Genomic DNA, 60,948 nt, shown 5'->3' with positions numbered 1-60,948 from the left:
GCAAATATAAGGAGAGCATGGCTAGCCCCAATCGTAATATCAGGCTCGTCTTGGTTCATCCCTCTCCCTTCTCCGTTTGCTTGGTTTTTATTTTGTTTCAATAAAAATCATATATTTCCTCATACATCTGCATCACTCAATCTGCACACTCATCCCTTATGATTTCTTTTCTCTTATTCAAGACCTTTCTACCAAAAGCTTTTATTCAAGCCATATGATTCTACTTTATATGCTCTTGGAAGAGATAATTGTTGGTTTATGCCCTACTTGAGTTTTTTGGGTGTATCTTGTAGCCAGGGAGGTGGGGACCATAGGCCCCTACACAAGGGTTCGGGGGCGTAATTAGAAAATGCTTGTTTTGCCCTAGGATGCCATAAATATTTCAACTTCAAAAACCTTAAAATGTAATGTATTTTTGTAGTTTTCATCAATAAAGAATTATAGTTGCCACTTGTGGACGTAGAAAATTTTGTCAAATCACATAAGTCTCTTGTGTTCTTATTTTCGTTGTTTTAATCTTTGTAATTTATCAATCTTGATCGGTGGAAAGGAGTTTTTCCGTAACAATAATGACATTGCCTGATTAAATGGACCATCAACTGAAACAAACCCAAAAATGAGGGAGATACAATAATGGACTCCACATACATGTGATGAGAATCAACAAGCATGATTAGATGATCTTGACCATGTATGCATAACAATTCAATAAATGAGATTGATGAATGATATTAAGGGGAGCATTGACAAATCTAAATAATTTCTTTTATATTGGCCACATATCTATGTACCTAGTTTTATAACCATCCTTTGTGTACATGCAACTCACTTTGTTAAACATTCTCCTTTGTGAAAATCTAGAGGGCGTAGCACTGCAATAATAGATCATCAAGAGTTCGGTCCCCACAACACTCTCAACATGATGACCCTTTGGACTTAATTCATTTTATTATTGAGGTGCAATTAACATTACTTGGTGATTACTCATTTGGGCTCTTGGAAATCTAAAAAACCCTCTCTGAGAAAGTACAAAAGAATTTTATTAATGTCACAACTGAGATCCACAGATACACTGTCCATGTTCAACAACTGGTTAAGGGGATCTCTACTCGAAAAAGTGAGAGCTCTGCTTCCATCCCCCATAGTCATCTTGGTCTGTTTCCACTTCCATCTATAAAATTACATTATCGAACAATTCAAAATCAAATAAAAATGCAAAACCTTCAAAGACCTATCACATGACAAAGGGTGGTGTTTACATACCTTAGGAGTGAAAGCCATGCCGACTTGAATCTCGCCAGAGTATGTCTGGTCAGCGAGCACGACACTATACTTGCGAGGAGGTAGTTTGGCTATTCCCTTCTCCACTCCCAACTCTATCAAATCCTTCAAATATATCCTGCGTACCAACAATATCCTATCACATTAAGACAGCACACATTTCATATTCTCTACGTGATCAACGAAGTTGTAATAATTTGGCTTACGAGGCTTCTCCAACAATGTCGTCAACTGAGAAGGTGTCCTTGTCCATGATTCTTAGGATGAGCTTGTGTTGGTCATCTGCTCCTCCTTGATACTCAACTCGGAAACTGAATTTTTCGTTCCATTTGGGGTTTTTACCTTTTTTGCATCAAAATTTCTTTGAAATTAATAATAAATTGTTCTCTCAATATTATATACTATAGAAGCAAAAAATTCACCATCTACCAATCGACCTCGAGATACCAGAGATTCACCGGTAATCCTCAAGATTTAATAAAAAAAAATACTACAAACAATCAAAGAAAATGAAAAAATGAAAAAGAAAAAAAGAAAGAGAGAATGCTGATTTTCACGTGGTTAGGCAAAGGTGCTTATATTCATGGGCTTGAGGAGTCATTCCAATATAAAATCTCCCCGTTATATGATTTTCTCATTTTTTTCACCATTTACAATGGTCTTTAGCCCTTTAAATAGAAAAATCTTAAACCTAGAAAAAGAAACCTGATCCTACTTATATTATAATTTTCACATTCACCCCTATCCAAATAAAGTAATTATCTAAAAGGTAAAAATCCCATCAAATTGAGATTCTTCACTAATTAGATAGAGTTCCACCTAAATAATACGACGTGCTTGCCTCAAGATTCTCACTGATTAGTACAAAATGAACAGTCTAGATGGGAGAGGGTTTTTAATCCCTCTACATATGCTACATAACATATAGCAAGCCATTTGAATTGATTGTTGCCACATATAATTTAATTAGGATAAATTAGTAAATTTCAAATATTGAAGCAACCAACTTTTTTTAAAAGAATAATTTTTTTTTTGTAAGAAAGTGAGTAAGCGTCAATAAATAATTAGTCAACGAAGATGGTTTCGAACCTAGGTAGTGGCATCAACATTCACAGACTTCAACCAAATTAGCAAGTTGAAACCTTAAATTTTTTTAAACATCGACCTTCTTTAAGTGTATTGCAGGGAAATTGCAAAGAAAATTTTGATCGGCAAAATCACAAAAATACAAGAATGTCCTTCCCATGACCTGTTCCAATGAATTCCTTTGGAAACCTGGATTAAAGTTTTATCAGGATTGGGATCTTTTAGTGAGCAAGTTAAACTCTGTTACCGAATTTTGTTGAATCTAGAGTTTATTATACTATGTGAGCAGTAGTATTATGGCATCAACAAGCTATTTTGGAGAATTAGTAGCCTCCAAAACCTTCAATTTTCCATAATACACCAGAAAATCATTTCTTATTTTGATATTTAATTAAGAAAGTGAAGGTGTCTTGATCATTGTGCAATGATGATGTAAATAAATTTTTTGAAGTTCTTTTTTGGTATTTACAAAAATATCATTCCACAATTACTAACAAACAATCACTACTAGTAAGAATCAACAAAAGCTATATGAAAAATAATTCATTATAAAGCAATTGGCCATGGACCTCTTCACATAAATTTCACGTAAAATGTTAAATAAACTTTGTTCTATATCATTTAATAAATTTTGCTACTCCAACCGTCCCTTCCTTCTTTAAGTGTTTTAACCAATAATTTTTATTATTTTTTATTTTTTGGGGTATCGGAAGGTTTCCCACACCCTTTGGGGTTGGTTTAATTCATACAGTCGCACGCCCCACCCCACCCCACCCCACAAAAGTTACCCAATGTGCAACAAAGTAAGTTAGGAGGCTATCAAGTTTCGAATACCTGATCAGAGAGAACAAAAGGAAATTTCCTAACTAAAAACGGACTTGACTAATTTAATTAACAACTTAGAAAACAGCCCCTGCTTTTTTTTTTTTTTCTTCTAATTGTGGGCATCCCTACCCTTCGGGTGAGACTAATCCCACGGTTACACACACCACTCCCTTGAAAAGTCCTATGTGCAATTGGTTGAGTCTCGAGGAATTCATTGCTTTATGGTGTTTCAAACACTTGAGCTACCCTTCCCGAGGAGCTTATCAAGGCTCGGCTTGCCATTTGGCCAATCCCATGGTGTTAAACCACCCCCACCCTTATATTGACCGCAACCTTTCAAAGTTGGAATGCTCCGAACTTGTTCCAAAACCAAACATAGACTCTACAGTGGTGGGCCAATTGCCACATATTTCATGGACCAAACCTAGCTGGACTTGATCCACATAATGTGTGGGGCTCTTCCTCAAGGCCTATATTGTTGGGCTTTTTGCATTGCATCATGCTTAAATGCTATATGTTGCCAGCGGAGACAGCCCAATGCCTTCCTTAAGAGCTGCTTAATTTCTTATGGTTCCTTACCACTCTCTATGTACATCAAACCCGATTTTGCTTGAACTTTTTCTCTCAAACCTAGACCAGCAACTTTTAATCGATTCGATGTTAAATCGATTTGTAGACATGAAAATTTTAAGAAAGGCCCTTATAAATTTTATAAATCAAAATAAAATCCAAAAATCATAAATGGACCCATACATTTTGGGCCTACTGATTGGGATAAGTCTTTTAAATATTGGGTTTTCACAAAGAAAGCTCATTATCCAATATATTCAAGTGATCTACATATTAAGTATTAGGCCCTACACTCAAATAAATGAGTATAACCCACCAACAATCCATAGAATCCTTAAAATTGGATTTGGATGAGTTTAGCCTTTAAACAAATCAATCAAAGCTCTTTAAGTTGTGGCATAATGGAAAACTAAATTATCTTTAAATCGGGATCAGTTTATCTTAGAAGACAAAAGCTCTCTCTCTAGAGAAAAAAAACTCTCAAGTCCTCATCGAGAGATGAAGTAAAGTTCTTCAAGAGAGATTTGAATTTGATTCAAGAGAAGATCAAGTTCAAAAGCCCTTCTTCAAAAGCTAATAAATCTTTCTCAATTGATAAAACACAAAGCCTAGAGATAAGAAAATCTACATAAAGCTTTATAGAAGATCAAGCTCAAAAACCATTCTTTAGAAGTCAAGCAATTCTTCTCAGCGGATAAAACGCGAAGTCCGCAGAGAAGAAAATCTACATAAACCTCTATAGAAAATCAAGTTCAAAAGCCCTTTCTTCAGAAGCTAAGAAATCATTTTCAACAAAGAAAGCACAAAGTCTGGAGAGAAGAAAAATCTACAAAAACTTCTACAGAAGATCAAACACGAAGTCCGGAGAGAAAAAAATCTACAAAAACTTCTACAGAAGATTAAACACCAACAAAGTCACCGTCAAAGCTACCTTCTTAATTGATCACGTGCAAAGCTCGGAGAGAATAAAGCTACACATGTGTCACCACTTTTTTGTATTTGACTGTTATGCAGAGGAAAACATTGAGATTTGTATCTCCATTTCATCAAAATTAATAAAATCATTTGCAATCTTGTTTCACGAATCTCGAAGTAGATATGTGAAATTTGTTGTTGACATGATCTGATTAGGATCTAGAAAGTAGTTTTTTGAATCATAAATACATAGACTTTACGGGTAATTATATACTATATTCTCTAATTAGATATAATTTATCGTTAGTCCATATTTTATTATTGATTTCCATTAAAATATTTATTTCGGACTTAATTGCGATTATTTATATGTAACAGGAGAAATTCGTAAAGTTTAAAGGTGAATCAGAAAAATTTGAAGATACCACTATGATTCAGGATTCGAAAGAAGACCCAAGACCAAAATCCAGGCCCATTGGGTCCAAATGGACTGCGGTGCCTTGGTCAACTTGAGTGGTGCAGTGATGTCGGAGAATCAAACCTTGAGATTTGTGTAGTAGCTTGGTGGCTAAAAATACTTCGTATTGAAATAAGGTTTTGAAGTTGTTTTGTTTACGAAAGATTTTTGAACCCTAAGAACCCTAGAAACCCTAATCTAGTTTTTATAAGTAGGAGACCAGCCCAGAGCTTAAAGGATATCTGTAAAATAGGGAGATTTGTAAATGTAGATCTAGAATTTTTAATAGCTTTATTTTAGTGTTTTTCTTTTAATATTTATTTAGAAGAAGAAGTTGTAATCGAGGAGACTTTGTTGGTTCTAGAGTCAAGAAGCAATAAAGAATTTATTTTCTCACATCTCTATTCTCTTTCTATTATGTTCTCTTTGTTTTATTTTTTTTACTTTATTGTTCTTGCAGTGGCTATTGGCTAGACTCTCCGTTAGATCGATTGAGGAAGCCTGAGCAATATTTTGTTAACTCCTTTTTATTGTTCTCATATCTATACTTTATTATTTATCGTGAAAAATTCTTTAAGTAAAAATTATCTGATGGAATATTAATTGCTTTATCATTCGGATAGTTTATACTTAAGACTAGTTCAAGATAAACCATGCTTTGCAAAGAACCTTCAACATTTGTCTTATAATCTTGACTTAATCATTGATCACATATTTGGAACCTTCAACATTTGTCTTATAATCTTAATTTAATCATTGATCACATATTTTGGAATTCCTTTATAATATAACTGATTGATATTCCGATCCACAAACATTAACTTTATTTAGTGGATTAAAATAAATAGAGGACATTTAAAGATTGTTAATATGACTCATAATGGTGGATCAGACCGATCTACAAATTTTCATAGTGTTTTAAATACTTTCTTTTAATGTTTTGTTTTAAACAATTTATTCTTGAAAACTATTTTTAATCGGTTACGTAAATTTAAATTGGATTTGAAGTAAAAAGAATACAAGATTAACATTGTCTTTGTGGATCGATCCTTGCTTGCTTGCCAAGGTAATTTTATTATTTTATTTTCTCATAATCTATAGCTTGAACACGATCCATTGCCAACCACCACCATTGCCATCAAGTTAGTTGGGTGGGTTCAAAAGCCCAACAAGCCCATGATCTCTCTCTCTCTCACACGTGCGCGTGCGCGCGCGCACACACACACACACACACAAAATCCTTGATTGTATTTTGATCCAAAAGTGGTCCCACTTGTTTCAAGCCTAATTGGCTGTGACCAACTTTGTCTTGGCTAGTGATCAAGTTCCTTATTTTGAACCTTTGAATCATCTAATCCACGATAAAACTTTGTTTGTTAAACCTATAAATCTTATGATCAAGCTTATATTGGCCTTGAAAAGGTTCACGTCCTTTTAAGGACTCATCTATTTAATTTGAGCTTAATATACCTCTTCATGCTCTCTTCTACCTATTAATTCTTCTTTCCTTCCTACCTCTCACAATTTTATCCTAATGTGGTAGTATTTTTGACAAACAAGCATATAATTGCAACCAATTTTCCGAGGAGACATCATCTTATATTCTTAGATGGAAAATGATGAATAATTAGGAATTTCTAATTATAATTAGTAAAATATAGAGTAATAATTAGAGGATAATTAAGTTTTCTACTTAGAGTATATGTTTAATATGTTGGTACAATACAATCATCCTTGATATAAGATAACAGTCAAGTGTTGTGTAGGACTAACCTTGGGAGACGCTGCTCTTGCGTTCTTGGCATTTGTACTGAATCAACACGTACGGATCCATACTACCTGCTTTCCCCAATTATTAGTCCTAAATTAATACCCCAAATTAACAACCACTCATCTAATCTCTCTTAGTTGTAACTGATTTAATTTACACCATAATAATGACGAGGTTTATAACGGGCCCACAACAGAAAAATGAATATTCTTCTCCACCACTTCTTCTTTTGCCACGTTGCATACCCATGGCCATGAATGAAAGTTTGACCATCTTTTTGGTTGATTGCTAATTTCTAGCCATTAGATCGAAATTCGATCATCACAGGCTTTATGAAGAGGGCCCACATTTTATTTAATTTGAATTACAGTTCAATAAGCATACATGGGTGCCACGTTGTAAAAAAGGTGACATATGTGGAGTAGGGTAACATTACCCAACCCCCGGAGTACAGGATCATTGGAAATAGAAGTTGAAATTCTTGAAACTCAAAAGAAGAAAGAAGGGTTAAAAACAGGAAGAAAGAGCACATCGATCAAATAAGGAAGTTTTAATCCATCCAACACATTTTGGAGACCTTCAGAGAGGTCCACCATCTTTGGAGGTTTAGATCCTTTAATATCTCAGAAAAGAAGCAAAATTTGAAAAAAAAAAAAAGAAGAAAAAAATACAGAAATATAAGAGAAAACATACCCAATAAATCGGTATCTCTCAAGCCTCGTGCATCAACGAGCAGCACCTCCAATATCCCACTCACCATCTATCTCTCTCTCTCTCTAGAGAAGGAGAAGAAGATGGTTCAGGATTCAAGATTTCCCAAACCTTCTTTCTTTCCAAGTTTCGATGAATCAATGAATAAACCATGGTGTTTATACAAGAAGTCGAAATCTTATGTCCTATTCCTGTACTCCACCAAACAAGCTTAATATTCAACTCCAGTTTTTTGTTGCATGCCACGTGGCATACTATTTTGGGGTCCATGGGCCACCATCACTTAAAAATCAGCCCCTATTGATGACTTATATGGCCACAACATGCATCAAACTTCAAATATGTTTATAAAACCATTGAAACGTTCCAATTTCAGAACTTGTTATATCATCCAATTTTTTTATATTTATTTAATACATATCTGTGGACTCGGTTGTTGGCTATAAAGTTGTAACCATAGTTTTAAATGGAACGTCCTCCGAGTAGGGTGGGTTATGTTGAAATATCGTGAGTCAAAAAACAATTCAAGCTTTCTCGGTCAATTTGGCAAGTTGACTCAAAGAATTGGCTCAATTGAGTATGTGGTTGAGTCACCACAAAATCCAGTAGCAATGAGTTGAATCAGTCAAGTTTTAAAACTATAATTACTGCGAAAAGTAATAATTGTAGATTCTGTACAATTATAACTTATACATCGTCATCTAAGCCTCATTCCAAAAATGTGGAGTTGATTGAATAAATCTTGAATCTTCATTCAATTCTGTTTAAAATCATGCTCACTGATAATTTTTATCTTTAACTTAACAAATTTAAAATTTTCAACTTGCACATTCATCCTAATCATGATTTTAAAACTCGTTTTGATGTCTCGTCTCGTCCATTAACGAGATCAAGTCATCTTGGATGAGTTTTCCGATATGTATGAGTCGTCTCTTTCAACAATGAGAAAAAATGAACTGTGATTTTAAATCTCGTCGGATACGTTTGACTTGTTTGACTTGTCTATCCGTCTTGTTGGTGGACAATACCGAGACGTCTCAGCCTCGGATGAGATTTAAAACCATGATCTTAATTGAGGTTTTAGCAAAATTTTCAAAATTCGACACTCCCATTAGGTTAAGTCGTTTAATCCTATGATTCCAAGTGAAGAAAACCAATGTGCATGCCTTGGAGAAGCAAAATGAGGCTCAAAGGAAAATTTCTACTTAGTCTTGATGCTTCCAATTCGAGTTAGAGGGGTTCCCATAAGAGACTTTTAAAGGTCTTTCTAATTTTTATCCAAAGATGTAATTTCTAGGGTATACACCAATGTTTTAAAAACCAGACCTGTCACTGACCCGTATGACTGAAGGGGTCGGTCCAAACTGGTCCAACCGGTGGGTCTATAGCCTCAATAAATATTTTAGATTTCTTAAAATAAGGTAACTTTTACTCCAAAAATATGATCGAGTGTCACATGAGGTAGATTACAAGGTTTTAATAACTGTTAAAAAAAAAAATACAAAATAATAATAATAATAAATAAAAAAGAAAATTTACTCGTAGATTTGAATTTGAAATTTAAATTTAAGAATTTAGTGGATGTTGATTTTCAAAACATGGATCAAGCTCAAAAATAATAATTTTATTTATTTATTTTAAATTTGATGTAGACATGAATTTTATGGGTTGTCATATTAAGCATGGGGACCCAACAATTAAAATCTTACTAAGTTTGATCATTTTGCATTAGTCTGTTAGAGAATACCTAACGTCAAGGGGGTATGTCCTTAATTTTAAAACACATGAGGCATCTCAAATATTCACTAAATTGTAGAGGGGTATGTGAAAAATCAGCCAAAAGTTGGATTGGTACTTTTACAAATCCGGTCGGGTCATTGGTTGAACCGATTGAATCGGATGGGTCAATTGATTTTTTCAAAAGTAGGCTGTTTTAGTTGACTCGACTTATAGAAGCAAATGGGTCTCATCCAACCTGGTCCGGTCCAGTTTTTAAAACACTGGTATACATCTTCATCATAAATTGTAGACTTTTTAAGTCAATTAAATCCTTTGCTTAATAAAAAAAATGAGAAAGGAGCATTTCAGTCGATTAAAAGAGTAGCCATCCAATGACAAGTTTGTCTTCCTTACAGGCTTGATAATCCGAATTGATGGAGTCAAATGTTCTAAATGATGAGTCATTTGGATCAGATGTATGAAATTTCAGTGGACATGCATGGATTGGAGCCATTGATGACGACTTCCAACTTATAACCATGAAGGAGTGGAAGGAATTGGGAGGGCTAAAAGAAGATAGGTGTTGGTGATCAAGGCACAAGGAGACAAGGCGATGAATAAAAAACTGGTAGATAATGTGGAGGAGACGATAATGGGTGGAACGTTTGTACTTTGTGGATGTGTGTGGCATAGGAGGTCGAAGTGGTAGGAGCCCTGGTGGCTTTGAAAGAATTGAGGATTTGTTGTGTGCTCTAATAGTACAAGATAACTTGAGATAATTTTGAAATCACATTGTAGTTGATTAGGTGACAATAATTTGAATTTATTGATCCATGTATTAGATTTTATTTGAACTTTCAAAATATCTACCACTTATTTGCTACATCACGTTTGTAAATTATCATAATCTTCATAGCCAGACAAATAGCCAGCACATTCACCCACATCATGCATCCATGAGGTGGCATTATGCATATAACCAAATTAACACCATAGATGTATAAACATTTGCATAATTCATGCAAGCATGTATGGATACATGAAAGAGCGCTAACTAACTATTTCATGCATACAAACACACAATGCTCAGTGCTATTTTTACACAGTTAAGATGGCAATGAATCTGAGAGAGTTTGAAAAACCACCACACTTTAGTGGTGAGACCATTTCATCTATATATACACAGTTCCATATTTGTATATGGCAATTAGAAGAATGGAAAGAAGCAATCAAATAAATTAGAAGCTACAATCTTGGGTCAAAGATAATGCAAATGGAAAGCCTTGAATTAAGGTTGAGGATCTTTAGCATGATCCTTGACACCCCCCCGCAAGCTGAGCGTCGGATTTGAGCGTATGTGAAGCTTGGATCGGAAGAGCTCAAATAGAGGTTTTGATACACTTTCGGTGAAGATGTCGGCAACTTGCAAATGAGAAGGCACATACTGAGTACAAAGCTTGTCTGCAAGAACTAGTTCACGAAGAAAGTGGTAGTCGAGCTCAACATGCTTGGCTCGTTTGTGAGAAACCGGATTGGAGCTCAAGAAGATGGCACTCTTGTTGTCACATAGGAGGAGGGGCCGTTGTGGAATTGGAACCTTGAGATCACTGAGGAGATGCGTGAGCCAAAGAAGTTCGGAGGCAGTGATCGCCAAAGCACGATACTCAGATTCACAACTGGAGTGAGAAACAGTAGGTTGCTTCTTGGCACTCCAAGAAACTAAGTTGCCGCCAAGTTAAATAGAGTATCCAGAAGTAGAACGGTGAGTATCAGGGCAACCTGCCCAATCTGCATCTGAGTAAGCAACTAAAGCACCGGGAGCATCAGATGGATGAAAAGTGAGACCAAAGTGTAGTGTGCCTTTAACATAGCGAAGAATGCGTTTAACAACAATAAAGTGGTCTTCAGTCGGGGAGTGGAGAAATTGGCTAACAGAGTTGACAGCATGAGCGATATCCGGACGAGTGATGGTTAGATACTGAAGAGCACCAACAAGAGATCTGTAAAGTGTTGCATCCGAGAACAAAGGACCATTAGCAGGCAGGTGCTGGGAAACAATCATAGGGGTGTGAACAGGTTTGCTGTCAAGTAATTGAGTTCGTGTAAGAATGTCCCGTGCATATTTCAGCTGACTGAGGAAAATGCCATCAGAGGTGGTCGTTGCTTCAAGACCAAGGAAATAACTGAGAGGACCTAAATCCTTAGTGGCAAACTTAGAATTGAGTTTACAAGTAAATCTGTCAAGAAGAGATGAGTTGTTTCCAGTAATAATGATGTCATCAACATAGAGTAGCAGATAAATTATATCAGAGTCCTTATGAAAAACAAATAGAGACGTGTCTGCACGACTGCAATAAAAGCCAAGTTGAATGAGAAAAGAGCTGAGACGCTGAAACCAGGCACGAGGAGCTTGCTTTAGACCGTAGAGAGCTTTCTGCAACTGACATACATGATTGGGAAAACGAGGGTCAATGTACCCAGGGGCTTGTTCCATATAAACATGTTCACTGAGATGACTATTAAGAAACACATTTTTGACATCAAGTTGACGAAGGGGCCATTTGTTGGTCACATCAAGAGAGAGGACAACACGAACTGTGGTAGCCTTGATGACAGGGCTAAAAGTGTCAGTATAGTCAAGACCAGGTACCTGGGTGTATCCCTTGGCAACAAGACGGGCTTTGAGACGTTCGATAGACCCATCAGACAAGTATTTGGTTCGAAACACCCATTTGGAACCCACAATGTTGGTGTTGGGAGGTCGAGGAACCAAAATCCACGTATGATTGTTTTGCAGGCTTGAACTTCTTCATCCATGGCAGCAAGCCAAACAGGATTTTTAGCAGCAGATTTGAATCCTTTAGGCTCAGTGGATGCAAGAAGAGCAGAAAGAAGGCTAGAAGAACCCACAACGCTGAGATGTGCTGGGTGGCGAGGTTTGAAGATGCCGGCTTTAGCTCGTGTGAGCATAGGATGAGAATGCAATGGAGCAGCTACAATGGGAGTGCGATCAACCATGGGTAACTCGGTAATGGGCTCCGGAGAAGCCGGTCTGAAGTCCGAGTGTGACGGCGATGGACCTGTATAAGAATTAGTTGCCTGCAAAGACTCATCTACTGGATCAATACAAATAATACACGAGGTGGATCCAGATTGAGGAATATGTCGGGAGTGTGGTGCAGGAGAAGGCAGGGACATGTCGGTGGGAGGGAGACTTGGTTCTAGAAAATTTGAGATTTCGAGAGAGGATATGGGTTGGGCTTGGGAAGTATGTTGAAAGGGAAAGTGATTTTCGTCAAATTGGGCATGGCGGGTAATATAGAGTCTGGAGGTGGTGGGGTCAAGACAACGAAAACCTTTATAAGATGAATGATAACCCATAAAAACGCAAGGGATGCTACGAGGAGAAAACTTGTTAGTCATGTAATCACGTAAACAATGATAAACACGACAACCAAATGGATGAAAGTTTTCATAATTAGGAAATGAACTATATAGGAGTTGAAAATGTGACTTACCTCCGAGAAGCGGTGTGGGCAAACGGTTGATGATGTAGGCCGCAGTGCTAAAGGCATCAACCCAGAAGTGAGTGAGAATGTGAGAATGAAAAAGAAGGGCCAGACCTGTTTCAGTTACATGGCGGTGTTTCCTTTCTGCACAACCATTTTGTGTGGGTGTATGAGGACAAGAAAGTTGATGATGAATGCCAGAAGAACTAAGGTGTGCTTTAAAGCAGTTGCTAGTGAATTCTGTACCACCGTCACTTTGAAATTTTTTTATACGTGCAGAATGTTGATTTTCAACAAATTTTTGAAATTGAATAAAGATATTAAAGAAGTCAGATTTAAATTTCAATGGATAAAGCCAAGTGAAACGAGAGTAATCGTCAATAAATAAAACATAATATGTGAAACCCGAATTTGACTTTACAGGAGATGGGCCCCATAGATCGCAATGAATAAGATCTAACACCTTTGAAGATCGATGTTCAGTGCGAGAATAGGGCAAACGGTGATTCTTTGCAATTTGACAAGTACTACATAATGTCGGAGATGGCAATAAAGAAGTAAGATAAAGCTGTCTTTTTTATTTAGAAAAGAAATAATAGAATGATTTACATGTCCAAGGCGAGAATGCCATAAATCATATGAAGCATGGAGAGATTAATTTTTCAGGATAGAAACAAAGGCTGAATTTCCGCGTTCTAGCACATATAGACCACCATCTCGTTTACCTGTTGCCACCACTCTTCCCGTTTGGTGATTCTAAATAGTAAAAAGATTATTAGTAAACGTAACGGATAACGGAAAATCAGTAGTTAATTTACTAATGGACAAAAGATTTTTGGTGATTTTAGGGACAACCAAAACGTCTAATAGTTGAAAATCAGGAGAATGGAAAAGTTTACCGGTGTGGGTAATGGGTAGAGACGCACCATTCCCGACAATAACACAATCCTTACCCGTATAAGAAGTGGACTGATCCAAGAAGGATTGGGCTGGAGTCATATGGGCTGAGGCCCCTATATCTAAATACCAATCAGAGACCTCATTTCTTGAAATAGAACACGATGCATTAAGGGCTTCAGCAAGTTGAGCCTCTGGGGTATGACCATGGCGTTCATACCGTTGTCGGCATCGGTCCGCATAATGTCCCTCCATGCGGCAGATTTGGCAGCGGGGGGTTCGTCTGCTAGAGGAGCGTCCTTGCCCTCGTCCATGACCGCTGGTTCGAGACGGTTGATTGCGGGAAGAAAAGCTTCGCTGGTTTGTCTTTGCAGGGTTGCGATTGGTGGCTGTGAACGCTGCAGGAGAAGGTGCAGCCGGCTCCATTGATTTTTGAAAGAGCTCAAAGCTCTCTGCTTTTGGCACAAGATCTGTAAAATAGGGCAAAGGAGTGAGGGCCATTTGGGCCGTGGAAAAGGTCGAGAATTCCGAGCCAAGACCTCGAAGGAACCAGTGCACTTTGTCAGTGCCATCGACGGGGCGTCCGATTGCATGGAGTTGATCGCAAAGGGCCTTGAAGGCGCAAGCATACTCCAAAATAGATCTGGTGCCTCTTTTCATCAGTTGCAAGTCATCCTTGAGACGAATTTCACGGGCTTTGGAGCGGTGGCTGAAGGTATTTTCCAAGGCAACCTCACGTGAAGTGGAGAGTCCCACAACTTCAGCCATGGCCTCTTCAGTCAGGGAGGACAACAGAAGACTAAGGAGGCGTTGATCGGTATGTTTCCATGCCACATGTTCGATGTTTGGTGTCTGAGAATTTTCAGGGGTGAAACAAGGTGGGATTTCTATTGTTCCATCCACATAGCCAATTAGTTCTTGACTTTCTAACAGAGGAAGCAATTGGCTTTTCCATAGAAGATAGTTGGAAGAGGATAGTTTGATTGTAACCATGTGGATGAGGGTATTGAAAGGGAGAAGAGTGAAGGATGGTTCAGCAGCCATGGAAATGGAAAGAGGATCGTGAGAAGGATGTTAATCCGTATGGTCTCTTGATACCATGAGAGAGTTTGAAAAACCACCACACTTTAGTGGTGAGACCATTTCATCTATATATACACAGTTCCATATTTGTATATGGCAATTACAAGAATGGAAAGAAGCAATCAAATAAATTAGAAGCTACAATCTTGGGTCAAAGATAATGCAAATGGAAAGCCTTGAATTAAGGCTGAGGATCTTTAGCATGATCCTTGACAGAATCCATCAATTTCATAGTCTTTCCAAATAATATAACGTTCACTAAGTGAAAAAGGGGTAAATTTGATGCCAAGGTCAGTTGAATTTACCCCTTTTTTCACGTAGTGGTCAAGTACTTGTTAAGGAAGCAAATAGGTCTAGCATGAAAGATAAGAACCAATCAAGTTAGCCAAGATGATTGCCTATGAACCACACATAAGGTTTCTAGACATGTTAGTCACATTTTGTAGCTTTTCAGAGTCATGTGAGGACATAGGCGAATCATCCTTGGCTACTAAACAAGACTATTATCTCCATGTAAGACCTTTCTTCCTACTCGACACATTCAAGCATTGTGATTCCCATAGGATCAGTTTGGTAGCCTTAATTTATAGGTGTCCACAAGAAATATATTCTTGTGATATCTAGGGACGATATGTGGACCAATTCTCTGGCCAGCTTTTCACGTTTCTGATAGGGCTCCATGAAGAAAGAGAGAATTTTGATGGATAGAAGTAAAGAGCCCTTGAGGATTTCCTCTGTGAGATTGTGCACATAGTACACTATAAGCAACTTGCACTGAATCAGTTCATTTGACCTTCTACCACTCTCAAAGGATGGTTGACATGGGCTCATGTCATTATGTGTACCTTTTCTCCAAATCTTCCATCCTAACCCTAGAAGATACTAGCTAGAAAAAGGTTTGATCATGCTTTAAAGAGGAAGAAGCACAATATTTTAAAGATTTTTGACTAATTAAAGTAAGGTGTTTAAAAAGACTTGTAAACACTAATGACTTGGATTATTAATGATGGGCTCATTATTCCTAGGGAATATCACCCATTTCACATGCCCCGGTCCCCACTTCCCACTCTCAAATAAAGTCAGCTTATTCCTTTATCACAAAGTTTTGTTCTCTACACGATTATGTTAGACTCACACTTGTTTCAAGTTGGCCTTGAAGTTGTTTGTTTGTATGTGTGTGTGTGTGTGCGTGCGCGCGTGTGTGCATGCATGTGAGTGTGTGTGTGTGTGTGAGGGGGGGGGGGGGGGTGGTCGTGAGGAATACAAAATATACACTAATTTAGGTATGTGATAAGAATTGAATGGTAGGCACAATATATTTTTATCTATTTCATTGGAAAATCCCATAATGATGCTAATCCAAATAATTGTTGAAGTGCAGAAAGGAACCACAATAAATCCATAAGGAGAATCTCACTTAATAATCACAAGTCTTTCTTACAATGCTGTATGATTTCAATTAATGAAAAAAATTTGTTGGAGGAATTGGAAGTTAGAGCGTAATTTCGAAGGTGCTAGCTTGCCAAGTTGGTTAAAATTTGTCAGTGTTGATAACAAGGCCTAGTTCATACCATGTCTTAACCAACTAAATTGTTTTTTTTTTATTGATCAACTGGGGTTGAAAGGACGCCTCCCTAAAAAACAGACTCAACGAGAATAGTTATAGAAAAAATCCTCAACGAATATTCTCGCTAACTCTTGAGAAATAGAACAAGATTCCTCCATTACAAAACAATCACTTGAATGACTTCCCAATCTAGCCAAAAAATCAGCAGACCAATTTGTTTATCTCCATTGGAATTCAAAAGCACAAAAAGCAAAATTGGTCGCAAGAATTTGAATCCCCTTCACCAGTTCTTGGTGCTTCCAAGAGTAAATTAATTCATTGTTAATATCTTCTATAGAATAAAGAGAAGTTGAGGAATGAGTTGAAGAAAAGCAAAATTCAAAGCCTCTCGGATGGCCTGAAGTTCGATGGAAATAATATCTAACTCAAGAGAGTTCTACCACCCTACAAAATTAAAGTTTCCAAAGGAGTTTCTGCCAATAAATCCCCATCCAATGCTAACTACTTACCACTAATCTTACTTGCCTAGCAAAAAAAAAAAAGTATGAAAGGATAAAATCCTTTCCCATCTGGATTGTTCATGTTGTACGAATCAGTGAGAATCTTGAGATGGACACGTGGTGTTATTTGGGAGGATTGTTCCCCTTTGGATAATTATATTGTATTTGAATAAGGGTGAATATAAAAATTATAATCTAACTAGGATTAGGTTTATGATTTTTTCTATTTAAATGACTAAAAATCATTGTAAAAGAGGAGGAAAACTTAAGAGGAAAATAGGGATCTAGGGAGAAGATGGAATGCAATCATGTAATTTTGAATTCGAAATATAGTAGAATGGCTCCCCCGAACCTGTGGATTTAGTCACTTTTGCCAAACCATGTAAAAATCTCATGCTCTTTATCTTTCTTTATATATTTTTGGTGATTTATTAGTGTGGGATCTTGATTTGGGTTGAGATCTTAAGGTAGTGCAAAAAATTGCATCTACAGAAAGTGTAACTTATATGTGTAGTTACTTGAATTGCTCATCAAATGCATGTCTGAAATTGTTGTTGTGCTTTGATTTAAATCTTGAGATATATTAAGGTGTGAAGTAAACAAGTCCTTGTTGTTTGAGTAGTCGAAATTACAAGTTAATTCAATCAGTCTTAGATAAGAAACTAGGGATAATGTAATATTGATTTTCTAATTTATCACGATGTAATAATAGTTATAAATTCACTATCTTTGAGAAAGAAATAATAACCCTAGATTTCTCCCAATCCACTCTCATGAAACCTCCAAGATCACCCTAAAACCCTAGTTCCTCTATTCGACTTCACCTTTCTGTAACCTAAAATGACTTACAATTACGTTTGTGTGTGTACCTGAATCCTAGTGACCCTCAATTTGGGTAAAGCTGTTCTGAACAACCTTGTTGATCAATCACCAAAAAGATTCAAGAAATCTAGCATAACAAACACATAAACATGTGCCATCATTTTCCAAGGCCAGTTCTGTACTTAATGTAATTGATTTCCAAGGCCAAGAAGAATGAACATCAAGGTTAATCATCACTTGAAATAGGATAAGGTTGTGTGCAATATCAGCTAATCACAAAAACCAAAATGGGAGCCAAGCCATTCATTGTATCATCCTCTGTAAATTTTTATTCAAGTGATCTAGAAGGCCTATAACATCCTATATGTCGTAACTAATAAAATCAAATTTCAAGGTTTCGGATTGTTAATACTTGAGAAATAATTCCTGAATTTTAACATATTTGGTAGTTTAGTGACATGTACACCAAACAGCTCGAGCAATGAATGGAACAATTCCCAAAACCCACGACTACACCCCTAGAAACCAGCTTCCAATTGAAAATAAAATCTTAAACACACTTGAATCCTCAAATTGCTTACATCAAATAACATGAACCCAAGGTTTTTTTGACCATATTCTTTTTGTAGACATTCTTAGACTAAACACTACTAATTCATTGTAAGAAATAATGCAAAGGAACTTGAGCATGATGAAATTACAGTTAAATCTATAGTTCGAGTTCTTTGATTTTCAAGAGGGTGGTCATGATTTGTCCTTCTTGCCAGAAAAAACCTAAAGTTAGTGAGATTTTCAATCAATGATGCCCATAATGTTTAAGCCAATGTATGATACTTTCGAAAATGTTCCTGAGATATTTAGTTATTTATCACAGGGACCAATTTTCCTAATATGATTGTCAAAATATCCAAAGAAGTTTAACTTAATTAAAAAACATCACTACAACGAAAAATACCTTAAAGGACATTCAAAAAAATAACTTTAATGACTTGAACTGAAATTTGACCTTCTTAACAATCTTTTTTAGAGGTACATAATAGAACCAACTATCCCTAATTAGGGATAAAATAAATTTCCAACCTTAACACTACTGAGAGAGGGCCAAAACAACATTTTTTGGGGCCACCTTTTAAGAGGCCGATAGTCATAATCTTGAAAATCTCGTCATTGTAATAATCGTCGTGCATTACTGTGGCAAAGTTATGAATATTTTGAAGATAAAACTGCACATTTTGTCCCCTTTCTTGGGATCTAGTCCTACTATACATTCCTATTTGAATTGATTTTTTTAAAAATTTCGATTGAACCCAGTAGGACCGCTGGTCCGGTCAATTTTCAAAACACTGCTAAGAAACCCCCATTACTTAAACATAACTTTCTATGGATCTGACCATTGGATAACCCTAGCAAATCTCAAGAAGTACCCAAACTATTACCTTATATATATTAAAATTCTAAAATTATCCCCATCAATCCCATACGTTCACAAACGCGCACACTATGCCACGCCACTTTAAATCATAGTTTTAAAACTTGACTCAAAAGCCATCGAGTTGAGTCAATTCAAAAACTCACGGGTCATGAGTAAAATAAAAAATATATTAAATTTATAAATATTTAAAATAAATAAACCATTTGTTTATTGTTTTCCCGAAAATATTAGGTAAAGACGAAAAACTCAGTTGAGTTTCTAATCAGACTCTGTGCACGTTCAAGCTGACTAGGCCGAGTTTTGACTCCACTTGATGAGTTTTAAAACTATGATTTAAGTCACTAGAGCTTAACATTATTTTGGTCTTTTATTTTTTGGATCGGTAAGCTGAGATTGTAGGCTCCACCCTTTTAATTAAATCAACTTGGAGAATATTTACAAGTTACATTGTCAAAAACTGCTCCCGCTAGCTCTTGAAGAATAGCATTAGAATCCTCTATTACATAGAAATCCCTCCCAAGAGCCCCCAATAGAGCAACTCTAATGCTATTAATAACATATAAAGAATCCGAACATATTAGAATTTGAGGTAGCTTACGTATCGTTGCAAAATTCGGAGCTTCCTGAATTGCTAATAATTTGATGACTAGCATATCATTTTCTTCAGTTCCAGACCATCCAACGAATTCCACATGACCCAGATGATTTCTTCAAATGAACCCCCATCCTGCCCCCAATGTGTTCAACGACCCATCCGTATTAATTTTTATAAAACCTTCATTTGGACATGTCCAATAAATGCCTTTCACATGTGGAGCAAGCAATGTTATAAACATTGTAAAAGATCATAGGAACCATAACTAAAGGTAAATTCTGAGGAACAAGGCCCTCCATTGGTGGCATAGTGATCGTCTAGAATAATTTTTATGGGTTTAGAATTTTAAACTTTCAAATTAAATATCTACGATTTATTAATTTGCTTAATTATAGATGTATAGTATTTGAATATGATCAGAATCTTGATAGCCAAACAAATACCCTTTACATTCATTCACATAATTTTATCAATGAAATGGCATTAGACATTAAAATAAACACCAGTGGTGATATTCAAAGAAACTAATTCATGCATGCATATGCTTTAATCCACATGAGCACAACGTATAAGGCTGTCTACTCTTAAGATGGCAACAGATCCATCCATTTCAGAGGCTTTTCGAATGATTTAATGTCGAGTTCTCATTAAGGAAGTGAAGTAGGTCTAGCATGAAAGATAAGAGCCAGTCATGTTAGCCAAGGTGACTGCCTATGAACCACATAATGTTTCCAGAGTCACAAATTTTGTGGTCTTTGAGAGCCATGAGAGGAGATAGGCAAGTCATCCTTGGCTACTAAACATGACTCTTATCTTCATGTAAGACCTCTCTTCCCACTCAAACACACATCCCTTTCAGAGGCTTATCAGAAAATGTCAAGAGTTCTGGTTAAGGAAGTGAAGTAGGTCTAGCATGAAAGATAAGAGTCAGTCATGTTAGCCAAGGTGACCGCCTATGAACCACATAAGGTTTCCAGACATGTTAGTCACATTTTGTGGCTTTTGAGACCCATGGGAGGACATGGGCAAGTCATCCTTGGCTACTAAACATGACTCGTATCTTCATGTCAGACCTCTCTTCCTACTAATTCCCATGTCAATACTCACTTCGGTAGCCTCTATTTATAGAGAATGTAGGATAGGGAGATTAGATCTCATCCATACCTTTTCTTTGGTCACTGAATTTCAATCCTAATTAGTAGGCGCCCACAAGGAATATATTCTGAATGGTCTTCCTGGTCTTAAAGTTTCTGATAGGTCTTCCCAGGATGAGAAATAGAATTTTGGAAGTGAAAAAGAGGACCCATGGATTTTCCTGTGATATCATGTGCTGATAGCACACATAGGTTGGCAACTTGTAGATGAATCAGTTCATTTTGACCTTTTAACACTCTCAAGGGCTGGTTGACATGGGTTCATGTCGTAATGTGATGTCTTTCTTTCTTCTCCATCTCCATATCTGCCCCATAACCCCCATAAAATTCTGAGAAAGTTATGTTTATTTTTATTTTATTTTTTGTTTTTATGTTTTTGGCTAAGCAAGCAATGGATTCTATTATATAATCCTGAGAAAAAGGTTTAATTTGACCATGCTTAAAGGTGAAGTAGCACAATACTTCAAAGATTTGTTTTACTAATTAAAGTAGGTATTTAGAAAGACCACTAATGACTAACGAGGTCAGATGCATGGAGTCACCTTCTCCCAGTATGGGCTAATTAATATTCCAATAAGGGAACATCACCCCTCCCCATATAAAGTCATTGCATGCCTTAACAAAGTTTTGTTCTCTATAGATGATGTTTGACTTTTGTTTTACACTTGTTCCAACTTGGTGGTGGTTGTTTCGGTGTGTGTGTGCGTGTGCTGTGTGTGTGTGTGTATGAGTGTGTGTGTGTGAGGGTGAGAGAGATCACAAACCTAATATGTATTGATGCAGGCAATTATAAATCAGACTCCTTTTTTAATAAGAAAATAAATCAGACTCAACAGTAAGAAAGTTGGCAACCAAAGGAGTAAAACTTTGACCAGCGTAGAAGTTAGTTTTTTTTTATAAGAAAATCTAGGAAAAAGCTCTTGCATGCATGGTATTAATCAAGGAATTACATAAATCCCATTGTTAATTAGTTCTGTCCGAGAAGTTCTACTACCACATCAAATTTTACTTATAACACATCAAATTTCTAGATTAAATAATTTGGTGTGTGATATAATTTGATTTCATAATTGATTATTATAAGTAAAATTTGGTAAGTAGAAGATCTCTTTTACAATGCTCTTGTAATCGTAGTGTTTTAAAAATCGGACCATACCAGTTGTCCTTTATAAAAGAAAAAAAAAAAAAAAAATGGTTCAGTACGTGAACCACTTTATGAATGCTATTTTCAATGAAAATAAATGAAGGTTATTTAAAAGAATTTTTTTTTTTTTTACATATTTCTAATTACTGTAAATCAGTCCAAAAAAATTGAACCAGGGTCCACCCGTGAGCTGGCCAATTTGATAACATTTTCAGTTTTTAAAATATTGCCTATAAGGCTATAACATCTATGGGAGCGTTTGGCTGACAATCTTAGGATGACAAACCGCTAACAATTTTTTTGTCCTATGTGGTTTACAAATTTCAGATTGAGCTGAATGTGATGATCTCTATGGTGAGGAGATCATCCTCACCAAAAATCAGCCAAGTCTGAAATTTCCAACTCTATCAAAAGTGGTTTACAAATTTTCGATAAAAAATTGACAATAGACAATTCTAAAATAATTTTGATGGGGTTAGAAGTTTCCGATTGGACTGATTTTTGGTGAGGATGATCTCCTCATTGTAGAGATCATCTTCTCAAAAAAATCAGCTCAATCTGAAATTTCTAACCCACATAGGACAAACGTTTTGACAACATTTTTTGATACTAAGATTGTCAGCTGAACGCTCCCCAACATCTATTTATAAGGAACTTATTAAAAATCTAACTTAAGAGAAACTGATAGAGATATATAAAAAATCTCAATCGATCAATCTAAATATGCATAAACACATTTTGTCAAAATGTAACTAAAATTCCATTAAATTCTTCATTGTCATTAAAGCCAATTTTAATCCAGTTTAAGAGGTCAAACATCATAATGCAAGAAAAATTGGGAAATCTGGCTTTCTAACGCATATAACAATTTTCAATATAACTTGGAAAATGTCTCTCTCTAGGCCTCTTAGGGATTTGATTTTTGAGAACATGGACACCTACTTTGCATCTTATAATAATATTCTTATTTGTTAGAATATTATGATGTGGTGCATTGTAATAAGGTATATTGTGATACACCATATCATCTTATGAAGATTAGAATTAGATGAGACAATGTTAGAAAAGATTACATACCAAAATAGGATCGATTGGATTTAATCTTTCTTCTATTTAAATCCTATTAGGGTTATGTAATCTCCATCTAAAAGAAAGAAAGAAATTAGTTTCCAATCTTCTTTATGGTATCAGAGTTTAATCTCTCTTGAGAGACCGATCTTGGTAGTCCACATTCCCCTGCCAATGATGGCAACAACACTGGCAGACAGCTACTCGTTCATTAGTTACTTATGTCTATTAGGTATTTCACAATACACCTTACGCCAATACACCACATCATAATACTCTTAACATTACTCATTAAAAAAGGCACCAAACTAAGATCCTTCCTTTCACATGTTCATTTTACTGTACATATATCTTTTATTCTTGTGTGGAGTAAAGAGCTATTGAGAAAAATACTAAAAATATGGATTAAATGGAGGTAAAAATTAATGAACAGAAATGTATTTTGAATTTTCATGGTTTGATCACAGCATGAGCACCTTGTATATGCAGAATGCATGATATTACTCAATTTAATTCCTCTAGGAAATCAGAACTCAGTTTTTCTCTCAGTTTTTTTGTTTATTTTCCTGTGTGTCTTTTGGCCTATCTAAATCTATTTTAGAGATTTCAAGGTGTCCCTTGAGGGCTTGGTTTAGGACTGTCTAAAATGATACAATCTTTCATGCTCACACTCTAGTCATTGAGTCATGTATTCATTCACGTAGTTTAGTGGTTGGATCTAAACCAATACACCTATTTGCACTCGATTGAAAAATGGGTGGTTGGTTCCGAACCAACAGTTTCATGATCAATAGTACAATGGACAATTGAATGGAAGCGATCGACCAATCCACATGGTAAAAAAGTCAATCATTGATGCAAGGTGTGGTAAATAGAAAACAAAGTGCAAAGTGTGCCTCATAAGCGTGACATGAGTGTGGGGCTTGGGTAGACCAGAGCTTTAGATATAAAATAAGACTTCATAATTAGCCTGTAGGATGGTAATTCGATACCTAGTATGAGCATTAATTCCTCAAGGGCCACCCATAAGGGCACTCTTGCTTACCTGGTGAGAGTGTTGTGGTGTTGCACTTGCCCTCAGACTAGTCCTTGGACAAGACCATGGTCTATGGACTGGGCAAAGCCCAGATATGGGTCTGATCCGCTGTCCACAGGAATACCCGTTATCCAAAAAAAAAAACAGAAAAATAATTTCATAATTAGCTAAAAATTTCCTAAGTTATCCACCCAAAATGAAATAAGGTTTTCAACGTGTTGTGGATTCAAGCTGTCTTTACCAACGATATAAGAGAAAAAAAAGGTAAAAATTCCAATTATTATTTTTTAGATCTTTTTGAAATATTAATTAATTAAATAGATATATCTACAAAGAGAATCCATCTTAAATTGCTCGTCACATGACTGTTTAGCTGGTTCCAGAGATTTAGCTTATGATTGATATATCACGGAATGAACTCAACCAGACATGATTCTCTGAAGTCCTAACACATGCTTCCCCTTATTGACAGAGATTAAAGATCTCTTTGCTTAATTAGGACTGTTAAGTGGGCCGGTGGGGCCACTAATGAAGAATAAGAGTTGGGTCTTGATCTTAAGCTCCCAAATAATTAGGATGTTAAGCAAACAGAAAAGGCTCCCAAATAAGGATGATCTCACAATTTTCAAGCAGATTAAATCCGTGCTGGGCTAGGACTTAACATGTAGTCCACATACTTATAGGCAAGCAAAAGATTATATATAAAATGAAAATTATGGTACAATTAAATAGGGGGCATACCCCCCTTGATTACAAATTGCGAATTGCTAGAAGGCCCGATCGAATCACCAACTTGTTGCGGAAAAGCTCCCTTTGACCGACCAAGATTGATAAACTGTGAAGATAAAAACAGAGAAAACAAAGAAAATGCACAAGAGATTTATGTGGTTCAGCAAAATTGCCTACGTCCACGGGTGGCGATGATAATTTTTTATTGATGAAAACTGTGAAATACAAAACTACTTTTAGGGTTTCTGAACTTGGAATATAAATCGCATCCTAGATATAAAACACGTATTTTTAATTATGAAAATACCCCCACTCGGGGGCCTATCGGCCCCCACACCCCGGCTACAAGATACCCCAAAAAAAATTCAGGTTAGGGTCGCATAACTTGCATGCACCTTTCTTGCACCAGTGGGAAGATCAGACATCAAAATTCACAAGGGACCTCCGATTTGAAGACACATATTTTGCTAGAGCATCTACCACCGAATTCCCTTCTCTTATACATGATGGATAGTCTAATTCATATTCTTCAATTGATCCTTAAACCAAGGGTATCTTACACCCTTCAAACACCAAAAAAAAAAAAAAAGTAGAATCCAACTCGATTCTTACATCCATACCAACCAAATCATTGAATTTGAGACCTTCTGCTAGAGTTCGAACTTCAGCGAAATTATTAGATACATTGCCAAAATAATGCAACAAGCCCAAAATAACCAGCTTTCTTGATGATTGGACAGGTATATATAATTATTGAAAGAGATTCTCCGATTCTGCATGGTGCAATTGGGGCTCAGTTTTCCTCGGAACAAAGAGTTAACGGTGAGTATTAAAAATATGTTGCAGAAATTAAATTAAGAGGTAAGACATACATTCAAAGAAATCAAGTTGTTGATGCCCTTGCTAAATTGGTGACTTGTAGATCAGATAATATTTGTACATCTACTGCTCAGTTTTCCAAGATGGATCAGAAATATTTGACAGGCTTGCCAAAAACGCCACAATCGAGCTCTCATTAAGGAAGTGAAGTAGGTCTAGCATGAAAGACAAGAGCCTGCCAAATTAGCTAAGGTGACTGCCTATAAACAACATAAGGATTTGAGACATTTTAGTCACATTTTTATTCCTTTTGAAAACCATGGGAGGACATAGGCAAGTCATCCTTGGCTACTAAACATGACTCTTATCTTCATGTAAGGCCTCTCTTCCTATTCAAACACATCCAAGCGTACTGTGATGCCAATAGTCAGCTTGGTAGCCTCTATTTATAGAAAATGTATGATGGGGAAATTAGATTTGTATTATTAATGCCACGCCAATTTTCTTATCCATAATTTTTCATTGATTTCTCATCACTGAATTCCAATCCTCAATTGATGCCCATAAGGAATATATTCTGGTGATATGACCTGACAATTTAATGTACTGATGGCCCTTCTAGTTCTCGACACTTCTGATAGGGCTCTATGAGTAAAGAGAGAATTTTGATGGAGAAAAGGGAAAAGAGGACTGAATCAGTTCTTGGCCTTTGAACACTCTGGAAAGTTGTTTGACATGGGTTCATGTCATAATGTGTACCTTTTCTTTCTCCTTTATCTCCATATCTTCCCCCTCCTAAACCCCATAAGATTCTGGGAAAAAGGTTTTGACCTTAAATAAAGGGGTAAGTGCAAAAGAAGTCCTAGGTTTTTGACTAAAGTAAGATGTTTAGAGAGACTCTTACAAATCCTAATGAGACGGACTGAGTCATCTATCGAGCCCATTTTCGACACATTATGGGCTCATTATTCCAAGGGAGCATCACCCATATTCCCCCACCACACCCACACCCACACACCCACACACAAATGAAATAAATGCCTTTAATCACTAACAAAATTTTGTTCTCCACAGTTGATGTTTGATTTGTCATCAAGAGAGCAATGTAAGGAATAAAAATTTAATCACCACTTAAGTCGTGATTTTTAATAGGAAAATCTCTTGCATGATGTTAATTCAAGGAAAAATAGTCCTGCCTCTCAGAATATGTTTCGTCTCTGGATCTAGCAGGATTTGCAATCGTGAATATATTTTCCTAATGTTTTTCATTGTGGCTACAAAAGATTTTTGATCTTTGATCATTTAGCAAATGACTTAGAAGACATAATTCTTGGCTGTCATAAACCAAACTTCTTACTCAATAAAAATAGGCATCAAACAAAGATCCTCAAGTTTACCTAAAAGAAAGAAAGAAAGAAAGAAAGAAAGAAAGAAAATAATTATGTAGCTAGAAGAGCTTTACTAAGGCTGTTCAGACTTGGAGATTAAATGTCTGGCTATTCTACCATGCCCCTTTGCTCTTTCCTTTCCTTCTTTTTATTTTTTCAAATTTTGCTGGTGTGTTTAGATATGCGTTTTGCAATTGGTTGGAGTGATCGAAGATTTCACTGCTAAGGCAGCTAGATCACATACTGTTTCTCAAATTTTTCACAAAAAGTGAGCCTTTGACAGAAGAGCTCAAACAATTAATTAAAGGGATTGATTACATCAGATCTGAATAATGGATTCATTGACATCTTAGGTGATTATCACATAAACTTAATTTAATAGAATATTTATGGGGATCCCATCAGCAATGATTTAGAACGTAAATAAAATATAAAGATCGTAATTAACCTAAATCACTATATAACATGATTTGATGCTGCCTACTTCCATTGATAAATCACATCGATTTATTATCTTTGAGAAAGAAATTATAGCCCAGGATTTCTCCTAGTTATATCTCTCTCAATCATTGAAATTGCAAAACCCTAGTTTTCCTCCTCCATTTTACCATCTGTTAATAAAATTTAAATGATTATGGTCCATGAAGCACCTGGACCGTTTGGTCATGTGGACTGCTATGCTAACCTCAGCCGGATTAAAAGCTTCCCAATGAACGACAGCACTATGTTTTAAGGTATATATAAAAAAATAAAAAATAATAGTCTATTTTACGAGATTTTGAATGAAATATTTGTAGTTGGGCCGGAACCTCATTTTCTTTTTGTTTGTTTCCTTTTTAGTACACTAGTATTTTTGCTGTTCTTTTCTTTAGCCCCACAACCTTGAAAAAAAAAAAATGGAAGAATAGGAATCTCCTAATAAACACTAATGTCCTTTAATTAATCTTATTAGAAGCATTGAAGAGAAGTTCCACATTAGCAAGATCACATCAATCTTTTCCTTAAGGATAACGTGCCTTGGTGTCACGGCCCTATTCTTTCGAAACGGGGTCGTGCGGCGCAAGGGGGTCAAATCCACTTGCAAGCCTGTAAAATGATCGTACACCACACACACGTAGCTAGCAAATAAGTAAACGAGGCAACACGAGATAAAGCCCGAAGGCAACTTTGTTGATATAATATTGATTACACGGTGTAACGCGGTATAAAAGCAAATAGATGCGTTACAAGCAATTGATGATCCTATGACACGCGGGACCTCCACGGAGCTGGGCTTCAAGGGCTTCAACAACGTGGGTGTAGGCCGGGGATTGGGACAGCACTGACACCCTTCCTACAAAGTGTATGCTAAGTCTTTACTAGATTTCCAGAAGGGAACATCAAAAGTAGAGGCCGGTCATACTCCCTTATTACTAAAATGCCACTAAGCTAACAAGGATGCCTTGGCACGGGGCTGACATGTACCCTAAGCTAACAGATATGCCCTGGTACGGGGGCTGACATGGCTTCATAACGAGCCTTACATAGTATTACATAGGGGCTCCCGGGTGACTCCGGGGCGAGCTACACCTAAACTCTAGGTGTCAGAGTATATGGCCGTTACAGTCTCCCCCACCTATTCTGCAGACGTCCTCGTCGCATTGTCCCTGACAAATTCTTCAATCTTCTGCTTGAATGGTTGTAGGTTCTCTGCTCTTTCCCAGGTGGCTTCACATTCTGGCAAGTTCTTCCAAGTGACAAAGTACTCCATGTGCTGCTGCTTGCTTGAACTGCTGCTGACTTGACGCTCGGCGAGAACTTGGTCGACAACACGTTCCGGCTGGATTGTTGAACGAGAAGGTGAACGTGTTGGAATGCTGCGTGCTGGATCTGCTGGATCTGCATGGAATGGCTTGAGACAGCTGGCATGGAAGACGGGGTGGATGTTGCGTAACCAGTGCGGTAACTTCAGCTTGTAGGAGACCTTGCCGACTCGAGAGAGGATGAGCATTGGACCTTCATAACGCTGTAGTAGACCCCTGTGTGCTCGCTGTACTCGGTTGAACCTTCTCAACTGATATGTCTTGAGTAGAACTAAGTCACCAACTTTGAAACGATCTGGTCGACGATGTCCATCAGCCCATTTCTTCATCCGTTTTGACGCTTTTTCAAGGTAAGATCTGGTAATTTCATTGTTGTCCTGCCAAAACTTAGCAAACTTGTACGCCCTTGGACACTGTCCCTGATATCCTGAAACAATAGTATGAGGAGTTAAAGGTTGTTGGCCAGTAATAAGTTCAAAAGGACTCTTGTTGGAGGAAGAGCTCTTCTGAAGGTTGAAACAGAACTGTGCGACATCAAGTAGATTCGCCCAATCCTTTTGGTTGGCAGTGACAAAATGCCTAAGATATTCCTCCAACATGGCATTAAATCTTTCAGTCTGCCCATCTGTTTGTGGATGTCCACTGGTCGAAAAGTCAAGCTGAGACCCAAGTAATCTGAACAATTCGGTCCAGAATCTTCCTGTAAATCTTGAATCTCTATCACTGACAATGTTCTTGGGCACACCCCAATACTTGATGACATGCTTGAGGAACAAGTGCGCTGTTTCTTCTGCTGAGCAATATGTCGAGGTCGGTATAAATGTAGCATATTTGGAGAAACGGTCCACAACCACAAGGATGGACCCATACTCTGCAACCTTCGGCAAACCTGTGACAAAGTCCATAGAAACACTTTCCCAAGGCCTTTGGGGGACTGGAAGCGGTTCCAGCAGCCCAATAGGTTTGTCGCGCTCGATCTTGTCTTGCTGGCAAATGAGGCAGGTCCTCACATAGTCTAACACATCATCACGGATGTTCGGCCAGTAGTATCCTCGCTCCAAGAGAGCTAATGTGCGGCGCCAGCCCGGATGGCCAGCCCATGGAGTGTCGTGACACTCCCTCATCAGTTCTCGTCTTAGCCCGTCCGCACGTGGAACAAACATGCGGCTCTTGGTGGTATATAACAACCCATCCCGAAGCCAGAAACGGCGTGCTTTCCCCTTCTGCACCATATCCAATATGGCCTTCGCCTGGGGATCACTGTTCAAACCATTCTGAATTCTCTGCTGTAAAGTGCTGGTAACCTGAGAAACTTGTCGCTGAAGGGCTGCTAGCTCTGCTTTGCGACTCAAGGCATCGGCCACGCTGTTGTTCTTTCCTGGCTTGTAGTCCAAGGCCAAGTCAAACTCTGCGAGGAATTCTTGCCAACGAGCCTGTTTTGGTGTCAACTTCTTCTGAGTCAGGAAATGGCTCACTGCCACATTATCAGTCTTCACATGAACTTGTGACCCCAACAGATAATGTCTCCAAACTCTCAAACAGTGGACGACAGCTAACAACTCTTTCTCCTGTGCGGTATAGCGTCTCTCAGCATCATTGAGCTTCCGACTTTCATAAGCAAGCGGATGCCCATCCTGTAACAACACTCCTCCAATAGCAAAGTCAGATGCATCTGTCTGAACTTCAAACGGCTTGGTGATGTCGGGTAGAGCTAAGACTGGGTCTTGCATAACAGCAAGCTTGAGGTCTTCAAACGCCTCATTACACTTGTCCGACCAGGACCAAGTGTGATCTTTCTTCAACAGGTCTGTGAGAGGTGCGGCTCTTTTGGAATAACCTTGGACGAAACGCCTATAATAGTTCACAAGACCGAGGAATGACCTGAGTTCTGTGACAGTAGAAGGGGTTTTCCATTCATCAATAGCTCGCACTTTCTCCATGTCCATCCGGATCTGTCCATTACCCACAACATGGCCAAGAAACATAATCTGCTCTTGGGCGAATGAACACTTCTCTAGCTTAACATACAACTGATTGTCGCGAAGCACTTGAAATACCTTGCGTAAATGTTGAACGTGCTCTTCTAAGGTAGAACTGTATATCACAATGTCATCGAGATATACCACAACAAACTTGTCGAGGTATGGTCTGAAGAGGTCGTTCATCAAGGTGCAGAATGTCGCAGGTGCGTTCGTAAGGCCGAAGGGCATGACTAAGAACTCATAAGCACCATACCTGGTAGAACAGGTAGTTTTCGGCTCATCACCATCTGCAACCCGTACTTGATAGTACCCTGATCTCAAATCCAACTTGGAAAAGTACTTGGCGGCCCCAAGTTGATCAAACAAATCGGCAATCAGTGGAATCGGATACTTATTCTTGACGGTAACCTTGTTCAGCGCTCGGTAGTCTACACAAAGTCGCAATGACCCATCGTGCTTCTTCTGGAATAAAACAGGCGCCCCATAAGGTGCCTTCGAAGGTCTGAAAAATCCAGACTCCAGAAGTCCATCAAGTTGCTTGCGTAGCTCAGCTAGTTCCGGAGGACTCATCCTGTATGGCCCCTTCGCAGGAGGCTTGGTACCAGGTACTAGTTCGATTTGATGATCAATCGGCCTACGTGGCGGTAGGGTCTTCGGAAGCTCTTCCGGCATAACATCATCAAATTCAGTCAAAACCTGTTTAACCAATGGGGGAGTTGAACTATGGTCCTGATCATCAGGTTCAACTCGCAAGGTAGCAAGAAACGTTTGCTCACCTTTCTTCAACCCTTTCTTCAGTTGAAGGGCTGAGATCATCTTTCCCTCTTCTTTACCTGTAGAGAGAGGAATGAAGCTTGGACTTTCACCTAGCAAGCCCAAAGTGTTGGCAAATGGCATCGGAACGGCCCTGTTCTGTCGCAGAAAGTCCATCCCAATGATAACTCGAAACTCATCGAGTGGAACTGCGAGAAGATCTAGCTTACCCTTCCATGGACCTATCTTGATGGCCACGGACTTGGCCGACCCTTGTATAGGAGTGGCCTCGGAGTTAACAGCTTTCATACGGCTTGAATCCTTTTCGAGCCGGATATTGAGGCGCTTCGCCTCTGCAGGGGAAATGAAGCTATGTGTAGCTCCCGTATCAACCATTGCCTGGGTGGTCTTACCACCAATCTCCACATCAACATACATGAGACCCTTACGCTGATGGATCGTCTTAGTCTCAGAGGTCTGTTTCATTGCATTCAACAGATGCATAGCTCCCATATGAGAAGATTCATCCTCATCTTTCTCACTTGAACTCTCGTGACTAGGGTCACTCTGGGAAGCTAACAGTGCATTCAACTTGCTTCTCTGCGGGCAATTGAACGTCTTATGAGGACCACCACACAAGTAACACTGAATCTTGTTGCGGTGATTGTTGGACTGGGTACCGGTGTTCTTCGAAGGGGAGGAATCCCGATGGGATCTCCTGCTTGGACTGTGTCTAGATCCTCCATTTTTACCTTTGGAAGACCCATGGGTGCGTTCACTCTGCTGAGAGTACCCTTTCGACTGATTGGATACCTTCTTTTTATTCCCATCCACGGGAGAATAATCCGTCAACCGCTCAGCTGCGGCGATAGCAGTCGTGAGGTCTTGCACACGTTGCCTCTGTAGTTCTGTCTGAACCCAAGGCTTAAGCCCTTCTGTAAACGAGAACAGCTTGTTTTTCTCTGACATATCACGGATATCAAGCATCAATGCGGAAAATTGCTTGACGTAGTCGTGCACGGTACCAGTATGTTGGAGTTGCCTCAACTTCCTGCGGGCAATGAACTCCACATTCTCGGGTAGAAATTGATTCTTCAGCTCCCTTTTGAGGTCTTCCCATGTATCGATGGAGCATTGGCCACTCTCCATCTCGGTGTACTTTGTTCGCCACCATAGCTTAGCGTCACCTGCAAGATACATAGAAGCAGTTGTTACTTTTACCTCTTCTGAATCCGGTCGAGCTGCACGGAAGTACTGTTCCATATCAAACAGGAAGTTCTCGAGCTCTTTCGCATCGCGTGCACCACTGAAGGCGCGTGGCTCGGGGACTCGCAAGCGCGAGGGAGGAGCATCACCACCGGTAGGCCGCTCGTTACCAACGGCTCTTACCAGGAGGCCTACCTTAGTAGTGAGCTTCGTAATCTGTTCCTGTAACATGGCTATGGTTCCTCGGGTGTCTTCCTCGAGGTCAGTCACTCTGGCTCGGAACGTCTCGGATCTTTCCTCCAGCGTGTTCTGTCGATCATCCAATTGCGCAATACCATCAACTATCCCGGAGAGCATACCTACCTTCTCCTCTAATACCTCAATGCGTTCCTTATTTGTACGTGGTGCTGGTGTGTTTGGAGCGGGTTGATCCGCGGTACTAGTAGTTCCTCTTACCATTATTCGCGTGAACTAATGGAATCTCGGGGGAAGAGCTAGGGGGAAACCAACTGTGCTCAAACAACTGCTGCTCTGATACCAACTGTCACGGCCCTATTCTTTCGAAACAGGGTCGTGCGGCGCAAGGGGGTCAAATCCACTTGCAAGCCTGTAAAATGATCGTACACCACACACACGTAGCTAGTAAACAAGTAAACGAGGCAACACGAGATAAAGCCCGAAGGCAACTTTGTTGATATAATATTGATTACACGGTGTAACGCGGTATAAAAGCAAATAGATGCGTTACAAGCAATTGATGATCCTATGACACGCGGGACCTCCACGGAGCTGGGCTTCAAGGGCTTCAACAACGTGGGTGTAGGCCGGGGATTGGGACAGCACTGACACCCTTCCTACAAAGTGTATGCTAAGTCTTTACTAGATTTCCAGAAGGGAACATCAAAAGTAGAGGCCGGTCATACTCCCTTATTACTAAAATGCCACTAAGCTAACAAGGATGCCCTGGCACGGGGCTGACATGTACCCTAAGCTAACAGATATGCCCTGGTACGGGGGCTGACATGGCTTCATAACGAGCCTTACATAGTATTACATAGGGGCTCCCGGGTGACTCCGGGGCGAGCTACACCTAAACTTTAGGTGTCAGAGTACATGGCCGTTACACTTGGGCTACTGCAAATTCATCTACAAATTATGCCTTTGCTTCTTTCTTCCACTGTAGATACACTATAGGGCAAATTACGATTTTGTGACCAACTTTTGACAAATTTTTGATTCCGGCTCACTATTCATTTTAATTAGAGAATTTACGATTCTGACTCACTGTTCATTTTAATTACAAAAATGTGATTGTGTGAAATCGTAGGTTTTTCAAGTGACTAGATCGTAGGTTTAAAGTGACAAACTATCTGGTTTTTTCCCCCAAGGTGACAATCTCACTGGTTTGGTGCATCCAACATGCTTGGAGGGAGAAGAACAAGGTTACAGATTCTCTAGCTTGTTTTGCAAGCCCTTGTGCTAATTCTAATGTATTTCCTAATTTTTCAAGCCTTACTTTATCCACCAAGAGAAGTGTTTTGGGCGATAGAATGGGTCTTGCTCATTTCCGAGTTGTAAATTAGGAGTTTCCCCATTGTACACTTCCTTATTATCAATACAATCATTGCTTACTTAGCAAAAAAAATAGTGTCGATCACACTTGTTAGGATTTTAGGGAGCGTACTTTTTAGTCACAGAGGAGATTTAAACCTTGAGTCGTGTCATATTGAGTCGATCGCCAGAGATCGAAAATCCAAATACCTGTCACGTCGACGCTTCTAGAGCAGTCGCTGTTTCCACGTCTTAAAACTTAGGGTCTTTTTTTATAGAAACCCAGAAAATTACCTTCTTAGAGAGAAGAAAATTATTGAGAGAATATGATATTTTTTTTTGTTTTGTTGTGTGTCTTACGTCCCCAATTCTTATCTATTTATAGATATAAATATAAGAAATAAGATTGCAGTCTCCAATATCAATAGGGATTCAATCTTATTAGGATTCTGATTCTAAGAGGAGTCCTAATACGTGACAATCATGGTTTGGGTCCACATGGACGCTCAAAACAACCAACATCTCCCACTCATCCATGGTAGGACTCAACAATTTTCTCATCTTACGTTATGTATGTATTTTCTTCATACAAGGGGATAAGGTGTGCGACTAATGAGAGTTTGATTTCTGGAGAGAGTATTATGCCAAGTTTCTGTTTAACTGACAATACACATCTCATCTCCTATAACTCACATATGCCCTAGACTTAGTTGGCCACATCAAATTAAGTATTTTTCAAAATCTCATGAGTCTAAGCTCAGAACAATGTTCAATCTTGTACACAATGCATGAGCTTTCTTTCCAAAAACAAAATAATTTGTAAATTTATACATTTGTTGAATATACAACAGTATATTAAAAAACTTTTGAAAGTAGAAATATTAATGTCGGCACAAGCTCTAGTCATTGTGTACAATCTATCAATAGAATGTGATGCCAAATAATCTTCCTCAAGCCCTCATGTTGCTTAGTATTGGTTAAGTTTTTTTTTCCATTCATATTCCATTAGACCTTATCAATCCTAGTCATAGGTAACATGCTAGAGTCAACAAACATTGACCTCTACTTTACAACATAGTCATTAGTCACTAAGGGCACAATAATTACTTAATTATTCAAAAATACTCACACAATAAGGAAACGTGAGAATTATTCACTTACTCATATAAATAATAATATGTTAAAAATAAATAGCACATGTAGTATGACTTACATGTTATAGTAGAGCTCCTTAAGAGTTTTTCAACTTCGACACCATACGGATCTGAGTCTAGTCATACTGTGAGCGCCTAACCTAAACTTCCCAATCCAATTGCTTATTAAAGCACCTGATTAAATTTTACATTTGACTTTCCCGAGCTTTATGATTTTATAAGTCTATGAATCATAATTGATTCTTATAAATCTCATTTCGATAATAATATAATTATCAAGATTACAATCATTACACCTTATAAAATTGGTTCAACCCTTAAGGTTTAATTGTCTAAATAATACCTTCATACTCGTAATTTATGTGCCAGGACGATCATTGTGTGAGTGAATGACTTTAGCCTGATGACGAAAAACAAATCCATGTTCAAAAAGTGTGTGGGCATAAGATAATAAAAATAAAATGTAATATAATGATGATTTAATCAAATGGAAGGAATATATATATATATATATATAAAAGAAATATCCAATAGTGATGATAAAAAAGAAGTTTAATATAATCACAGATCAACACCTACGAAGTCCCAAACTCCTAATATGAGTGTGACAAATGTCGTGGGGAATAAGTTTAGTCAGAGGATCTGTTACCATCTGACCTGAAGAAATTTGTGGTAGGACTATCTCCTTTAGTGTTACTATGTCTCGAATGTAGTAGTAGCAAATGTTGATGTGTTTTGATTTTTCATGGTATTTATGATCCTTTGCATATGCTAGTGTTACCATGCTATCACAATACAATGATACAGGATGTGTGGCATTATGCATTATACTGAGACGAATAAGGAACCTTCTCAATTACACAGCTTTTTGAATTGCAACACTACATGCTATATATTCTGACTCCATCGTGGATAGTACAACACAAAATTATTTCTTGCCAGACCAAAAAACAACACCATCTCCAAGAAAGAATGCATAACTTGATATGGATCTATACTCATCTAGATCACTAGCCCAATCCACATCATTATAGCATTGTAATCGCAAATCTACTCCCTGGTAACATAGTGAATAATCTATAGTCCCACGTAAGTATCGAAAAATTCTCTTTACTGTTTTCCAATGAACAGTTCCTAGATTATTTTGATAACAACTGACCAATCCTACTACAAAGTAGATATCTGGTCAAGTACACACCATAACATATATCAGAGTTCTAATTGCATTTGCATAGGGTACTTGTGTCGTCTTTTCCTTCTCTGCACTCATCATAGGGAAAATACCAAGATGTAAGGAATGTTCCTTATGAGGTGGAGTGTCTATTGGTTTACAATTTTGCATACCGAAACACTCGAACATCCTTTTAATGTAAGTCTCTTGGGACAAATAAAGAAGTCTTTTGGAATGATCACGAGTAATCTTAATTTCAAGTACAAAATTTACTTCACCTATATCCTTCATTTCAAAATTTGAGGATAACCACTTCTGAGTGATGACAAACAACTCCATATCATTTCTAACCAAAAGAATGTCATCAACATATAAAGACAATATTAAGAAACTCTTTCCACTCCATTTAACGTATACACAATGGTCCTCCTCCATAATTGTAAACCCATTTGTAGTAATGACTTGATGAAATCGAAAGTACCATTGACTGGATGATTGTTTCAAACCATAGATGAACTTTTTAAGCTTGCAGACTTTGTGTGTTCTTCTACTTTGAAGCCTATAGGTTGATCCATATAGATCTCTTTATCCAAATCTCCATTGAAAAATACTGTCTTAACGTCCATCTTCTAAATTTGTGATAATGGATAAAATGAGGCGAACAAATGTGAGTCTCACTACTGGTAAGAAAGTCTCATCATAGTCAATACACTCTATTTGAATATATCCTTTCGCAACCAGACGGGCTTTATACTTATCAATAGTTTCATCAATTTTTTGCTTGATTATTAGAATCCATTTGTTTCCAACAGTCTTGCGTCTAGGTAGAAGATCAACAAGTTCCCAAACTTAGTTCTTTATCATAGAACTAATTTCTTCTTGCATAGTAGTCATCCATTTTTTAGAAGTAGATGACGACAATGCCTCCTATTAATCTCTAGGTTCATCATCATCAAGTAAGGCAGACATGAATGATTTCTCTTCAATCTCAAATTGATGATGGGGTATTGTTCCACATTTACTTTTACGTAGTCCAAGGTCATCATCAATAACGTCTAGTGGTACACTCCCACTATCTTCAACGATCATCGGATTATCAGAAGGTTTAGTTACCCCATCATCGTCGAGAATAGGTGAAGGTGTCTCTTCTGATTCTGGATTTGATTCTATCAACTTATAGTACTCACGTGATGTCTTAATTTTTTTTGCTTGAGAAATCATTCTCAATGAAATCCACATCTCATGACTCAATCTCGATCATTCCACTATTGTCTCGTTCATAAATAAACACAAAATCCTTAGAATGCTCAGACTATCTTATAAATGTGTATTTCTTAGCTCTCATGTCTAACTTCCTAATTTGATGGGAATGAATATGAACAAAATTAGATGATCCTCATAGATGTAGATGACCCAAATAAGGTTTTCTACCTATCCGTAACTCATAAGGGGCGGATGTAATAGATTTGGAAGGTACCCTATTGAGAATGTAGGCTGTAATTAAAAGAGCATCTCCCCAAAAAGAAATAGAAAGGTTTACTTGCGTCATCATTGATCTCACCATGTCTAAAAGTGTTTTATTCTTTCTTTCTGCTACGCCATTTTGTTGTGGAGTAAAATGAATTGTTAATTGTTTACAAATACCTTTTTCTTTACAGAGCCTCTTCATAGTCTCTGATAAATATTCGTGTCCTCGGTCAGTTCTGAGAGTTTTAATTTTCTTCTCCAACTAATTTTCAATTTCTAACATAAATTTCTTAAAGCAATTTAATACTTCAGATTTATGTGAAATCAAATAAATATATCCAAATCGCAAATAATCATCAATAAATGTGATGAAGTAGGTCGCCCCATGGTGTGTCTTCACATTAAGTGGTCTGCAGATGTTAGAATAGACTAACTCTAAGGAAATTGACGCATATACCACCTTTCCAAATGATTTTCTATTCGACTTTTCGACTAGACAATGTTCACAGATCTAAAGATCGACTTTTGAAAGTGGACCCAATAATTTATCTTTCGTTAGTCTTTTCATCTTATATTGTCCAATATGGCCTAATCTAGCATGTCATTTCATAGAATCAGAAACAAAACTATTGGAAATCGAATAAGCATCATGGTTTAAATTACTAAAATTAACATTTAATTTAAACAAACCATTTGAAATAAAAGTGTATCCATAAACAACTGAATCCAAAGAAATACTAACTATTTTTAACTAAAAATAAAAATTGAAATTAAAACCTAATAGCGATGTAACTGAAAGCAAACTATGTCGAACTCTTAGTGTATAAAGAACATCGTGAAGTAATAATGTGCGTCTTTTGTGCATCCATAGTTAGTATGATCCCATTCTTACTACGTCTTTAGTACAATTGTTTCCCATGAAAATCTTCATGCTACTATGCGAAACTCGATAAAACTCTACAAATCCTACTATATCCTTTGCTATATGTTTGGTTGTTCCAAAATCTACAATCTAATTAGGATCACAAGAATCAGTAACAAGCACCTCTATGTAAACAAAATAATGAAAGAGGATTTTAGAGTTGGTTTTTACTTTCTTCGGCTCAATACATTCACGTGCGAAATGACCCAGTTTTTTACAGTTGTGGCATGTTATTTTAGATTTGTCTTTCTTTTCACCACGTTTTCCTTTGCGACGTTTGAAATTCTGGTTCTTCTTATACGCAATATCATTAGTTTGAGTTCTTTTCATTAGCTTGCGATTAGATCTGAAGTTCCCGTGCTTACCGGATTCAGCAGTGCAAGTGACATTGTTAGTCCTTGTAGACTAACGTTCAACTTCTAATTCAAGATGCCGTTACAACTAATAGAAATTAGTAATACTCTCATTGTGCGCCATATTGAGTTTCGTCTGCTTCTAAGAATTAGTTAAAGATCTCAAGACAGTAAGGATTTGCTGTTCATCTATCAAAATATTTCTAACAGTTTTCAGATCGCGTATAATTTGAGACATTTTCCTAAGATGTTCGACCATGGTGTCATTGAAAGCCTTTTTATATGAGTCAAACTTCAGCGTCAATGCACGCAATCTGGTTGTTGAAGTTCCTGTAAAAGACAACTTCAAAGCATCTCATATTTTTTTGATTGTCTAATAACCCTTGAGCTTGCCAATAAAATCATTATGCATACTACTTAGTATAGTAAAGCAAACGCGTCAATCTTATTTTTGCCAATTCAGGTATTGATTCATGCTACGACGATGTTGTGCAAAAATCCCTTCTTCTGGTCTATTCATAACTATGGTCAAAGTATCGAGGACCCCTTGCTCATCTAAGAGATACTGGATCTTATGGTGCCAAATGTCATAATTATTACCATCCAGTTTCTCTTTCTTATTTAAATCTACTACTACGTTTTTAGATGCCATTGTAATTTACTGTATAATCGCAAAAAACATACACAAATTAAATATATATATATATACATGATGTTATATTTATCGATTATGCCACACACAAATCTTTTTTCAATCCTTCAGATCAACCAATCAAGATCAATGTTATGACATTAGATCGAAAAACTAAACATTGATAATTGTCAAAATTAGTAATCATCTCTTTTGATCTTAATTGCTAAATCCGTAATGCACAAATTTCAAAGAGGAACCCAAAAGATTACCACTCTTAATGGTAAAAAATTAATAAATATTTAAATTTGATCACAAAAAATAATTATCGATATCATGTTATTCCAACAACTATATTCAAACAATTAATCACAGATAAAAAAATATCAAACAATACACATTTTCATGGTATGTGTACAAGCAATTTTTTTTATTTTAAAATGCATTCATACAAACCCTTGAAGGGTGATATGCATAAAAAAAATCTCAGAATAAAAAAAATGTTCTCCAAGGCTATACCTTATAATAGTTAAAATAAAATTGGGGAGTTATTTTATAATCGATGTTATTTAATTATACAACTTACTGTTGTATATTAAAAATACCCAAAACAATACAACAATTCAGTATTTCAATAATTAACATATGTTTTATAACAAAAAAATTATGCATCAAATTTTGATGTACTGACATACATCAAAATTTAATCTTATGATCTCGATCAAGCCAATCCATAGAAGTTGATTATGCTCGAAAGAGCTTTAAACGAAAATGAAGACGCGAGCCTACGACAAGGTTCAACCAAAACACATGGGTTTGTGACCCACATCCTCAAATCGAAAGATCTTTAAGTGAAAACGAAGACGAAGACCATCTTCAATCGCCCGAAGCTATTGAAGTTTTCCAGGGGATTGACAATGGAACCCAAGCCACGAGCACACGATGAGGCTCAACCAAAACACATGGGTCTGTGACGCAATGGTAGCGTGTCCGACTACAAATCTAAAGATTACGTGTTTGATCTTCATTTTCTACACTCGATTTGAGGACATATCAGGTGAGTTTGATCCGAGTTCTTTTTCTAATTCTTTTGATTCTACCTCCTTCTTCCTTTTTTATTTATTTATTTATTATGAACTTCAACAAGAAGTAACAAAAATAAAAAAAACTAGGGTATTCTAAGTGTCTGACAAGGGTGAGAAAAAACCCCCCCGAATTTCTTGTCCAAAATTGATGGAGAAAAAATCCTAAGTTTTTGTCCAAAATCGATTTAAGGAAAAACTAAATTTCTGTCCAAAAAAATCGATTAAATTTTTTTTTTCAAATTTCTATTTGATGAAAACTTAGGTTTTTGTTCAATTTAGTAAAAATTGATTTAGGTTTTTATTCGAACAACGGAGCACGAAACAAATTAGGCTCTCATACCAATGTTAGGATTTTAGGGAATGTACCTTTTAGTCACAGCAGTGATCTAAACCTTGAGTCGTGTCATGTTGAGTTGATCACCGGAGATCGGAGATCTAAATACCCATCATATCGATGCTTCTAGAGCAATCGTTGTTTCCACGCCTTAAAGCCTATGATCTTTTTGATAGAATCACAGAAAATTACCTTCTTAAAGAGAAGAAAATTATTGAGAGAATCTAATATTCTTTTTGTTTTGTTGCGTGTTTCACATCCCCCATTCTTATCTATTTATTTATAAATATAAATATAAGAAATAAGATTGTAGTCTCCAATATCAATAGGGACTCAATCTTATTAAGATTTTTTTTTTTTAATTTTCCAAAAATACGAAGTATCCTTAACTAGATCACTCAACAATAATACTAAAATAAATAAAAATTTTACAATTCTTTGATAAAATATGCATGTGGAAGATTCTTACCCTAGCCCTTAACAGCACATTGTGGAAGACCTTGAAGATACGTTTCTATTAGTCTCCACCAGATTCATGTTTCTCTCTAAGTCTCCAATTAGTACAATGCCCAGATCAAGATATTTTGAATTGAAATTGGAACTGAACTAGCTATAGCAGCTTTTCAATTTTTTTAACAATCTTGGTATTATCCACGAAACTTCTTGTGTTGGGACACCTTAGCAAAATGGGGTTGTTGAAGAAAAAATCGACATCTATTGGAAGTGATTGAATCAATAATGTTTCAAATCCCCATTTCTAAGATTTATTGGTCTAAAGCTGTCTTGACTGTCTATTATTTGATTAATAAGCAAACATGAATTTCTGGAATAAGTCTCCTATGAAAATTTTAAAGGAAAAGAAAATTTATGTATTTCATCTTCGTATTTTTGTGTGTGTATGTTATGTACACAAGCAAAATCGTGATAAATTGAAAAATGCGCTATCAAATGTGTTTTCTTCGGGTATTCACCTACAAAAATAAAATAAAATAAATAAATAATTGATATGTATATATCGACTTATCGAATAAAAAATGTATGTATAATTTGTTGAGGCCGAGTCCTACTTCCAAAACACACCTCAAGAATGTTTTGGTAATAAAACTCAAGGGGAGTATCATGACATTGATATCAACCCATTATCTTCTATTCAAAGTATAAAAAAAAAGGTTGTTTGAAGTAGTTGGAGGAACTCATAGTGAGAAAGATCACCAATAGGATGGATCTCAATCTCATGAAGGATGTCAAGTTGACCAAGATGACCCTGTGGCCAAATCTAGTGTTCATTGATCGATGCTATGTAGATTGTAGAAATGTAGGATTGAGAAAATATTAAAATAAACTTTGATAAGTAAGATTCATTCCACAGGGACAAAGGTGATTTAACTTTTCCTTTGAATTGGAACCAAAATAGAATTTTGAAAATAGATTTTTAAAACAAATTAGAAAAGCGCAATTAAGTAGTAAATGAAATTGAAGTAAAAATAGAGATTGAAATAAGGTAAGAACTAGAGAAATCAATTCAGCCTTCGCAAGCCATCTTGGTATTCTAACAATTCTAATTTGATCTCAATCCACGCAACAAATCATTGTTCGTGGATTTGAAGATAATTCAATTAACACTTTTGTAAATGAATCAAATAGTATAGGTGATTAGTGAATCAAAATGACATTATCAGATCTATATCTCAAGTTATCATTAAGCATGATCAAGCTTGACTTTATTTAAGCATGAATCATCAAAATGAGGACAATCAATATAAATCGGATAATCCGATCTTGATAAATTTCTCACAAGCACAATTAAAGCAATTATGAAAGAATTATTTAAATAAGAACAAGATAGACTCACTCCGGCATTATCGATCTCTCTATAATGAGTCTAATCGATCATTGTGAGGAACAAATTACAGTAATAGTAAAAGAACATGATAGAAAAGAGGATGAGGTAAGTCTATGTTGTAATTTAAATCCCAATTTGATGATCTTTCAATGGAATTACAAAAAAAATTAAAGAACAAAGATGAAAAAAAAACACTCTTGAGATCTCACGTCTACAAGAATTCTTTCTCTCAATGAAAAATTAAAAAATTACGGAGAATTAAGAAGAAGAAAAGGGATAAGAAGGACATTTTTTTCTAGAGATTGAGGCTTTATTTATAGAGAAAAAAGTATGTAGAAGAGTTCAAAAGTAGCATCCACTTTTCTTTACACAAGAGGACAAAAAGGAGAATATGAGTTAAGGATTAGGGCATTCCAAAGTGGGCCCAAATACTTTTGCCTTGAAATTTGGACTCCAAAATGTTGATTTTCTATATAAGAAACACACGTAATCAGATTTATGAAATTATTTATATATAATTAAGTCTAATTATCATCTAATAACAGCAACATGATGTTTTGAGACTTATCATGATTATTACTTTAATACGGAGAAATAGAGACAAAAATTAAGATAAACATTTGGTAAACGTGCGTATAATTTGGTGTTTCGAAACACTCATCATTCATTTTGCTCTAGACGGCTTGTTGTGTGTAGAATCTCTCATGTTTCTCGTCCTTCATCCATGCTAAAGGATTTCATCATTTCTAAGAACCTTGTGGGGGAGTATTGAAGTGGCATGCCCCAAATTTTGGGATGTGAGGAAAATTTAAATGGCTAACAAGTCGAGAATTTTTCTCGATTTTTTTTTAACATTAATTGAAATTAGAGCGGAAACTAAACTTTGAAATTTAATTATAAATGCCCACTGAAAATTTGACAACACCTCCTTTAAAAATAAAACTTAAGAAAATTTCAACTTGATAATATAAACTTGTAAGATACTGATCAGGGCCTAGAAAGTCGTTTATAGGGCTCTATTTACGAAGACTTTAAGGCTTAATCATATACTAAATCCTCTAATTAGACATAATTCATTAATAATCTATCTTTATAATTATTTTTTAATAAATTATGATTTTTGACCTAATTTCGATTATTTATTTGTTATAGGTCAAAGTCAGAAGATTCAAAAAGATGAATCAAGACAATATAAGAAGTACACTACACTCTAGGACCCAAGACTAGACTACAGACTGAAGACTAGACCCATTGGGCTGATACTAACCATTGTGCCGAAATCTTCTTGGGTGGGGCGGTGATGTCGGTAGATATTGCCTCGAGATTCATGCAACCTTATGGTGGTGTAAATTATTGCGTGATAAACTAGGGTTTAGATTTTTTACTATGTATGGTAGTTCTCTAAATCTATGAAATCCTAATTTGGTCTCTATAAATAAGAGGCCAGACTAGAATCAAATCTCATCTCCTCTATGGTCATTCTCTCCTATCTTCTATTTTTTAGTTTTTAGGTTTTTAGTTTATTTTTTGTTCAAACTTTATAATTGGAAGAAGATACTGCCAGTTTCAGATCAAGATCAATAAAAAAAGATTGTTTCTCTTCTTTATCATCTCTAATCACTTATTTTCTTTTATTTTTGATTTTATGGTTCTTGCGATGACTTCTAACTAGACCTCCATTAGAGAGATTAATGAAACCATGAACAAGATCATTGTAATCAGTTTATCAGCTTATATCTGTGTTTCAATGTTTATTTGTGATACTGATTTATTAAGTAAGGATCATTAGATTTGATTTGGTTATTCATGGTTTGATGGTTTATACTCTAATAAGTTTAAGCTAAATCATGCTAATTGGAACATCTTGTTAATCTTTTGATTTCATCTTATTAACTTAAATCACAATTTTCTGAGTTTCTAATTGTGCCTTATAAAATTATTTTCCGATCCAACAACATTAACTTTGTTAGTTGGATTGAGAGAAAATAAACATTGATAAACTGATAAAATTATTTTTTTATGGTGGATTTGACTGATTTAATCTTTACATTGCGATTTAATTTCTTATTCTTTTATTATTTTTAGTTTAGTTTAAAATTTCTTCCGAATCAGTTATAATTCGATTACCTTATTTTTTACTGTTTTAAGTTAAAAATTGTTAGATCAACATTGTCACTATGGATTGACCCCCTTGCTTGCCAAGGTTTTTGGTATTTTGTTCTTATTTTATTTTTATTGGAAATCTACACTGAACATATACACTTCTAAACATATTAATTATATCTCATCCTTCAGTCAAATCTTATCTATAAAGGTCATGAAAATTATAAAAATACATAAGAGTCAAATGATTCCACAAAAACTTTATTTAGTCACGTCAAATTCTTTTTAAAAATGCCGTCAATGCATCAATTAAACCCCAATATGCATAAAGATTATCGATGTTGTTAAAAGATCATACACTCAATTAAACCCCAAAACAAAATTAATAGTTACTAAATCCGAATTAAAACATAAAACCAAAATAAAAAACTGATAGTTCACTAATTGAACAGATATGGGCTATGCCATGCCAATCTAGATCATAGTTTAAAACTTGACTTGGATGTCGAGTTGAGTCGATTAAAAAATCACGAATTATGAGTAAAAAATATATATATTAAATTTATAAATATTTTAAAATAAATAAAAATACTCATCTATTCTTTTCCTCAGAAATGCTATATATAGACGGTATATCAATTTATCACCTGACTCGATGCATGTTGAATCTGAATTGGCCGAGTTTTGAGTAGACTTTGAAAAGTTTTAAAACTATGATTTAAATCACTAAAATTAACAATATTTCGGTGTTGCTTGAGCAATTATAAGGAACCATAACTAAAGGAAAATTCTAAGTAATGAGTCCCCCCATCGGGTGGCATACTGAGGTCGAGATCAATTTCTATTGGCTAAAAGTTTCAACTTTCAAAATATCTGTGGTTTCTTTTCAACCCGCGAATATCTATGATTTATTTGCTTAATTATAGTATTTGAAAACATTCAGAATCTTTATAGCCAAACAAATACCTATCACCTCCATTAACATAAAGCTCCTCTGGGAGTTTATTACAAATAAACTAATTCTTGCCTGGGCACGATGGATGCAAATTGATGTACCGAAAAGATAGAATTGCAGGAAATCTTTGAGGCATTGATGTATGAGAAATCTTGATCCATCCCCCAAATTAGTATCAGTTTAGATTCTTTATACTCGATTAGATGCATGAAGAAAGAGATGGTATCATCATGGAAATCTCTGGAACTCGAGCACAAGATTTGCTACATGTGGGTTTGAATTCTTCTGGAGAGACACAGATAGGATGGCTGATTTTTTAGCTTGCTTAGGATCATATGCTGAATTTTTTTTTATATTTTTTTTGTAATTCAGGATGAAGAAAATATTCCACAAGAGCTTTAGAGTGTTTTAGAGGAAGATCTCACATGTAATTACACTCGTTAGTAGTGTATTTTTTGGGAGGGGACCCTTCAACCCCAGCTTGCCAATCCAAAAAATAAAAAATAAAAAATGACTATTTCACACATGGAAACACAATGTATGATTTTTTTTTTTTTTTTTGATCGGTAATCTGGGTTTAAAGGGACCCCCACCCTTTTTATTAAATTAACTCTGAAAATAATTGCATGTTACATCATTAATAATAATTCTCAAAAGATCTTGAGGAATGGACTCAACGTCCTCAATTAAGATGGCATCAGATCCATCCAATTCATAAGCTTTTAGAATGATATAATGTTGACTAATTAAGGAAGAGAAGTAGGTCTAGCATGAAAGATAAGAGCCAGTCAAATTAGCTAAGGTGACTGCCTATAGATCACATAAGGGTTCCAGACATCTTAGTCAGATTTTGTGGCTTTTGAAAACCATGGGAGGATATAGGCAAGTCATCCTAGGCTACTAAACAAGACTCTTATCTTCATGTATGACCTGTCTTCCTACTCAAACACATGACACCCCTTTCAGAGGCTTATCAGAAAATGTTGGGCTTTGGTTAAGGAAGTGAAGTAGGTCTAGCATGAAAGATAAGAGCCAGTCATGTTAGCCAAGGTGACTGCCTATGAACCACGTATGCTTTCCAAACATGTTAAATCGCATTTTGTGGCTTTTGAGACCCATGGGAGGACATGGGCAAGTCATCCTTGGCTACTTAACATGACTCTCATCTTCATGTAAGACCTCTCTTCCTACTCATTCCCATATCAATACTCACTTCGGTAGCCTCTATTTATAGGTAGTGTAGGATGGGGAGATAAGGTTCAGATTAGCATCCTATCAAGTCGCTCATCCTAAAATTTTCTTTGATCTCCTATCACTGACTTATGATCTCTAGTAGGAACCCAGAAGGAATATATATTCCCTATGGTCTTCCTTCGCTTGAAGTTTCTGATAGGGCTTCTTTATAAAAGATACATGGAATTTTGAAGGAAAAAAGAACGAAAGTGAAGAGCTCATGAGGGTCTCCCTTTGATATTGTGCTGATTGCACACAGTGGTTGTCAACTTGCAGACGAATCAGTTCATTTTGACCTTTAACACTTGCAAGTGCTGGTTGACATGTGCTCATGCCAATGATGTCAGAATGTGCGTCTTTCTTTCTCTTCCATCTCCATTTCTGCCCCATAACCCCCATAATATAAATTAAATTCTGAGCGAAAGATTTCCTTTTTTTATTTTTTGCTAAGCAAGCAATGAATATATTATAAAAATCTGAGAAAAAGGTTTAATTTGGCCATGCTTAAAGGAGAAGTAGCACCATATTTCAAAGATTGTTTTGCTAATGATCAGATGGATGGAGTCACCTTCTCCCAGTATGGACTCATTAATTATTCTAAAGGAGCATCACCCAATTTACATCCCTCCCTCCTGCCCCCATATAATGTCATTTCGTTTTCAAAGTTTTGTTCTCTATAGATGATGTTTTACTTTTGTTTTACACTTTGTACAACTTGGTTGTAGGGGTGTGTGTGTGCACCACGTGAGAAAAGGGTAAATTCAATGCAATCCATTTAAACACTACATTAAGAGGGGTACATTCAACGGACCTTGGTGTCGAATTTAACCCTTTTTCATGTAGTGGTGTGGGTGGGTGGATGATCATCATAGAAGTTAACATTTTGAGATATTTACGAAAAAGTGATCAACTTTTGACGAATTTACTATTCCAGCTCACTGTTCATTTTAATTACCAAAACGTGAATGATAATGAATTCGTAGGTTTTTAAAGCGGCTCTTTCACTGGTTTAAACTGACAATTTCATTTTAAACTTGCGAAATTGTCACTTCATACCTGCGAAATAGTCACTTCATTCTGATTTTTTTTAATGAAAACATGAATGTTCACGCTTTGGTAATTAAAATGAACAGTGAGCCTGAATTGTAAATAATTCATTTTCAACTCACAAAATGGTAATTCACCCTAAGATTTTTTAAAAGAAGAAAATCTTGGAAAAAGCTCATGCATGCATGGTGCTCATCAATAAATCTCATAAATCCTATGGTTAAATCTCTACGAAAAATTTCACTTATGACACACCAATCTTCAAGAAATAATTTTGTGTGATATTTGATTTCATAATTGACGTATTATACATTTGATTTTATTGTAATTGAAGATGAAGAAAATATTCCTCAAGAGCTTAAGAACATTGTAGAGGAAGATCTAATTTATAATTACATAAGGTAGTAGTGTGTTTAGGGAGGAGCCCCTTCAACTCCAGCTTATCAATAAAAAAAATAAAAAAAAAAGTTGCAGTTCTCTTTTATGATCATATATCTTTTTTACAATGCTCCTATAAGTAGTGTTTTAAAAACCGGACCAAACCTGTTGTCCAACGAGGTTCAACAAGCACTTATAATAAACATAATTGGTCTAGTCAGTGAACTACTAGTTTGTGAATGCAATTTTAAAGGAAAATAAATGAAGCTATTTTAAGAAAAGTGTCATTTTTAAAAAATTCAATAGATGTAAATCAGTCCTACCATGACCGGGCTTATTCTATAAATTTTTGGTGAGTAAATGATTCGGTTTCTATTGCATATAGCATCTATTTATAAGGAACAAACAAGATTAAAAATCTTATTTAGATGAGTTAGACAACAAATCTCAATCCATTGTAAATAAAAATTTGCATGAAATTTTTTTCTAAATATGACTAAAAAATCATTAATTTTTCATTATTATTAAAGTCAATCTTTAATTCAGTTATGACCTACAACATCACACACACACACACACACACACGCACACACACACACACACACACACATATATATATAGATATGGGTCCCGTTCGACACCCAACATTTTGCCCAACAATTTGCCCAACATGTTTTGTCCTACATGGGTTAGAAGTTTTGGAATATGCTGATTTTTGGCGAGGATGATCTCTATGAGGAGGAGATCACCCTCACCAAAAATCAGCTCATTCCAAAACTTGTACAAGTTAAATAATTGTGGACTGTCCATTTTTTGTAAACCATTTATGATGGAGTTAGAAGTTTTGGAATGGGCTGATTTTTGGTGAGGAGATCATCCTCACCAAAAAGCAGCCCATTCCAAAACTTCTAACCACATGTTTACAAGTTGAAAAATCGTGGACCGTCCATGTTTTGTAAACCATTTGTGATGGGGTTAGAAGTTTTGAAATGGGCTGATTTTTTGTGAGGGTGATCTCCTCACCATAGAGTTCATCTTCACCAAAAATCAGCCCCATTCCAAAACTTCTAACCCATGTAGGACAAAATATGTTGGACAAATTGTTGGGTGCTGAACGGGACCCTATATATATATATAAGGTCCCGTTTGACAACCTACACTTTACCCTGCGTGTTTTGTCCTACATGGGTTAGAAGTTTTTGAATAGGCAGATTTTTGTGTGAAGATAATGTCTTTGGTGAGGAGATCATCCTCACTAAAAATCAGCCCATTCCAAAACTTCTAACCCCATCAAAAATGGTTTACAAAAAATGGACTGTCCATGAATTTTCAACTTGTAAACATGGGGCTAGAAATTTCAGAATGGACTGATTTTTGGTGATGAGGATCTTCTAACCGTAGAGATTATCCTCACAAAAAATCAGTCCATTCCAAAACTTCTAACCCATGTAGGACAAAACACGTAGGGTAAAGTGTAGGGTAAATCGTAGGGTGCCGAACATTTCCTATATATATATATATGGTCTTGTTCGACAAACAACATTAGGGAGACAACATAGAGCCAACCCCTTTGTTCTATATGGCTTAAAAGTATCGGATTGGGCTGCTTTTTTGCGAGAATGATTTGTATGGTGAGGAGATCATCGTCACAAAAAGTAATCCCAATCTGAAAATTATAACCCCATCAAAAGTGGTTTAGATTTATAGACCATTTATTTTAACCGTTAATTTGTAAACCACTTTTGATGGGGTAAGAAGTTTCAGATTGGGCTGATTTTTTGTGAGGATGATCTCCTCATCATAGAAATCGTCCTAAAAAAGAAAATCAGCCAAATCTAAAACTTTTAAGTCATATGAGACAAACGTTGTCTCCCTATTATTGTCTGTCGAATGCCGATGATCCTCACAAAAAGTTAGCCCAATTGGAAACTTCTAAACCCATCAAAAGTAGATTAGAATTGTGAGCAGTTGTTTTTTTACCGTTATATATTACTTGAAAAAAATGTCTCTCTCTAGACCTATGAGGGATTTGAGAATATGGACTTCTCTTCCTATCTTCTTTTCCCTTGCATTTTCTCTTTTAAAAGTTGTTTAATCTTTGATCACCCACTAGATAATCCTTTATTTTATTTTTTTACTAAGCAAAGCAAGTGTATATATTGATTTAAGGAAAATGTACAGAGGGATCATCCCTTAATTTACAACTCTAACATGGGGTAATTCAAGCCTATCTCCTGTTAGGCATTTTTTAACCAACATTGGAATAACTCAGAGACCTCGAAGAATGAAGAGTTACATTGGCCAAAGAATCTGCCACTTACTTTCTCTCCACGAGTGTTGCAGAACTTGCCATGTAAGTCTCGAAAGAACCTTTCTAGCTCAGTTCATCCATGGGACAAGCTTCAATGGCAAGGCAGCTCCCTTCAATCCCTTAATCAGCAGCAAGGAGTCCAGCTCAATGATAACATTTAGATTTGACAAATCAAATCTACTAGTACTACTCCACACACATCTTATACCAATATTAATTCTTACTTTAAAAAGGCACCAAACGAAGATCCTTCCCTTCACATGTTCATCTTAACATGCATCTTTTATTCTTGTGTGGAGTAAGAGCTATTTGGAAAAATACTTCAACTATGGCCTTAGCTATAGAAGCCTGTGCAGAATGCATGACATCACTCAATTTAATCCTTTAGGAAATTAGGACTAAAATTTTCTCTGATTTTGTTAATTTAATTTATTGGATCTTTGGCCTATCTGATCTATTATATAAATTGAAATAATGAATTCCTTGTAATGTCTTCCTCTCTTACCATCATTGAAGAAAGAAGATCTTTATTTATGGAAGATACATTCCTCTTATGGGAGATTTACACAGTGTACACTTTCCATAAACATAATGTCAAAGAGAGAAAGTTTCCTTATTACATAGATTCCTAAATAAACATTCCTAACATAGAGATATCAAAGAGGGCTCTCAGATGGCAGCAACATCTAGGAGATCCTATCGTGTAAGACTCTCTTGAGTAATAATGTGGTTACCTTCTATATGCCCTCTCAAGTTAGGCGGTCTTTCTTGAACGGTTAACTTGGATCGAAGAGTAGAAAATTGCAGAGAATTGAGACCCTTGGTAAGTACATCGGCAATTTGATCTTTAGAGGATATGAATCAAACATCAAGAGCCCGACTAGCAACTTCTTTACGCACAAAGTGGTAATCAATTTCTATATGTTTAGTGCGGGCATGAAAAATCGGATTCGCGGTAAGATAAGTAGTACCAATGTTATCATACCAAAGTATAGGAGGGGAGGCACTAGAAATACCAAGTTCATGTAAAAGAGATTGAATCCATGTCAACTCAACTGCAACAATAGCCACTCCTTTATATTCGGACTCATTTGCGTGCACTCCAAGATATGAGGTTTGGACCAAGAAAGATGCAATATCTACTAGTAGAACAACGACCGTCTGGACAAGGAGCTCAATCCGCATCAGAAAAAGCACTCAAGGAAAAGGATTTGGAGGGTCGTAGGTGAAGACCATAATGAGTTGTATGCTTGAGATAACACAAAATACGTTTAACATCATCCAATGCTCTTCAGAGGGATTCTGCATGAATTGACACACCTTACTGATAGAGAAGGTAATGTCTGGTCTAGTAAGAGTAAGATATTGTAATGCACCAACAACACTCCGATATTGGGTTGGATCAGATAGCATAGAGCCAATGTGCTTAGAGAGTTTCGAATGGCTGCACATAGGAGTATTGATTGGTTTTACTCAATCCATTTTAGTTTTTCATAGTAGATCAACTATGTAGTTCCGTTGAGAGAGGATTAAGTTGGTGACACTATAATGTATCTCAATACCCAGAAAGTAATTCAAAGGGCCGAGATCCTTGATGACAAAAGTGGATTGGAGTTGTGAGATAAGATCCTAAATGCAATCCATGTTAGACCCAATGATAATGGTGTGATCAACGTAGACTAACATATAAATCATAAATTGAGGTTTGGCTTTGATAAATAAAGAGCTATTTGCTTTGGAATCAAGAAAGCCAATATTCTAAAGAAAAGAATTGAGCCGATGTTACCAAGCTCTCGATGCCTATTTAAGACCATAAAGAGACTTGTGTAATCGACAAACATGATTAAGGAAGCGAGGATCAATGAACTTGGGAGATTGTTTCATATACACCTCCTCATCAAGGATGCCATGAAGAAATGCATTTTGAATGCCAATTGATGGAACGATCAATCTTTAGACAAGGCAATACTTAGAACAGTGTGAATAGTGCATGGTTTAACAACCGGACTGAATGTTTCATCGTAGTCAATACCTTCTTGTTGATTAAAGCTCTTAGCTACAAGATGAGCTTTGTAGCGATCAATGGACCCATCAAATTTACTTTTCAACTTGAAGACCCATTTACTACTCACAATATTCAACTTTGGAGTAGAGGGAACTAAGCTCCAAGTACCATTACGTGTGAGTGCATTAATCTTTGTAACCATGGCAAGCCGTCAATTGTGATCACTATTGGCTTGAGAAAAACATGTGGGTTCATTAAGAAAATCATCAGGGAGAGGGTGTTTGGTGGTAATAAAAGCTTTGTGCTTAAAGACACGTACTTTTCCTCTTGTAATCATAGAATGGTCATTTTGCACTATAGGGGGAACATGAGATGATGGTAATGGCAACTTGATTGGACCAGGTTGGTGATTTAAGGGGGGGGGGGGGGTCATCGGCTGGAGGGGAATGTGAATGATCAGAAGGTGAAGAGGTGAGTGGTCGAGGGATACGAGGTGATGAGGGTAATATAGGAGAAATATGTAAGGAGGAAATGAGAGGCAAAATGGGTGACTGTAGAAGGAAGCCATGTGGCATAGTAGTGTTCAAGGGCATCAACAGTTGTGGGATAAGTGCAGAGATGGGGAAGGGAGCATGATGTAAAACAGTCGGAGAGCTGTTTTTCAAGATCGCAAGTGGGATGATCCATTCATCAAATACTACATGACGGGAAATATACAAACATTTTGTGGGTATGTGAAGGCATCGATAACCTTTATAAGAAGGATTATACCCAAGAAATACACAAGGGAGAGAATGAGACTAGAGCTTGTTAGCGTTGTAAGGGCAAAGGTATGGATAACAAGTGTATCTAAAGACACGAAGGGTAGTGTAATCAGGGTTTTTGTTGAATAAGACTTCAAGGGGAAACTTGTTATGAAGGACCGAAGTGGGAAGGTGATTCAACAAATAGCAAGCAGTTTGGAAAGCATCAACCCAATATTCATAGGGAGCAGAGATAGTAGCCATAAAGGTTAGTCCTGTCTCGATAATTTGTCGATGACGACGTCCTGCTAAACCATTTTGTTGAGAAGTGTGTGGGCATGGGAATCGATGGGTAATGCCATAAGAATAAAAAAAGGACTTGAATTTACGAAATTCCCTGGCATTGTCAAATTGAAAGACTTTGATCTTTCGACTAAGTAAATTCTCAATTTTGATTTTAAAGGAAATAAACACCGTCAAAGCATTAGATTTATGAAATAAGGGAAAAATCCAAATATATCGACTAAAGGCATCCATAAAAAGCAAGTAATATCTGAAACCATCACAAGATATAAAAGGTGAAGGACCCTAAACATCATAAACAATTAATTCCAATAGAGATTTATAAATGGTTGAGCTAGAAACAAATGGAAGTTTGTGACTCTTGCTAACTTGATAGGAAAAACACAAATTAGAATCTTTGGTCCTAAAAGGAAGAGAATGAGATGCCACAATAGTTTTAACAGTCTTTATCATAGGATGCCTAAGACGTTGATGCCATGTGTCCAAGGAGGTACATTCACCAATGAAGGCGGATGAGAGGATAGGAGATGGTGGAGTGTCACGATAACATCCTAGTGAGTAAAGACCTCCCTTATTCGACCCTTGAAGAACTACCTTCCCCGTGCATCAGTCCTTAACAACAAAAAAGGTCGAGTAAAACTCAAAGGTAACATTATTATCAGAGGTAAATTTAGAGATAGATAATAAGTTTGTGGAAATTTTAGGAACATGAAGAGTGTGGTCAAAGATGAAGGTTTTATTGTCGTGGGTGAAAGTGGACTTACCAACATGAGATATGGAAAGATTAGAGCCCTTACCAACACGTAACTGGTTCGGACCATCATACTCAGAGCGGATGTGAAGATTGTTCAAATCAGATGTAACATAATTAGTAGCACCACTGTTGGGGTACTAATTGATGTTAGATGGGGAGGTATGGGCAGTAACATAGGCAGCAACATTGGGTGTTGTGGATGCAGGATGATAACTATGGTCAAACCTATACCAACATGTCCCTACTGTGTGATTCTTGCATCCACATAATTGATAAGGGCCAGTCTGTGGGGGTGGATACTGAGGACGTTGTCCTTGGTGATTACGAACATTGTTACGGCCATGATTGCGTCTACGTTGTTGATTTTGTTGGCTATGTGTATAGGGTGGAGGGCCATGAGGACCACGTTTGGTGGCAGCAACATTGACCAGCGGAGATATTGATAGTGCAACACTTTGTGTATTAATGTGCATCTCAAAAGCCATTAGATGGGCTTGGAAGCCATTCATGGGTAAATCCTCAAGGGTGGCAGTCAAGGAAGTCACAATGGCATCATATGTAAAGTCGAGGCCATTGAGAATATACTGCTGTAAATCAGATTCTGGCATACGATATCTGGACGCAGCAAGGCTATCGACGAGCTATTTTGCTCGAGAGAAATAATCTGACATAGACTAACTACCTTTTCTTATGGTCTGTAGCTCACGTCGAAGGTGCATGAAGTGAGCACGAGAGCGTGATGCAAATTGTTTCTCAAGTAAGAGCCAGACCGCACAAGTGGTGATATGTCCAACAACTTGAGCGAGCATAGGTTCTGTGAGAGATGACAGAAGCCAACAAAGAAGTACTTGATTTTGTTTCCGCCAAGTGAGATAGGTGAGCTTGATAGTGCCATTGCCATTGGGGAGCATACGAGGGGGACAATGGAGAGACCCATCAATGTAGCCCTCTAAGTCATAGTCGATTAGTAAAGGCATGAATTGAGTATGCCATAGCAAGTAATTATTCCAGTTAAGTTTAATAGAAATGAGGTGGTGAATATGAGTGAGGGAGGGAGACGGAAGAGGGAGGGCGTTAAGAGATGGTGTGTTGAAGGATGGGGGTGGAACAAGATGTCTGTGTGGGAGAACACTCAACCACATTGCTTGAGTTGGAAGAATTGGCAGCCATAGGTGGTGAAGAAGGATTGTTCGACTGTTCTGATACCAAGTGAAATAATGAATTCCCTATAATGTCTTCCTGTCTTATCATCATTGAAGAGAGAAGATCTTTATTTATAAAAAATACATTCCTCGCATGGGAGATTTACACAGGGTACACTTTCCATAAACATAATGTAAAAGAGAGAAAGTTTCCTTATTACATAGATTCCTAAATAAACATTCCTAACATAGAGATATCAAAGAGGATTATCAGATGGCAGTAACATCTAGGAGATCCTATCGTGTAGGACTCTCTTGAGTAATAACGTGGTTACCTTCTATATATAGATCTCAAGATGTCCCTTGAGTGCTTGGTTTGGGACCATCTAATTAAAGTGATACAATCTTTCTCGCTCAAACCAATCCAACTAGTCATTGAGTCATATAAGAGTTGGGCCTTGATGTTAAGCTTGCAAATTAGATGTTTAGAAACAGAAAAGGCTTGCATGCAAATAAGGATTATCAGACAATTTTAAAGCCAATTAAATCCATGCCAGGCTAGGACTTAACGTGTAGCAATCTTTCTAAGAAAAAAAACATGTAGCCCATATACATACAAGCTAACAATAAGATCATATAGAAAATAAAAATAATGGTACAATGTGAAAAGGGGCATTACCCTTGATTACAAAATGTGAATTGATTGAAGGCCCAACAAATTGCCAAGATGAATCTTTCTTGCACCAATGGGAAGATCATACTTACATCAAATAGATCAGAAGGGGCCTCTAATTTGAAGACCATATGTTGCTAGAGCATCTGCCACCGAATTTCCTTCTCGTATACATGATGGATAGTCCAATTCGTATTCATCAATCGATCCTTAAACCAAGTCTATCCCTTTGAAGACCAAATTAATAAGAAAAGAACCTAATGCAGTTGTTATATTCCTAATCAAAGAATATGAGAACTTCTGCAACATTATTAGATACACATTGCCGAAATAATGCAACAAGCCCACAATAACTACCTTGCTTTATGATTGGACAGGTATATTCATCGAAACGTATTCTCAGTTCTGTGTGATGCATTATGGAGCTCAAATTTCCTTGGAAAACAGAGAGATGGATGGTAAGTATTAAAATAATATTGCAGAAACTAAATTTGGAGGTAAGACATATATTCAAAGAGGGTAATTAGGTTGTCGATCCGCTTTCTAAATTGGTAACCACAAGGAGATTGGATAAGTTTTTTACATTTTCTGCTCGGTTTCCAAATACGGTTCCAAATGTTTCGTAGGCTTATCGAATAATGTCACGATCGAGCTCTCGTAAAGGAAGTGAAGTAGGTCTAGAATGAAAGATAAGAGCCAGTCAAATTAGCCAAGGTGACTGCCTATAAACCACATAAGGGTTCCAGAAATCTTAGTCACATTTTGTGGCTTTTGAAAACCATGGGAGGACATAGGCAACTCATCCTTGGCTACTAAACAAGACTCTTATCTTCATGCAAGACCTCTCTTCCTACTCGAACACATCCAAGTGTACTGTGATGTCAATACTCAGCTTGTTAGCCTCTATTTATAGAAAATGTATGATGGGGAAATTATATTCTTCTTGTTAATGCCGTGTAAATTTTCTTATCCATAACTTTTCATTGATTTCCGTCACTGAATTTCAATCCTCAGTTGATGCCCATAAGGGAATATATTCTGGTGATATGTAGGGACCTGACAAATTAATGTACCAATGGCCCGTCTAGTTCTTGATATTTACGATAGGGCTCTATGAGTAAAGAACTGAAGATAGAATTTTGATGGAAAAAAGGGAAAAGAGGACTGAATCAGTTCTTGGCCTTTGAACACTCTGGAAGGCTGTTTGACATGAGTTCATGTCATAAAGTGTACCTTTTCGTTCTCCTCTATATCCATATCTTCCCTCCAAAACCCCATAAAACTCTGGGAAAAAAGTTGAGCTTGCATCAAGGGGGAAATGCATAAGAAATCAAAGGGTTTTTACTAAAGTAAGATGATTTGAGAGACTGATAAATCCTAATGAGATGAACCGAGTCATTTCTTGAACCCATTTTCCACACATTATGGACTCATTATTCCAACGTGAGCATCACCCATATGCCCCTCAGAATATGTTTTGTCTCTGGGTCGAGCAGGATTTATGATCACGAACATATTTTCCTAGTGTTTTTCATCGTGACTTCAAAGGATGTTTGATCTTTGATAATTGAACAATGATTTAGAAGACATACTATTCACTATGTGAAAACTGAAAATTTTGACAGGAAAATTCAACGGGTCAAAGCCCACAAATTTTAGAAAGTGAATTTTGAGTTGATGATCCCCAATTCGACGGCTTAGAGCCATCAAATTTCTCCCCATCCTCCATTAATTTAACAGTTTCGGTCCGTTGAGAAGGAAAATTTGACAATGAAAATTAGACGACAATGAAAATTTACGCCTTACCGTCAAGTTTACCTTTCTGCACTTAGGCTTTTTTTTTTGTGTTACTAAACTCATGTCATACATCAAACTTTCTATACAAGGTCAATCAATGACGTGGTGGATATAACATCGATTACACTTGGGATGGGTTGAGCCTCATATGCATCAAGAGAGGTGCCCCTCCACTAATGTGATTAGTGAAATTGCACATCCACTTGTGATTCGACAGGTGAAGGCGAAACTGAACTTTTTTCGGAAAAAAAAACTAATAATAATCCTTGGTGGGCTTTTATCAAACTGAAGCTTTTGGAACCTATTGTTTTAAATCAAGGGAACTTTGAACTATCACCATTGATTTAATAGAACTAAACAAGTTATGTCATGGTACAACAAATAAATAAACCTTTTAAAACAAAGAGCAATGGAAATAGGCCTTTACTATTTAAAGTGTTGCATATTCTTATTAAATCGAGTTATCAATCGAAAGCTTGGATGATAGTAAAAGTCAGTAACTACAGAATTGATTCACCTCATAATCATGGTATATTAGATTCAAATATTTGTACAATGGAATCTTAATGCCATTTTAATTATTATTTTGTGATAAAATAAACCACGTGTTTATTGGGTTCGATTAATGTTCTTCATATAGATTCCCACAACCACAAAGAAATGCCTACGAAAATTTTAGATATCTCTAGGAAAAGGTTTTTTTTTCAACCATCTCAACCATATCTTGGACAAAATTATTTTGAGAATAGAGGACTGTGTAGTTCAAACTATATATGACTATTAAATTTAGTGCTCCCATGAAAGACAACTATTAAAAAAATACCAAAAAGAAAAAATCTGATACCAGCCATTGACAGCCCTAGATGGGGGGATAGAAGTGTTACCCTCATCTTAATATGTTATAATTTATAAAGATCATGGAAATAATGTTAAACAAAATGTATTTATCTAAAACATATAATCACTAAATGAGAAAGATATGACCATTTGGTCCAATTTTTTTTTGCTATAATAAACTTCCTATTCAAGGTCAATCAATGACATGGTGGATGTAACATTGATCACACTTGGGCTGAGTTGGGCATCTGATGCATCAAAAAAGATGTCCCTCCACCAATGTGATTAATGAAATTTCACATCCACTTGTGACTGGAGTAGCGAAGGCAAAACTGAACTTTTTGCGAAGAAAAAAAAAATCTTTGGTGGGCTTTTTATCAAACTGAAGCATTTGGAACCTATTGTTTAAAATCAAGCGAACTATGAACTATCACCATTGCTATAATACAACTATACAAGTTATGTCCTGCTACAAGAAATATCTAAACCTTTTAAAACAAAGAGCAATGGAAATAACCCTTTACTATTGAAAGTGTTACATATTCTTATTAAATCGAGGTTATCAATCAAAAGCTTGGATGATAGTATTACAGAATGGATTCATATCTTAATCATGGTATATAAGATTCAAATATTTGTACAATGGAATCTTAATGCCATTTTAATTACTATTTTGTGATAAAGAAAACCATGTGTTTATTGGGTTCGATTAATGTTCTACACATAGATTCCCTCAACCATAAAGAAATACCTGGAGGAAAATTTTTGGTATCTTTAGGAAATGTTTTTTTTTTTCCTACCATCTCAACCATAAATTTTTGAAAAAATTATTTTGAGGATTGAGGACTTTGTGTAGTTCAAACTATAACTATTAAATTTAGTGCTCCCATGAAAGAACTATTAAAAAAATAGTACCAAAAAGTAAAACTCTGATAGGAAAAATGGGCTTATAAAATGATGACTTGACTCATTCAATAGGGGAGTAGGACTCTTTAGAAACTGATTTATTTCATTAAATTGCTTAAACTTCTAGATGCTAATTAGATCTTTATATAATAATTAATAATAAAGAAAAAGAAAATAAACTCCTAATAAGAAACATTCTAATTTATAGTAAGAAAGAACTCTTAACCTTATTAATAAAAAAATAAAAACTACCTAAAAGAGTAAAATCATTACGAAAGTATTCTGTTCTAACCAAACAGAAAAAGAAAACAGAGATCAACTATTAGAAAGACTACATTCATAACTAAAGGGAGTCCTTTTATCTCTCTACATGGTTCAAATCATTAATCGGCTCTAATCAATACTGAGAATTGAAAGCAATTCGATGTT

General features: G+C 36.5%; 2 protein-coding genes across 3 annotated transcripts in view; both read right to left on the bottom strand.

The window, feature by feature from the left end:
• Window positions 1-1,019: 1,019 nt before the first annotated feature.
• Window positions 1,020-7,766, bottom strand: LOC147399983 (16 kDa phloem protein 1-like). Of its 2 annotated transcripts, XM_086445566.1 has the most exons (5): window positions 7,599-7,764; window positions 6,908-6,973; window positions 1,488-1,623; window positions 1,264-1,399; window positions 1,020-1,171 (listed from the first exon to the last, which is right to left on the bottom strand). In XM_086445566.1, the coding sequence occupies exons 1-5, from the start codon at window positions 7,663-7,665 to the stop codon at window positions 1,106-1,108; spliced, it is 471 nt and encodes a 156-aa protein (XP_086301692.1). In that variant the 5' UTR covers window positions 7,666-7,764; the 3' UTR covers window positions 1,020-1,105. The 2 variants fall into 2 exon arrangements, with proteins under 2 accessions (XP_086301692.1, XP_086301693.1); XM_086445567.1 differs by lacking the exon at window positions 6,908-6,973 and having other exon boundaries at window positions 7,599-7,766.
• Window positions 7,767-60,902: 53,136 nt separating this feature from the next.
• Window positions 60,903-60,948, bottom strand: part of LOC147399982 (B3 domain-containing protein At2g33720-like) — a 468-nt gene continuing 422 nt past the window's right edge. Inside the window, exon 1 of the mRNA XM_086446572.1 lies at window positions 60,903-60,948. This exon is cut by the window's right edge and continues 422 nt beyond it. Within this exon, the coding sequence (XP_086302698.1) occupies window positions 60,903-60,948 (46 nt within the window).

The sequence above is a fragment of the Akebia trifoliata genome, chromosome 6 (genome assembly GCF_017979445.1).
Source record: "Akebia trifoliata isolate Shusen 1 chromosome 6, ASM1797944v1, whole genome shotgun sequence".
NCBI lineage: Eukaryota > Viridiplantae > Streptophyta > Magnoliopsida > Ranunculales > Lardizabalaceae > Akebia > Akebia trifoliata.
Note: the sequence above shows the minus strand (reverse complement) of the source record. Positions and strands in the feature narration are given on the sequence as shown.

Bases quoted from the DNA above. Each gene is read 5' to 3' on its own strand.
- LOC147399983 (XM_086445566.1), bottom strand. From the start codon at position 7,665: ATGGTGAGTGGGATATTGGAGGTGCTGCTCGTTGATGCACGAGGCTTG. The intron at 6,974-7,598 runs GTATGTTTTCTC...TGGGGAAAGCAG, and splicing joins GAGAGATACCGATTTATTGG to GTAGTATGGATCCGTACGTG. The intron at 1,624-6,907 runs GTTAGTCCTACA...GATGCAAAAAAG, and splicing joins CAAGAGCAGCGTCTCCCAAG to GTAAAAACCCCAAATGGAAC.